The sequence below is a fragment of the Trachurus trachurus genome (assembly GCF_905171665.1).
Source record: "Trachurus trachurus genome assembly, chromosome: 3".
Taxonomy (NCBI): Eukaryota; Metazoa; Chordata; class Actinopteri; order Carangiformes; family Carangidae; genus Trachurus; species Trachurus trachurus.
In genome coordinates, this window is record NC_139893.1 from 37,469,145 (window position 1) to 37,541,233 (window position 72,089).

Below are 72,089 nucleotides of genomic sequence, written 5' to 3' on the forward strand. Positions count from 1 at the left end.
ATGAACTCACAGGTGAAAGTACCAGGCCTCACCAGTAGAGGGCTCTTCAAAATAGAATGGGACAAATGATCATAGAGAAAATGTGAGAAAATCAAGAGATAAATGAACCAATAATGGTAAACTGATGTACAAACAACGAAATCTCCATAAAGCAACACAGACATCAGACCACAATTACAAGCTATAGAGATCAATGTCCTCATTGAGTCCTGGATATACTGCAGCCTGCATTTGGTATATGTAAAAACCACGAGGCCATCTGGATTGCTGTTATGCACATCATGGAAATGCTAAGTCATGACAGTCCAAAGCTTTTGTTTGATTGCATACTTACATGCTTGCATACTCCATCTTTCAGCGACTCTTTGTCCGACCTGTATAAAAGCAACCACAGCAAGGATAAACAGTACACAACAAACGTTATGTTGCAGTTGACAAATAATTTGATGTCTTACACATTATTATTTGTACAGCAATGTCACTGAATTGCTTGCATTCCTTTATATGTGTACAATGGTTATAAAGCTACACTTGTATGGACTCTCCAATGGTCCATGGAGCCAGGATTTTTTTTAAAATTATTATTGACAGAGAGATGACTAGGCACTAACTCATTCAGTAATGTAGTGGTCTTCCTGTAACTGCTCTTAGGAGGGACAGGAAAGACCTCTCTAAGGATTGGCTCACTTTTAATAAAATGAGATTCCAATTTGAGTGTATTTTATGGGGATTTAAGTTGCATTTCATTTGAGATTATGACAAAGCAAATTGCAATTTTAATTTTGTCCCTTTCAACCACTTCTTGCCACATGAAGTTACATATTTTTTTGGAGAAATGTAAATCTTTTCATAACTTAATGCTAGCATGCCTTTAGATTTTACAAATTGAACTTGAGGACTATGAAGGAGGTTGAAAAAGTCTCGTTTTACTTTTAGTGTGATTTTGCAATCTAGAGCATTGTATCTAGAGCATGTCCTGAAGAGTCCACAAAGCCAAATACGAGATTTAAGCACGATTTTGTGTGAACAGAAGTTACATTTCAACTGAACTTATTTTGCCAGAGATATGCAAATTTTCCTGTATTGACCACTGGCTGCAGGAAGTTTTGTTTTTTTTGGAGAAATGCAAATCCTTTGATAATTTTTTGTCAGCAGCATTGCCTATAGACTTGCCCATTCAACCTGATTCACTGTAGCTACTTGTTTTATCTTATTGTATTTTTCATGGTGCTTTTATGCTCTTTTTGCAATATTCATTATGTGATGTTTTTATGATGTGTTTTTGGCACAATTTTATGAGATGTTTTCTGCTTACTTATTTTACTGTCAGGCGACCTTGAGTGCCATGAAAGGCGCCCCGCAAATAAAATGTGTTATTATTATTATTATTATAGATTCTATCCACCAATAAGTTTTGTGCCAATTTGGATTTAAGGCTTAGTGGAAGTTTGAAAAAAGTAGGTTTTGTATTTATTATCATTTTGTGGGAAAAAAATAAAAATAAAATAGAATAAAATTAATAAAATAGGCAAAATAATCAGCTGCTTCCACTGAAGGAATGTGAATGTGGGATGTAAAGTTTGGAAGGTAGAACCCAAATACCTTGTCCTTTATATTATTAGATTATTAGATCATAACACCTATTGGTAGACATGTGTCGTTTTTACTGTCTGAGGTACATGCAGGGGTCTGCACCAGCACTCCTGATTTAATTCCATAATCCCTTATGGTTTAGGCTGCAGGCCAACTTTTACTTCCAACTCTATGAACCTGGTAACTATGTTACTTCTGTGCTTCCCTGATAATGCCTCTACTGTTACGATTACTATCACTGATAATATGATTATATGATAGAATGTAAGGTCCTTTATCGTGCTCTGCTTAGAGTGAACTCCTGTCCTGTACTTGTGTTTTGTCCCACTTGTTGGTTACTATGCCTGTTTTATATTGTTGTGTTTGAATGGTATTAAAGGGATAGTAGCATTTTTTTTTAAAAAAGTGGGGTTGTATGATCTACAAATAGCCCCTAAGTACTTTAATTGCAGTAGAAGACTCTCTGCACTCCTCCCATTAGCAACGCCAGCCCATAGCCCTGCCCAGAGATTTACAACATACATTGTTGTGAATGGACCCAAAGAAACGGCCTATTTTCGTAGCCTAAAAGAGGTTTAACGTGAAAAAAAAAACACAGTTCCATTGTTCGCTATAATATAATTTTTTCCAGCCCTTCAAAGTGCAGGAAAAACACAGTTTTTATTTGGAGCTAACCAACTCACCTATCCATCCGGCCAACCCCACTTTAAAAAAATGCTACTATCCCTTTAATGCACAGGACTAGGATCCCTTGAAAATGAGATGGAAAATCTTAATTGCTTATAATAAAGATTTTACAACAGGTCAAAATGATCAGAAACAAGTTGAAAATGCCCACAGAAATGAAAATGTGTGGAGATTTTCAGGGATTTGAGTTAACCACTGATTCATCAGCCACGGAGCCTGAGAGCAGAAACTTGGACTTCTACAGAAAAAAAAGAGATTAAATCTGTCTGTACTACAGACAAGGTTATGATGGGGCTGCAAATATGAGTGCCATATATATTCTGGTGTATGAGCACAAGCTGCAGACAGAGGACCAGCGGCCCTTCCATTGTGCAGCTCCCAATCTCAATCGTGTATTTGAATGACTCCATTAAAAATGTCCCAGAAGTTAATCAGTTTTATGACACTGTTGAAAGACTGTACAACTTTTATTTTTCTGCTCATAGTAAAATAAAAGATGAGTTTTGGTTAGTAATTTGATGACACTGAAGGGCAGAGAAACACTAAATGCATTTGATCTGCTTTGTCATCCTCCTGTTGCACTAAACTACATGATTTTTTAGGACATTTTTTAAAATCATGCCGACTAATGACAGTAAAGATGAACATGATACAGCTAATGCAATTAATGGATACCTACAATATTACAATCACCTCAGAACAATTATTGACACAAAATTGAACTTTGATATACAATAAGCTGTCTGAGAAAATTGTCAAAGTTCCGTAATGATATCAGCAACTATCCAGTAAAAAAAAAAGCCATAATTATGTTGTTTTATTCTGCAGCTAATTTTGACCCATAGTTAGATTTTTGTTTTAGTTTTTTCATACATGTTATAAATCATAATTATTGTACATATGCCATAGTAAGTAAGGAAGTAAACTTTATTTCTTCAGAAGGGGATCACAAAGTGCTTCACAGTAAAACCAGCAGAATACATAGTATAAAACAAAGACACACAGTTGAAAACAGGTACATAGAACATAAAAACACACATAACTACAGTAAAAGCCTGTAGAAACAGCAGAGTCTTTAGACCCTTTTTAAAAGACTCAGTAGAGTTTAAAGTGTGAATGGACAGTGGCAGAGCATTCCATAGTCTGGGGGCTATGGCTTGAAAGGCTTAATCACCTCTGGATTTAAAGCAGAAGTAAGCGGAATATTTGTGTTAATATAAGTCTTAAATAGTTCTATCTTCCGACGGCAATCACTTATATGAGTGTTTGGTCTGAAACACGGGTCTGTCAGTCACTCTGCTCTGCTCTGAGCCGAGGAGAAAACTTTCCTTGTATCCTACAAGCTTTATCCAATGAGGAGAGAGAACGGCATAAAGGGGCGGTCCTCTCTATGTTTGCAGCCAAGGGATGCACGTGAATGTGGTGACTGCTAACTCCATCGGCTGAAGAAGTTACTGTAGCCAAAACCACCAGATCGCTTACTTCTGCTTGAAAGTGAGTGTGGGGGCAGACAAGCAGGCAATGACTTGAGGATCTGAGAGAACGTGTTGGGTTATAAAATTTGAGCATCTCAGAAAGATAAGAAGGGGCTTGACCATTTAAAGTTCTGAAAGTGAGAACTAAAATTTTAAAATGAATCCTGAGACGAACTGGGAGCCAATGAAGTTCTTCTGAAACTGGTGTGATGTGAGCACTTTTACTGGTGTGAGTTAAAAGTCTAGCAGCGGAGTTCTGAACAGCCTGGAGGCGATAGTAATATCTACAAGTATCCTTGTAGGTGACATACGTACATAGGGGAGACTGGAGATGGTTGTATCAGAGGGATGGTTGATACAGGATCACCCCCCATCTCCTCTATGGCAACATCACTCTTGATAAATGACATAGTACATGTCTGTAGGGAAGAGAAGGGGCTGGTCAGAGGAGGAAGCGTCCAATGAGACAGGATAAGACTTTGCCCATGATGTCGATGTTGGAGAGGAACGGAGGACGTGATGGTTCACTGTATCAAATAGGTTTACTCAGATAAGTTGGCTGAGCTCAGCTCTGGCTGCCCTTAGGGCTGCAGTCACTCACAACTCAGCTGTTTCACTGATGCAGGTTCTTAAACGATGAGAAGAATCTGAAACCTGTTTATAACTCCCCTTTCTCTACACACACACAGATGATGATGTGTGTTTCTAGCTACATTTGGCCCAGTATTTGTAGGACTCCTGATAATGAGCCACAATTTAAAGGGATAGTTCAACATTTTGACAAATTGGCCCATTGCCATAATCCCTATAGTCATAGCAGTAGGTTCGTTACCTTTAATTGTCGGTGCAAGCTATTTTTAGAATGGCGGAGCAGAGCCGCAAGCTGCTCAGAGCTATGCTATGGAGCCTAAAGGAATTTCTTGGTTCCCTCATCAAATACACAATCCAACAACTCCATGTATATTTGATGAGTTTGATGAGGGAAACCAAGATTTTGATTTGACTGTTTTAGTGTCATGCACATTTTTCTTTTGTGCCCAGGCCACATAAGACACTAAACATTTAAATACATACGTTCAAGAGTAGCTATAACATGTCATCTTAGAGGAAAGGAAAGGATAATTACAAAACAAAACAAAACAAATAAACAGGCTTCCAGGATACAAAACAGCAAGCAGCAGACTATGATTTTATGTGGGATATAATCCTTCCTGTCTCAATTTCCAAGCTCCATCAATGAAGCAAGAGCATTGATCTCCGCTTTAAAAAACCAACACAACATATCATGTTCAGACATCCAGAATACAGTAAGTCTGGGTTCTTTATCTGGGCTTTCTCATACAGGGAACGTCTCAATTTATCATATTATAGAGGACAATGAAATAGAAATTCCATTAGCCCGCATAGCCTAGCTCTGAGCAGCTCTCGGCTCTGCTCCACTGTTCTAAAAACAGCTTGCACCGACAATTAAAGGTAACGAACCTACTGCTAAAACTATAGGGATTATGGCAATGGGTTTATGTGCTAAAATGTTGAACTATCCCTTTAAATAGGATTTTATCATTTTAAATCACATCATATCAATAATGTCACACATCTTCCTGTGCTGTGATAAAAAGAGAAAGGCTGAGCTGCAGCCTGTAGGTGATGCTCTGTTGTCTGTGCTCACCTTGTGATCAGGATGTTGCTCAGACTACAAAACGCTGAGTCCTGCACAGCTGGAAGGATGCTCTTCATCTCTCTCCTCCCTTTTTAATGATACATAATAAGCCATAAGTTGTCAGTAATATACAATATTTATGATGTAAGACGCCTCGCCTCTGACACTGAATATCTCAGCGATTCATCCTGGCGCTCGCTGACACTGAAAGGACTCGGAGATGCACAGGTCATGCGGTTGAACGAGAGTCTCTGTGACAACTGTGTTTCTGCAGATACGCCAAATGAATGTGTTCCCCTGCGGGCGCTGCGCCTTCATGCCAAAGACACTGCTCATGAATTAAGGACGGGAATTATCAGCCCTACGTTGGCAGTTTACCAAATAAAGCCGGTCACGGTGGCATGCTCAACTTAATGAAGTGGTGCAAATGCCATGCATGCCAAGTTGATTTGCATGAAATTGGACTTCCTGTGCCACTGGCGCTTTTTCCTCCCTCGTTGCACCACAGTGAAATGAAAGGGGGGTGTTTTTTTGGACGGATGTTTGTGGAAAATGCTGATGCGGTTACTTCACATCATGCAGCTGTCAACAACTCAGTTCATAAACTTTACAAATAGCCCATAAACAATCTGGTTCGACCAATATATGACATGAGTATATCAAATATATCATTTCATCATTGCTCTGATTGAGTATTAGTTTCTAAGAAAAAACATTCAACAACTCATGCAGCTGAAGTGCAGGACTTTACCTTGTTACCTGTTGTCCAACATAAATGCTATTTGTTGTGTAACCATTAGAAACTAAAGCTTTCATGATGTTGCACCATTTGATTAGACTCGAGTCGGTCTAATCTTGCATAGAACAGTAAACTCCCCCAGCCACACAACTCATTTTGGAAATGCTGGACGAGTGAAAACAGAAACCTTTAAAAGAGATGTCACAGATGTCCACCGTCTCTCTCTGATTGGCTCTCATCTGCCTAAACTAGCAGTGGTGAAAACAACATGATAATGAAATCAAAATGTTTGACTTTGTGGTTTTTGCTGCAGCTGTTGTCCTATTCAGTTCTGTTCTTTTTTTTTTACAGCTCTTCGATGATTCTGGTTCACAGGATTTTCTTTCTTTCTTTTTTTTTTTTCGCAAACAGACAACTGTGAGATGATCTGCTTCCCTGTTGACACCAGCTCAATGTACAGAATTATTTAGGTATGTGTGGGTTTTGTGTTTTTGTTCCAAATTGTTTTAAAATGAAATCACTGTTTTATTCAACCACTGTGACAGCGTCACCACTTTACAGGTTATGTAGTGGAGATCAAAATGAAGGCTGAGTTGTGGTTTGTACAGTGAGTGACCCTTTAGTACTGCGACTTAAAAAAATAAACCCTGCACTCACACAAAGGCAAAAAAAAACAACTTAATCAATTTGACAATATGTGCTGCAAAAACTCACAATACAACAAAAGTACTTCAGAAAATGATGGACCCAGCTAAAGCCTGAGGCTAAGCTAGCAGGACAAATTTGCAATTATATCTGAATCATGCAATATTGATGTCACAGTTTACCACTAATGGGTTTTCTGAAGGGTTTTTTACATTGTGTTTTCTTAAAGAGGAACTATGCCGGATTTTTACCTTAACTACTTTACATTTTGACCTTAGTTAAACAGCTTCAGAGTATTTGTGATGGTTAAATCAATGACTTGTAACTAGTTCCAGGGAGAATGGAGGCTTTCTGCCTTCCACCTCGTCTCTTGGCTGAAAACCAACCTTGTAAGATCAGAGCCTCCGTCCCGGTGTCCCAGCTCTCGTCTCTGTGGCACCGTAACCCATAATCTCTTGTTTATGACAGATAAGACTACACAAATATTCACATTTTAACATCATACAGGATATATAACGTTATCCACGGCTCCATGGATTGATTTAAAGGGATAGTTCACCCAAAATTGAAATTTCACTCATTATCTATACTCACCCTCATGTGGACTAAGGGCTAACCTCTTCCCGGTTCATCAAATTTGCCGAAACGGGAAGAGGAGCTTCGAAGACAGTTGGTATGCATTTGCAACCGTTATATGGACATGCACTGCTACGCCGAGACCCCCTGTAACTCAGAAGCCACGGAGGACTCTGAAACTTCTCCCAGCCCTTAGTCAAAACTCTCCTCTCACACAGTCTTTATCAAATAAAATCCTGTCCCAAAACCTGTGAGCGTCCAGATTTACATCAGACGTGACAGTGTGGACAAAATGTCTTCATAGTCGTGATGATCCACTGTAAACAGAGGACAGATGCAGAGAGCAGAGCTGGGAGTGATTGTACAAGTAATATGTTGCTGTGAACAGACCTAATGAAGGATGAAAAACAAGCAGCAACATTAGCTGACTGTTATTACATTCTCACATATTTCTATGTGAACAGCAGCACTATCAGAGAAGGAAACGCTGTCTGGAGACAGCCCAGCCATCACTGACAGGAGGAAACAGCGGAACGGGTTGAAACTGCACGTTGTTGCTTCCAGCAGAGCAGAGAAAGCAGCTTAGATACAGCAGCAGGTATAGAGGGAGAGGGACCATATTCAGCCCCCCCCCCCCCCCCCCCCTAACACACACACACACACACACACACACACACACTCCTGACAGCTGCTAAAAATAGCCAAAAATGTTCCACAAATCAGTGCTTTTTTTTTCTTATTACTGTGTCTATTCATATTTTATTTATTGAAAATATGACAATCATAAAGTGACATACCACAGAAAGCAAGCTGACATGACAAAATGTGAGGTGTAGCAGTCAAAGTTGAATGATGTTGGATGTATATTAGTCATAGTGTGTGTATGGTGATATGTTCAATTGAGAGTCGATAGTTATAGCAGCAGCAGCAACAACAACATCATAATAGTAATAATGATAGTGATAATGGTAAAGGCAACATTGTTAAAGGGATAGTTCAACATTTTAGCAAATTAGCCCATTGCCATAATCCCTATAGTCATAGCAGTAGGTTCCTTACCTTTAATTGTCGGTGCAAGCTGTTTTTAGAACGGCGGAACAGAGCCGCGAGCTGCTCAGAGCTATGCTACAGAGGCTTATGGGATTTCTTGGTTTCCCTCATCAAACTCATCAAATACACAATCCAACAACTCCAAAACGCTCTGGTGGACAAGTTGTGACCTGCACATTCACCACACTATGAGATAATAACGGAACGTTACGAGACAGAGTTGTTTTCAAGGTAAATGCAGAGACTGCTTGTCGGAAAACTGCCTCCGACGGGAACGCGCATCAGCAGTTTTGCATTAAAGTACCTTTAAAACAACTCTGTCTTATAACGTTCCGTTATTATCTCATAGCGTGGTGAATGTGTAGGTCACAACTTGACCACCAGAGCGTTTTGGAGTTATTGGATTGTGTATTTGATGAGTTTGATGAGGGAACCCAAGATCCCAAATGCAGACTTTTAACAAACACAGGCTTTATTTACCTTGGCGTGACACAGGACCATGAGGTACATTAGGGAAACACACCATGGACAAGGACGTGGACGAAAGACAGTGAACCGATAAAGACAAAGGGAGACACTGAGGTTAAATACTGTAGATGAGGGAACGAGACACAGGTGGTGCAATTAACACAGGTGAGACACATGAGGTAATCAAGGGCAAGGAGCACACAGGAAGACGAGACCAGGACTTCAAAATAAAACAGGAAACTAGGACGAAGACACAGACCATGACACAACACAGAACTTCAAAATAAAACAGTAACTAAACTAAACTAAACTAAACAGGGAAACACAGAAACTAAGAGTCCAATAACAAAAAACCGAGCCACTGTGTGGCGGCAAACTTATGGGCATAACAGCGGCTCTGCTCCGCCGTTCTAAAAATAGCTTGCATCGACAATTAAAGGTAAGGAACTTACTGCCATGACTATAGGGATTATGGCAATGGGCCAATTTGCCAAAATGTTGAACTATCCCTTTAATAATAATAGTGATGATAATGATTCAGGAAAATATTTATGCATATAGGCTACACAGATATTACCACGATAATAATCAATAACACCAATACAAGCGTATAATCAAATAATATATTATATATTATGATGATGATGATAGATATATGTTTGTAGTAAGGCCTAGACAAGAGCCCCAGAGGGCCCGGCAGGAGGGGCCAAACCAGTCTCACCTGTGACACCTGGTTCACACACCTCAACCATCATTAATGTTAACTCGCCCACCAGGCTGATAGAAGACTGACCTTTGTCCAGATCTAAGTGAGTTATTCCAGGATTTATTTAGCCAATTCTGCTGAGAGAGAGGCTCATTAGGTGACACATTAATCACCATAGTAGCGGCCAGTGCTGCAGTCAGTCTGTGACAGAGCTTTAAACCCAAACCTCATGTCTGTGTCCAAGCAGAATGTTCTCATCAGTTACCTCCCGGTTAATTAGAATAATTAAGAAGAGGGATGAATAATTTGATTGATGATGGGATCTGGAGACTGCAGGACACTGAACTCTGAACTCTTTATGTTCATGAAACTAAACTCCTCAAAAAAAGTTTGGAAACATTTTTTCAGTCAATCTTTACTCCCCTTAAATAATACCAATAGATGTTGTATTTTATATCATTGGAAAGCCTGATTAGTCATCTTTAAAATGAGGTCCAACTTATAAAGACCATGCATTCATGGAATGAGCAACACAGCAAATGTGTGGGCTGAAAAGGCTGAATTTATTATATTTATCAGAATTTGAGCACCAGATGGACAATTAAGTCCATCTATGGCTCAGGTTGATGTTCTGGAGGTTATAGGTTTTACTTTGTACTTAATGAATTCAATTTAAAGATGAGATATTATAAATCATAAGAAAGATAATATGATACAAGTCAAAGGCAGTTGTGTGCACAGTACACCACCATCCAGATATAAATCTTTTCACAGTGTTCTTCCAAAACCTCATCAATAGGTCCTGCATTCATCTCAGGAAAACAAAGTTTAACTGTGATAGATAACTTGTTCTTGCAGTCCTTGTCTATGTAAATCTCCTTAACAGGAGTCAGTTGTCCAAAATATCCCAGAGCAGTGTTGTGTATCCACAGAGTGCAGTCTCAGATTGAGGGTGTAATGAACAGAAGGGAGAGGCGAGTCCAGGCTGGGAGAGAGTTCACGTCTGACAGAGGTGTAATTATGACACTACAGTTTGGGAGCTGTGTGAGGGGAGAGCAGAGTTGGTTGGAAAAAAAGAGTCATCTCTTTGGTTGGGAGAGGTTTCAAAGATGGCCGTCACCATACAGTCAGATAATCCAACACTGTTTGTCTACAGGGAACAAGCTGCTCCAAAAACAGAAAAATCAAAAATCATAAGAGTCAAAAGTAGAGAAGATCCTCAGAACATCTAAAGCTCAGGAACTCTGTAGTATCCCTGCATGACCTCACAGAAACTGGACTCACAATGAACTTGAGCAGCTCAAACAGCCACCTCCAGGTCATGACACTCTTCACTTCACTCCTCACTACTCTTAGATCAAATCCTAGAGATGCAAGAGGTCTTCTGCAAACCTGTCAACCTCTGTCAAGTCAGTCAGTAAAGAGATTGTAGCCTACTATCTGTACCAGCAGTTCCCCGAAAGGTAAGTGATTATTTTCTCTTTCTTTTTTCTTTTTAAGACACTATATTTTTTTTCACTTCACTCATCAGGGGTATTTTTTTTTTACGGAAGAGGATTAGGACTACTGTAAGAAGAGAGTGAGTGAGCTCTGATTTTTTTTTCTCAGAATTCTGAGAAAAAAGTCATGATTTTGACTTTAAATTCAGACTAAAAAGTGGAAAGACGGGTGAGTGAATTCCACTTTTTCCTTTTTTCTCTCTCTTTTTTTTTCTCTAGTTCCTCTACCGTAATTTTTCAAAGACAAAAATGGTGAAAAAATATTTTCACATGCAATGGAAAACATTGGATCTTTTCCCTTTTCAAAATTCCCTTTTTTTGTGTGTGTGTGTAATACTGACATTGGCCACAAGGGGGTGAGGGGCGCCCCAGTCCAAATCTGACTGTCACGCTTCAAGCCTTTAAGTATACATGATATTTCCCAGATTTTAAGGTATTTTTCATTTTATAGATAATGATGGATGTAAACATCACTCTGATACAATAAGTCCACGTCATTAGCTTAGCACAGTGTCACAGGCCTCAATACAGATGACAGAAATGAAAGGAGAGTAGACAAAAGTTAATTTTTCATTCACTATTTCCCAATATAATTACATAATTTCACCAAAATTGTTCCATTTTGCCAATGATGTGGTGAGTTTCTTCCAATGGCACTTCACAGAGAAGAGGAAAAGGGAAAGCAGGAGAGAGGGGGTTATATAGGGTTCATGTATGATCTATAATAATCACAGTTATACAACAAAACAGAAATATTAGCATAAAAGAGACTCAAAATAAGACTGATGATAATAACTGTCGCAGATGGTGTTGAGCAGAAGGTGGCTCACACTCACAGATCCAGAAACACCTGCAGAGACAGGAATAGACAGCATTAAAGTATTAGTGGGATATGAAGATGGAGAGGAGAAAGCAGTGTGGAGAAGTTCCACCGTCAAGTCTAAAGAGGCCAAATAGACGTCCCAGCAGTAATATCAATGTATCACATGCAGCAATAAAATCTAATATGACAAACACCAGTTTTTTGTCTGATGCAAGTGGATGTGTAACTTTCAGCAGCTCCGTGACAGGACGACAATGAAGTTGAAACAGTAAAATATTTTTGGTTCGGCATGAAAATACAGACAGCTGAAAAGGAAGGTGAGGCTCTTGATTTACCAGTTGATTTCATTCCAGTACTCACATGAGCTGTAGGTAGTGACTAGAATGAGACTGCAGATCCAGGCAGCTGACAGGGGGTTCCTCCTCCGGGTGGCTGGGCTCAGCCTCGGCCTCAGATAGGCTGAGGAGCTAGAACATCCAGAGGGAGCTTGAAGTACATGGTACTGCTCTTTCACACTAAATGGAGCCTGTCGAGGTTGGGTGGGCCGCTGGTAAGGATGCCCCCTGGGCCCCTCCCTTTGGAGCTTTTATTCCAGCCAGGGGCAGACCCACGGGTCACTGGAGGGATTATATATTCCTTCTGGAGAAAGTTTTGGATCCCTCAGGAGGAACTAGAAAGTACTGCTGGGGAAAGGGACGTCTGGAGCCTTCTGCTTAACCTGCTGCCACAGCCCCACCCTAATGGATGAGTCAAAGTATACCTGTCCTCAGTCAGTATACAGGTGCATCTCAATAAATTAGAATATCATGGAAAAGTTTATTTATGTCAGTAATCCTATTCAAAAAGTGAAACTAATACGTTATGTACAGTAGTTCCATTACACACAGAATGAAACATTTCATGTCTTTATTTATTTAATTTCTTTTAATTGTAATGGTGATGGGTTGCATTTAATGAAGACCTAAATTCAGTATCTCAAAAAATTTGAATATTACAAAAGACCAATTCAGATTAAGCATGGAAATGGAAATGTTGGCCTTCTAAAAGTATGTCCATCTCTATGCACTCAGTACTTGGTTGGGGCTGTTTGATTTGAAGCACTAGAAATGGACTTTTCCATGACATTCTTATTTATTGAGATGCACCTACAGGTATTCATGCTTGTCATACAGTATTTTTAAAGATATATATATATATGGTCCCTGCCAACTTTGGAAGAGAGGGTGCACAGGTCACCAGTCAATCACAGGGCTGACAGATAGACACATACATCCAGGACTTTCTCACTGTGAGTTAAAGGAATAGTTCAATGTTTTGGCAGATTGGCCCATTGCCATAAGATAATACTGGAACGTTACGAGACAGAGTTGTTTTCGAGGTAAATTCATGCAAAAGCGCTGATGCGCGTTCCTGAAGGGGGCACTTTTTCAGCAAGCAGTCTCTGCATTTGCCTCGAAAAAAAATCTGTCTGTGAATGTGCAGGTCACAATTTGTCCACAAGAGCGTTTTGGAGTTGTTGGATTGTATATTTGATGAGGGAAACCAAGAAATTCCATCAGCCTCCGTAGCATAACTCTGAGCAGCTCACGGCTCTGCTCTACCGTTCTAAAAATTGCTTTTTAAAGGTATTAAAGATAACAAACCTACTCCTAAAACTATAGGGATTATGGCAATGGGCCAATTTGCTAAAATGTTGAACTATCCCTTTAACAGTGCGAACAGCTGGACCACCACATAAACCTTTCTCTCTTCTTATATTATTATTTCTATTTCCTCTGTAGTGTGTAATAAACACTCAGTGGTGTTCTTATCCTGACTGAGTTGGAGTCGGAGCACAGATAAAACATGTTTGGTGAATGTTGTTTGACAGTTGAAGTTTTTGTTTACAGTTCTATTCAGAGGAAAGCACTGAAGCTTTCAAGTTGTTCTCACTGTTTTTCTCCTAAAATACAGATAGCCTACATACACCACCAGTCAAAAGTTTGGACACAGCTTTTTTGCTCTTTCTTTATTTGTTATTACTTTCTACATTGTAGATGTGTGATCCAAACCATCTCAACTGGGTTTAGGTCAAAACATGTTTCTAAAAAAATATGAGGATGAAGAAAAGTAGGTAAGAGAGCTGAATACTATTTTGACTACATAGCATTAGGTGATTATAAAAAACTAAGAGTGACTCTGTCGACTTTGTTTGCTTGAATTGGACTTGTCGATGTTGTTCAATTGTATTTGGTTTATTTAGTTTGGCTCCGAGTATGGAATAATGGAGTGGTGAATAGCTTGGCTTCCTCCTGCTCCTTTTCAACCATATGTTGTTTATTGATTTGGATATTTGGTCTGGTTTTATGGGACACCATAACATGTGTTACTTATTTGATCTGTATTTTCTTTTTTTCTCTCTTTTTTTAATACGTTCGAAATAAAGAATAATCAAATCAAAGGTCAGGTGACAGGCACTTTTCTTTTAATTAAAGCAGAAGTAAGCGATATTTTTGTGTTAATATAAGTCTTAAATAGTTATATCTTCCGACAGCAATCACTTACATAGAGTGTTTGGACCGAAACACGGGTCTGTCAGTCACTCTGCTCTGCTCTGAGCCGAGGAGAAAACTTTTCTTGTATCCTACAATTTTTATCCAATGAGGAGAGAGAACGGCATGAAGGGCTGTGTGTGCAGCCAAGGGATGCGCCTGAATGTGGTGACGTAGGGACGAGGACTGTTATGGTGCGTTCAAGGTAACCCGTAACTCGTGTTTTTCCGACCTGTGAAGTTGTACCAGTTCGATCTGGTACGAGTTCACGGGTCGGAAGTTACGAGTGGCCGTTATAGTGACTTTCACAGGTAAAACAGGTCGGAAAAACATGAGTGGGTTGCCTGGAAGGCTACAAAGTCGTAAATTGTGACTTGAAGCTGTAATTTACGGTTTCAAAAGCCTGCCTGGAACGCAGCATTAGTCAAAACGACCGGATCGCTTACTTCTGCTTTAACGTTTTTGTGTTTACTCCATAATCCCATATGTGTTCCTTCATAGTTTCGATGCTTTCAGCATAAATCTACAATGTAGAAAGGAATACAAATAAAGACTTGATGATGTTGATTGAGAAGGTGTGTCCAAACCTTTGACTGGTATATAGATACTGGTGATTGTGTAAAACATCTTTGCACTTCGTTATAAAAATGCAAATGACCAATAAAACCAAACCGAGTCCTAGACTGAGCCGAGGCTTTAAAGAGCAGCGCAGCAGGAAAGACAAGTGATAAAACACAGTGAATCAACCAGGCCTGACACACACTTCCATGCATCCTTTATTCCATTATAAGCATTAAAACATCCATTGGGGCTGCCTTCGTTAACAACAACCGACACATGTATGACAATCTGTTTCATGGCATATTTAAGGCTTATTTCATCTGTTTTTACGCACTATTACAAAATCAGATTCTACAAGTATCGTCATTTATCTGCCTTTTTCATTTGCATATCATAAATCCAGTGTTTCGATCGACGGCCCTGAGCCAGGGCCAAACATGTAGAGAGAATAAGATACTGAAGTTCACCGTCACAGAGGATTATCATACAAACCAGCTTCAGAGACAGTGGAAATCTATCAACATGTAGACTGGAAAGCCTCGTAAAAATCAGTATCAAAAAACGATGATCAGGACCACAGCGGGGTTTTCATTCCCGTTTTTCTCTTTTTCTTTAAAAAAAAAAGAAAAAAAAAAAGAAGAGCTCGAGGAAATACACTAGAGATGATCGAGGGCTCATTATCCAGACTTGATCTATAATCAGAAAAGAAACATTCACACCCAACTGACAAACCACTTTACAGCAATACACAGGTCAGTTTAAATGATCGTCACGAGTTGCTATGGAAACATCCTTTGAACACAATCTTCCTCGGAAAACATTTGCACCGTTTAAATCAGTGTTATAGTGTTTACGTTATTCATTTAGATTTTTTTTTTCTTTCTTTTTTCTTTTTATCTTTTGGTGTAATTAAAACGTAGTTAAGTGTTTTTACTTGGAGTGGGGGAGGGGGGTAAATAAATGTCCACAGCTTTATAGAGTGGTCTGTATCTGTTTTCACATCTTTAACAGCCTTGCACTGTACTGATGAGCATTCCTTCGCTGTTTCCTCTTCCACTGTGGTACATAGGAGGATGATGATGATGATGATGATGATGGTGGTGATGATTTGGTTTCCCCTCCCCAAACTGTCCTCGACACGATCGATCCGTCTGATGAATAGCAGCAGTTTTCAGTCCGACCTCGGGTGAAATGTCCACGAACGTATAAGGCTTCGTCTGTAGTGTTGACAACGGCTGATAAATTAAAACACACGTCCCCAAAACCGCAGCGACAGTATCTTCACTTTAGAATAAAAAAAAAAAAACCTTCACATGGAGCAGGGGTTCACAGGTCAAGTGTCTTTAGTTAAACCCAGCACCGCACCCCAGCTTCACTTCCCGTGGAGTCACATGATCGACACTCGATCTCCGAGGTCCTGGTGCCGGATCGGGATGTGTTTGCGTTGTGCAGTTTAACAATCGGTTCAATCATTGTGAGGACACACACACACACACACACAGAGTAAAAAGGCAAAGCTATTTTAGAAGTCAGTATTATCATCATTGTAGTAAATGCTTGCTTAATTTATGAATGAATTTAGGGATTTGTGTGAAATGTAATCTGTTGGCAGGGCCGTTGTATAGGGGAGAAAGGTGATGATAATTCTAGGGGCCCAGCGCCCAGTAGGGCCCATAAAAAACCTAGTAGTCTAATCTTTGTATGACTGAATTATTCTGCGCAAGACCCTGACTAATACTCATAGTACACTGTAAAGACTCAACATCTTTCCAAGAATATTTGTCTTATTTCTTGTCCAAATGTCTCATTTCTAGTCAAAACTAATCTCTTTCCACTAAAATTAACTTGTTTTTAGATCATTTTCACTTAAATTCACAATAAATAGAAAAATCTGCCAGTGAGAGTAAGTTTTTGTGCTTGTAATAAGGAAGAAAAACTTGCTCCACTATCAGTTTTTTCTACTTATTCCAAGTGAAAATATGCTTGAAAGAAGTAAAAAGTGTCTAAAAACAAGCTACTTTTTTAATATGATGTGTCTTATTTTAAGTATAATGAGATTTGTTTTGACTAGAAATTACATTTTGACTAGAAATAAGACAAATATTCTTGCTAAGATACTTGAGTTTTTGCAGTGTAATGCTGCATTAGCATCAAAACAAAGAAGGCTAAATAAAAAACAATAATACATACGTAGTCTAAGAAAAAAAAAGGAAAAGTTAGGGGGAGGGGCCCACTTTAGTATTCTTTAAGGGGGCCCAGAATTCCTAGCAACGGCCCTGTCTGTTGGTGCCCAAAGGCAGGTCATGTTGTAAAGGTGTGTGTGTGTGTGTTGTGTGTGTGTAGCGTGCACCAGGACCGCAGAGATCACAGCTACAAAGCCCAGATGTGCAGAGGTGCATTCTGGTTGACAGCTTTAAAAAACAAACCAAAAAAAAGCACACAAACAAGATCTAACTGCAATTAAGAAAAAAAAAAAAAAAAAAAACCTGGAATGCCATTAACAAAAGAAATCAACGTACATCTTCAACGCCGGAGAAAAAAATCATTACCTGAAAAATATCTGCACGCGAAAAGTGCAGCTGCTGAATCAACCCTGAATGGTAACTTAACACATTAAAAAGTAAAAAACTTCAATTTTTTTATTTATTTAATTTTTTTTTTTTTTTTTTTTACTTTGAGGTGCAAAAAATTGATACTTCTTCACCTTGGTAGAAAAAAGAATAGAAAAAATCAAGCTTGAATGTTGCAGAGTCCAAAGGACGAGCGGGAGTGCAGAGGGAGGAGTGAGAGAGAGAAAGAGTGATGTGGAAGGAGTGAAGGAGGGAGAAGGTGTGGGGGGGTGGAGGTGGAGGAGGAGAAGTGGGGGGGTGGGGGGTACGTGGATCCAGATTGAGCAGCGAGTGCAGAACACTGTCTGGGCCCGGCTGGGCTGGAAAACCGGGTCCACGAAGAGGAGCAGCAGCAGCCAAGGTTCTGGGGGGGGGGGGGGGGCACTACATTACACAACCACAGCTACACACACACACCTCCTGGGACTGGTCTCATGCTCAGCTGCACCTCCACCATCCAAAACCACCTCCTCAAACTGGTCCACCACACACTCCCCCCCCTCGAAACGTGGCTCTGAAGACAGGAGGAGGACCGCTGTGGTGGTCCTGCCTCCCCCCACCCTTCATCTGCAGAGAAGAGAGGAGGTTGGGAGATGAGAAGGAGGAGGAGGAGGAGGAGGAGGGTCTTCTTGCCGCCGCCTGGGCCTCAGGAGGTGGGGAGCTCGAAGGAGATGAACTGCTTGAGTCTCTCCAGGTACTGGGCGTAGAGTTCGATGTCGTTGTGGCCGGCCCCCTCCACCCACAGCGGCTCCACGGCGCGGGGGCAGCGCTCGTACATGGCCAGGCCGTGGGAGAAGTCGATGACCTCGTCCTCCGTGCCGTGGATCACCAGCACCGGGGACGCCACCTTGGACACCTTGTCGATGCTGCGGACGGAGAGGGAAGACAGAAGACAGAGAGTCGGGATGAATGTAGGAGGGAGAGAATGAAATCCTCATGAGCTCCAGTCGGATTCCACCACACTGACTTTTAACCTTCCCCTCCACACGTGGTTTAAAGGGATAGTTCAGATTTTTTTGAAGTGGGGTTGTATGAGCTACAAATTCCCATTAAGTACACTAGATGCAGTAGAAAGGTCTCTCCCCCACTGAGAAACACCGGCGCATCGCATTGCACCGAGACACAGGAAATACACGGTTGTCAATGGGGGACAACTAATCAGTGTATTTTCACCGCCTACGAGAAGTCCCGTCTCTAAATAATACACCAGTTCAAGAGTACGATATAAAGTAAAAATGTACAATGCATCAGCTGGTCGGAAAAAAGTTTGTTAATCTGGAACTAACCAACTCACTCAGTACTGATACAGCGCATCACGGAGCCTGCCTGTGTGGAGGAATACTGAGGAGTGCTGAGTGAGTTGGGTTGTTCAGATTAACAAACTTTTTTCTGACCAGCTGATGCATTGTAAATTTTTACTTTAAGGAGTACTTCACCCAAAATCAATAATTCACCAATCATCTATTCACCGTCATGCCAAGGAAGGGTTTGGAGAACTTTCAGAGTCATCAAAACGCTTTTAGAGTTCCAGGGGGGGTCCGGCTGGCAACGGATTTTCATATAAAGACGGCAGATAGAGTTCACTTTTGAATCATCCAAAACACACACTATGAAACATCCAGATACCTCCATGCTGCTCGTCTGTACTGACCCAAGTGTCCTGAAGCCGCCATATAAAATGTTGTTCGGAAAAAATTAATTTGATCTTGTTTTTGTTTGTTTACAACGACGATCGGACATCTCACTCGCAAATCTTGTGCATGCGCACAAACATTAACAGAGCCACTGGGAGCTACAGCTACAACAAGGCTAAGATAATTTTTTTCTGAAACAACTTTTTCATGTGGCGGCTTCAGGACACTTGAGTCAGTAGGACGAGCAGTATGGAGGTATCTGGATGTTTCATAGTGTGTGTTTTTGGACGATTCAAAAGTGAACTCTATCCGCTGCCATTATATGACAATTCGTTGCCAGCCGGACCCCTGGAACTCTAAAAGAGTTTTGATGACTCTGAAAGTTCTCTCATCCCTTCCTTGGCATGACGGTGAGTTGAAAATTGGTGAATTATCCATTTTGGGTGAAGTATCCCTTTAACTCTTTCGCGACCACACTAATTGCTCATCACATCCGCTTCGGACCACATGTTTTTGGCTATTTGTTTACCTTTTTTCTCACGTCGAAGCGAACTCTGTACATCACCTAGAAACAAACGGTTTTCACGTGGTTGAAGAGTGACTTTCCAACGGGCTCCTCGAAAAAACGGAGAGCTTTTCCGCCGTTTCGTTCGTGAGTACGAAGGAGAAGAAGAGAGCTGGGTTTCACCAAAAACGGAGCTCCCGCTCTAGTTTCAGATAAAAATGCAGGCCAAAGACCTTTCTACTGCGTCTAGTGTAGTTAATGGACATTTGTAGCTCATGCAACCCCACTTCAAAAAATCTGAACTATCCCTTTAAACCCTCTGCTGTTCCTCTGGTATTTTCAGACTCACAGTCAGATGTGGAGTCTGTTCAGTGTTACCAGAGATGGACTTCGACCGTCTTGATGTCATTTATGTGATCACATCAATGGTAATTGAACAAATGCAAAACATTAACAATCTCACAAAAATACCTCACAAATACTAAACAGATGCACAAACGCATTCTACAGCTGACAACATTATCTGTGACTTCCTTCAATCCATTCACAGATACATGATAAGCTTCAGTGAATATCTTCCAAACATCCCATTGTGACATATGTGAATCATTCTTTTGTTTGTGTATTAAAAATAACTTGCAGATCTGTGTGTGACATGTGTGGGTGTTGCTTTCATGTTCCATGATGTTTCAATCCCTCCTTTTTTCTCTCTGTAAAGCATTTTGTCATGTTGTTAAGAAAAAGTGTGATATGAATAAAGGTTGTTATTATTATGTTATGTACACAAGAGTTAAGCCCATCACTTCCCATCAGTCTGAAATGTCTGTACATGACTTACAGAGGGAGATAGAAGGATTCAACACATTAACACAGAAAATTTTAACTACCGGTACACAAGAAGTTGTAACACTCCAATCCATAAGAGAGTTATAAGTGATTAAGTGTAGTGAGACAGGGAACCAGTTTCAAAGCAGCTTCATGTTTCAGCCTTCAGGCTCATACTCCTGGTCATGATGTTGTGTCTTCATCTCTGCACATTAAAGCTGCTATGTGACCAGCAGAGTGGTGTCCTGTCAGGGTCAGGGATGGACTCAACCTCATGGTCCTAAACCCAACACACACACGTCGCACACACGTGGGGGTTTCTAATCACTGAACTGGCTTGAGAGGAATCTAGAGTCAGTAGAGACCTGAGACCACTGAGTAGAGACCTGAGTGACCTCAGGCTTTATGCTGGCTCAGAGGAGTACAGACTGTGAGAGGACCACAGACTCTGTGAGAGGACTACAGACTGTGAGAGGACCACAGACTCTGTGAGAGGACCACAGACTCTGTGAGAGGACCACAGACTCTGTGAGAAGACCACAGACTCTGTGAGAGGACCACAGACTCTGTGAGAAGACCACAGACTCTGTGAGAAGACCACAGACTCTGTGAGAAGACCACAGACTCTGTGAGAGGACCACAGACTCTGTGAGAAGACCACAGACTCTGTGAGAAGACCACAGACTCTGTGAGAGGACCACAGACTCAAAGACAGACTGTGAGAGGACTACAGACTCTGTGAGCGGACCACAGACTCTGTGAGAGGACCACAGACTCTGTGAGAGGACCACAGACTCTGTGAGAGGACCACAGACTCTGTGAGAAGACCACAGACTCTGTGAGAGGACCACAGACTCTGTGAGAAGACCACAGACTCTGTGAGAGGACCACAGACTCAAAGACAGACTGTGAGAGGACTACAGACTCTGTGAGCGGACCACAGACTCTGTGAGAGGACCACAGACTCTGTGAGAGGACCACAGACTCTGTGAGAGGACCACAGACTCTGTGAGAGGACTACAGACTCTGTGAGCGGACCACAGACTCTGTGAGAGGACTACAGACTCTGTGAGCGGACCACAGACTCTGTGAGAGGACCACAGACTCTGTGAGAGGACTACAGACTCTGTGAGAGGACTACAGACTCTGTGAGAAGAACACAGACTCAAAGACAGACTGTTAGAGGACCACTGAGGACTACAGTGGGACAGATGTGACAGATGTGTCTGTATCAGTCCTCCTGCTGCAGCAGCTCTGTGGCCGGTGGCCTCGGGGTCACCTCAGGTCAGAGACTCTCTACCAGCTCACATCCAGATGTCCCAGGTCCAAACTGGACGGTGGACAGGACACATTAAAATGTGTGTCCATGTGTGACACGCTCACACTGCCGTAGTTAAACCATGATCAGCTCTGTACCGTGGCCTGGATGGAATTGTTCAACATCCCAGTCTCTGCCGTGCATACCAAACCCTCAGTAATCACCCCCCCCGCCCACCCGCCCGTTGGAGGTGCAGCGGCTCAGCCTCGGCGCTGCCCTGCTGCCGTTCAGATAGAGCTTTAGTTGGAAGATTAATGCAGGGAAATCATCAAAAGCTAATTTCATTCCAGATGGAATAAAACTATTATCCTGTTTGCTTCACGACTGCGGTATACAGACTGAATTATTGCAGACGTGACTGTCAAACATGCGTTTTATCTCTCCTGACATTAGTATGAGTGTGAGCTCACGGTTCCTCAACACCAACTCTGACAAGAACACAGCGAAAGTTTGGTTTGACAGCAAACTGCAGCTCCAGATACAAGTTTCCTAATGAGTCCAGCATCTAATCTTCTTAAAGAACAGCCACAATCCCTTATAGAAGTCAATTATACTTAGCATGTTTACATTTACAGAGAGCCAACCATTAGTAATAAACAACTGAAACTTCAATGTAGATATCCAATTATCTGCTGTTGGCTCAGACAGGTTTTTACTGTCTAATTAACACTGATGACCACAAACAGCTGACAGCAAACTGCAGCTCCAGATACAGAAGCTGTTAACACCAGTTATTCATCAATCTGCATCACATTATTCTGTTCGTAAACACACATATAGATACACTCACTGCCCACTGCGTTAAGTATGCCTGTTCAACTGCCAATCAATGCAAATATATATAAGCCCAATTAAATGGTGTCAAATGAATGGTGTATGTCACAAGTAGGAATATGTTTTCTTTTGCTCGATCCATTATTTGCATGTTTTGATTATGATTTTGATGGTGTGTTTTTGCCTTTATTCTTAGCTCTTTTTCTTGCTTGTGGTGTTTTTGTTTTATATTCCTTTTTCTTACGTTGGATCAAGTGGAATAGATGAGATTGATAAGACTGATGAGCAACACCCGTGACAGGACTGCTGTGGCTGGGGATTGGTGGGGAGGATGGAGGCTTTTGGGCTGTGAACTGATTGATACAGGTATGTGTAGCGGTGAAGGGGAAGGCACACAAAAAAGACAACGGAGCCAAGGAGAGGGCGAGTCGGGACGGAGTGGCGATCCAAAGAAAAGCGAGTGCACGGAGGAACGGCGTGGCTGGGCTGATAGCAAGAAACTTGATACAAAACATCAAAGTGACAAGTAAAGGAACGCGAGCTGAGTTGAACGTGTTGAGTGTCTGAGCTGTCCTGGTTGAACGCCCGAGCCCGAGGGTATTTTATGTTTTGTCTCCAGAACGCCATTGCAGGGCCGGAGCAGAGCAGCCGACGGCCGCAGGATCCCCTTCCCCCATCCTATGACATAGGCCCTGGACTCGAGTGGCCACTCTCCCCTTTTTATTACAAAAGACTGGACGGTTGTTGTCACCATTTTAATTACAAGTAAAGCAACTGTCAACTCTCTGTAATTGTCTTGTACTTTTCTTAACAAGTGGAAAATTGCTGGTATAATAGGACCTCACACAATTGTTTGACATACACCCATCAGGTCTAACATCCTGACCACCTGCCTAATATTGTGTTGGTTCCTTTTGCTGCCAAAAAGAAGAGAAAGAACGGGAAGGGAAGTCTCATATAGGCATCAATCAAATTCTCAGAGTTTAATTTTTCCAATTGGGGGTCATGTAAATATGTATGTATTTCCTAATATCGCAATTGCAGAAAAAAAAATATTGCAATGTTAGTTTTTTTCAACATCGTGCAGTCCTAATATTCAGTGTTACTCACTCACCTGTCAGTGCTCATAATGTATGGCCTGGTCGGTGTATGCATGTAGACCCTGTCAAGGTGAAACTCAAATTGAGCATCAGAATGGTGAAGAAAACAACAGTTTAACATAATATGACAATATAACGGTGGACAAAGCCACCAAAGTTGAATCTGTGAAAAATGAGTGTTCGGCTTTGGTTTGTCCCTCTTTGGTCATTAAAACATCTGTGATCAAGTTTGTTTTCTGCCTCTCACTGAGCACTCAGCTGGATGTATTGATTGTGTGACAGCGTGGCGTCCTCTCATCCATCTGACCGTGCTCTGGATTCACCTGATGCTGGTTTTGCAGGGTGTTTCTGGAGTTGTGTGTACTGCTCTATGAGCAATTACAGGATGATGAGAAAGAGCCTCTGTCACTTACAATAACAACCTGATTTCTTATACTTTTGCTCACCAATCAGTTTGATGCAATCTGGTTGCAAGGTGAGTCAGCTGGATGAGCCAGGGTTTTGCCACCACTGCTTCAGTATTGGGGCAGACGCACAATAATAATCCACCAGTTACTATTACTTTGCACCCTTTCCCACTACACAGTTACAGCTCTACTCAGTTTAGGTCCTTTTCCATCACAGCTGACTTCTTCATAGTTCCTCCTCAGTGTGGGCAGGGTCGTCCTATCACGATGGCTACAGCCGCGTCATCTCGCTCTCTTTTTTCTGTCCTCGTCAGCGGCAAACTCACTCGTCTGCACCTCGATTACGGACCACAGCGTTGTTTTCCACACAGCAGTCAATTAACTTGTGTAAAATAATAACAAATAGACTCAGTACAGAACAGTGGTCACTGTTGTCGGTGTGTTTTTTTAAATTAGCGGGTTTGATTCTCGTGTCGGACGTCGCGCTCAAGTGCAAGTGGAAAAGCAAAAAAAAAGTCAAGCCGTGTCATGCTAGTGGAAAAGGGCCATAAAGAATAAACCCCCCTAAAGGGTCTCAGTCCGACAACGTTGAAGATGTTATTGTAAGTTTAACACCACCTGCCTTACCCCTTATATATAAAAGATAATGTTGCAATGATGGATAGCCACCTAGTCAGCTAATCACATCCTAGCACTTCCTCTTCTTTTATGTATTATATTCTATTTATAATATTTTTCTGCACATTTTTTGCTGTAAATATTTCATTCTAATGTAATTGTTGCATTTTTCTGTAATTTTTAATTTACCTGACTGTAGGTTTATATTCTCCTCCTTCTATGTTTGCTGCTTAACTGCTTTGCACAAAACACCCAAACAAGTATCATATGTGAAGAAATCTGACTGCAGTGCAACGCCAAAACACCAGTTGTACACGGCGGTGGAGGAGGAACTCAGACCTTCATTGAGGACAAGTGGCTAGCTTGTAGGTGCCCACTGAACAATCACTGAGCCGCTACAGGATTAATCGACCTTCACCAAACCTGTTCAGGACAATAGAGAAACACGGTACATCACAGGAGCTGCGCTGTGAAAATGAAGCTTTTTGGATGAGACAAGGCTCTTTGCACAAAGAAGCACCGAGAACAGGTGAAGTAGAAGAAGCAGGTTATGTTGATGAGAGTGAGACTCATTGTTGCAGCGCTGTAATGGTACACGCCAAGACCAAGCATTCTTAGGGGGACACACAATGAAACTGCTGGCAGCTCCAACACGGGCAATTTTGTAGAGCTGGGTGAGGAACGATAAGGGATGAGCTGCACATCAACATGTTGTCTCACAAGTCATCAGTAGAGCCGCTGCAGCTTTTTATTAAGGATGAAGTACAGGGGCACAGGCTGCTGCAGCCGCCAGCACATCAGCTCTGTCTGCTGCCTGAAAGGAATTACAACTTTTGAGGTAGATGATAACAGGGCAGGCACGTCTGACTGTTGTTAGAAAGGAGCTACAGGCCTGTGGTAGACTCTGGGACATTGTTAAAGGCGACCTATTGTGCTTTTCCAGCTTTTCAGACTTATTAATGTGTTTAAAATGTTGGATACCGGTTCTAGAGGATGTGGAAGCGCCATATCATGAGGGAGGCATGTGTTGAAGTAATCCCTAGTTTCAGGCAGCTCGGAACCGCTGCAAACCCTCGTGTTTGGAGTGTTTTTCTTTCTTTTCTTTTCTTTAATTTATATAGTGCAATACAGGGTGAGGAAATAACAGGTGATCAACAAACAACAGCACAACACAAACAGGACACAAAATAGGCAAACAGATCAAAAAGAAGAACAAAACAAAACAAAACAAAAAAGGTGGGCTAAGATTTTTTTCTTTTGGGGTGTGTGTCTTTGTGTGTGTGATTGATTTCTTGTGTGAGATATTTGGACCAGGAGAGAATACAGTATGGGAGAAATAGTGAAGAAAGAATAGAGTGACAAATAAATAAGTGAAAGTAAGTGGTAGTACTGTAACCAAGTACTAACTCTTTGACCTCCGGCTAGCCCCCGAGGACCAAGACCCGGGACTGGCAGTGTTTCATTTATTTGTCATTTCTGTTGCTTTTCTTTTTTCTTTTAAATTTGGGTTTATTTTGTTTGTTTTATTCTTTCTCTTTTATTTTTATTACCATTATTTTATGTATCTATTTCATTCTCCAGTTTTAATTCTCTTTACCTCTCTCCATCCCGTTAGTTCTTGCATACTTTGGGCTAGTGTTGTCACGATACCAACATTTTGGTACCGGTATCGGTACCAACATGTTTTTCGATACTTTTCGATACTTTTCCAAATAAAAAGAGAACGCAAAAAATGTCATTATTGGCTTTATTTTAATAGAAAATCTTAGAACTATAACATATGTACCAGTAAATAATCACTAAATCAGTAAACAGTTACTGCTGCTGCAGGATTAAATTTCCATCAATATTATTCTGAACTCTTCCTAAATTAAAACATTAGTGGTCTGTTTAAAAATGAATATCAACTTGTTTTCTTTGCATTATTTGAGGTCTGAAAACACTGCATCTTTTTTTTGTTATTTTGACCAGTTGTAATATTTGGGAGAAATTGTCATCAGTAGTTTATAGAATGAAACACAAACGTTCATTTTACTCAAACACACACCTATTGTTTCCCATACGTAGACCAAATTGATCCCCCCCCCCCCTCCGCGTAGCGCTCCTTCGCTGTGTTCACTCACACAGAGAGGGAGAGAGAGAGAGAGAGAGAGAGAGAGAGAGAGACTATGCATGCCAGTGGTGGTGCGCGGTAAAAACGAAACTTACCGTATAAACCAGCAGTGTTTGCATTAATTAACGAGTCTGTAGCGGCCCGTCTCTCTCTCTCCCGCGCGGCGCACACACACATAAACACAGGCACATGGACAGGTGGCCCTGTAATGGTAATGGTAAAAAGCACCTTGCTTCGTTTGTGGCTCACCCGCTCACTCGCCGCGGCTCAAATTACAATGCGGCGACTTCACGCGGCGACGTCATCGCTGCCGGCGGCGCAAAATGAAAGTACCGGTCCCATCTAAGCACAGTATAGTACCGTTTTAAATGCGTTAGTACCCCGGTACCACTCTAGCACCGGTATACCGAACAACCCTACTTTGGGCCACCACCAGACCGGTAGGAGTTGGAGGTGGTGTTTTTTCTAAAGTCTCACGTCACAAGTTCAATTGAGTTTATTTGATAGAGACAATGCAGATTACCATAGTAACACTTCCACTCGTTACAAACAAGTCAATGTGACTGATGTTCTGCATACAGACATCATAGTTTAGCTAGTATCCAACTCCCGTCCCTAGTTAGGCTTTTAGTAAAAGAAAGAAAGTAAGAAAAGAGATATCAAAATCACATTACAATAAAATGTATAATACATCTAAAATTGTTCCAAGTCATGACCTGTTGTTGAGGGGAAGTTCCCTGTATGGTAACTCATTGAGCTCTGGCCTCAGTGCCCAGTGTCATTTGCAGACTTTTAGTAGGAGGTTGATGTTATATCTAACCATACAATGATAATATGAAATGTGGTGGAATTTATCCTTTACCATTCAGAGACGGGGGGGGGGGGGGGGGGGGGGACTGCTTGTATGCAATAGTTATGGAGTTTTATGGTGATGGAAACTTTCAATAGTGCCCCACTGGGATACAATTTCATATTAAAAGCCCTTGAAATTATCATTACAGGTCACCTTTAATGACCCCGTCACCAACATAAAAGACTCACTTTTCACGCCAGGTGGGTGAAATACACCACTCATTCTCTCTCTGTGGTCCTATTGTTGCCTGAACCACCTATGTAGCCAAGTCGTATTGTTTGTTATAAAATGGAAAGGTGAATTCAAGCCATCTGATTGGTTCTTGACTGTGGTATAATGAGCGTTTTTTTTTTGCCTTTATTTGATAGTAGTTTAGAGAGACAGGAAATGGGGAGGCAGAGAGAGGGAGAATGACATGCAGTGAAGGGCTGCCCGATGCTTAAAGGGACAACGAGGAGTTTCTATTTGGTTATAAAAAAGTCTCATATTAATGTGGATGAATCTACGTTACCCACACTTGTTAATGGGCCCATTTTCGATAAATATGTCGTTTTGTCTAGAGTTATTTTGTTATTATTAGTGGTGGTGGAAATGCTGGGCGAGCCGACCAGTGTTTCCTTACTTTCAGTTTCGTGGTGAGTCATGAGAATAACGCCGCCGAATCACCATTTATGGTCGGAACTACGACGGTATGTGATCGTCTTCCAACCTCTGACTTTAATTCTTGATGAATGAAAACATGAGTCTGTCTTGCGCCGGTCAAAGAATTTCACGGTGTGCGGAGGCTCATAAATGTAGTGTGAAAACGCTTTGCTTTTCCAAAACTCCTCGTTGTCCCTTTAAAGGTAGATTCTGAAGGTTTGTTTGTTGCAGTTTGTCAACACAACATTCACACCTCCTCTTTGGCTCAGCTGTGCAGCCTCCTGCCCCTGCAAACCACTGCAAAGAAAGGACACATGGCCCGAGTCTCCAGCAACAGGAACCTCGAGGGCTTTGCTGCAACGAGCAGGAGGGACGTCGCAGTGAGCACGCAAGCCGCTACTAGCCGCAGATGCTAGCCGACACCGCTAGCAGGTGCTGGTGATGAGCTTGCGGGTGCTAGCAGTGGTGGCTAGCGTCAAACACTAGCGGGTGCTGGCAACAAGCTTTTTTTTGGGGGGGGGGGGCTTTTTTGCCATCGGGATTCGATACGGTAGCCTCGTAAACCAGCCTCTCGCGGAAATGCATTTCATTTCATTTCTCGGGAGAGTCTGGCCTCATCCCCCCTGCAAGCGTTTGGGGTGGTTGGTGTAGTGACGGGGCTTTGCACCAGTCGGTCCCTGATTGGCCAACGTGCTGTGTCAATCACAGCGGGCGACGCTGATTGGCTCTTAGGCCTTCTGAGGGTTTCAGGCCAAACGCTTAGAATGGGGATGAGGCCAGACTCTCCCTCGGAATGAAATGAAATGTACTTCCGCGAGAGGCTGGTTTACGAGGCTATCGATACGGGGCCGGCGGCAGCATATGGGGCGCCTGCTCTACAAACACAACAAACTTTCCTGTTCCAAACAGTGCTGTGGGATTGCCGGTCTCTGAACCGAAACGTGTTCTCTGCATCAAAACCAGCCACACAAATAATAACACGATTATTTGCTCATGGTCTCTGGCAACCAGCTCCGCTCCAACAGGTTGGAGCCCCTTGCTGGGATAGGATCTCCTAAATGAGTTCATAAAATACTGATGATCTCCACAGCTGAGATGTTTTATACCTGCTGCAAGTTATTATATGCACAGCGTCGTGACTCATTGTGAAAACAATGTTTTGTTTTGTTTTTTTACTGCACTGCTGGTCCTATTAGTGATGGTGGACGGAGGCTTTTTGTTTGGATGCTATTGGCTCGTCATTAGTCTGCTCTGGGTTGAGCAGCTGTCTAAAAACACTAGCCCGGTTCCCTTTGTTTAATCAGTCGGAGCGCTGAGAACTAACTGAAACACCTAGACGTGTGCTAATTGCTGCATGTTTTATTAACATGAACACTAATTCTACAGATGGTTCGACTGATGTAACTAATTAAAATCATCAATCCAGTCCAATATCCTTCTTTGACAACACTTAATATGCAGTAGCAGCGTGCTCCTCCTGCTGACCCCTGAACAGCAGCGATGAGACCAGATATCCACAGCAGCAACCCATTTAAAGTCGACGGCATTTCCACTCCTTCCTCTGTATATTAAAAGCCATTACTTTGCATCATGTGAGCAGAATATTCAATCGCTGCTTTCTTTCAGTCATTTAACCTATCACTTTCACAAAAGCCTGTTTTGCTATTATCACAAATCACTGTTGCACACCTGCATACAGATCAGGGAGCATGTGAATAAAGCTCGGAAATGAGGATAAAGCACAGCCCTTTGTGTTTGGGCTCAGTGTGCGCTGGGTTAGGACCAATCTGAACAAATGACTGGCTGCACAGCCACCGGTTCAAGACTGAGAAAACGTCATGATCGTGACAGCCCTAGTTACAGGTTAGTTCTGTTATTCCCTCATTTCTCAGACGATTAACTGCCATACAAATAATTGCGCTTAAAGGGATAGTTCAACATTTTGGCAAATTGGCCCATTGCCATAACCCCTATAGGCAATAGCAGTAGGTTAATTACCTTTAATTGTCGGTGCAAGCTATTTTTAGAACGGCGGAGCAGAGCCGTGAGCTGCTCAGAGCTACGCTACGGAGGCTAATGGGATTTCTTGGTTTCCCTCATCAAACTCATCAAATACACAATCCAACAACTCCACAACGCTCTGGTGGACAAGTTGTGACCTGCACATTCACCACGCTATGAGATAATAACGGAACGTTACGAGACAGAGTTGTTTTAGAAATCGCTGATGTGCGTTCCCGTCGGGGGCAGTTTTTCGGAAAGCAGTCTCTGCCTCGAAAACAACAAATATTAGAGGGTTAGGGTTTATGTGCCAATAAACCATATAAGAAGCAGGGGGCGCATCATGATTATGTCATTAAAGGGCATTTCCAGGCATAATCAATGTTTACCTCAGATATCAGGTCACCTATGACCAGTTCATTTCATACCATCCATACTCCCAACTGCAGCGTTGTGGACATTTATATTTGTTTTTGTTCAAGAATCTATTGTTTTTTCAATGTTCATTAATGGGCTCTGGACTAATTTTAAAATTCGCTTTACAATTAAATTAAATCAAAATTCGGACTTACCACGGCTTCCGCATTGTTCTCTGACCCGGAAAGGAACAATGCGGAAGCCGTGGTAAGTCCAAATTTTGAAAACAACAAGTAGATAGAATATAATGATAGAAAGCAACATTTCTGTTAGTTTCATCCAGCTGTTTTTATACAGATGAATGGAAACCATGTTAACCATTATGCAAAATATTCATGGTCAGCTCAAACAATTGCGATCAGGCGATTATGTGATAGTTGTTCTACAATGCTGCGGTACAACTCTGTGTTGATCTATAACTTCTGCACTCGGGCTAACTAATACAAAAAGTATTTTTTGTTTTGGTTTGTTTTTAATGCCATATGCCCACCATCTTTCATAGTTCTGGGAGGGGTTGACATCGCTAACTGTGCTGTTTGAATCATTTCAAATGAGAGCATGACAGGAGGGCAGGGCAGATATTAAAGCTGTACACATGTGACACAAGTGCACTGAACAGATCTGCAAGTGGAAAACCAAACTCTGCTGTTGGTTAGTTATTCTGTGATATGTGCTGTGTTGCTGCTCCGGCACTCTGACCCTCAGGGCTGTGGAAAGTGGATGTGAGAATGATAGAGGAAGATATCGGCGGCCAACAGAACGTCCTTGGCAGAGAGGCCCAGCTCAGCCTCAGAGAGAGAGAGAGAAGGCGAGTGGGAAAGCTCAGACCTCCGTGAAGAGCTGCTCCTCCAGATCAGGAGGAGCTGGCAGCGGCCGGCCAGGCTCCTCAGACTGGGATACCACCCGGACGCCTCCCTGTGCACATATTCAAGGCACGTCCAAGTGGGAGGAGCCCGCCACATAACAGAGGGATTACACACTGTATCTGGCCTGAGGAGTAGGGATGGGCGAGTACCGATACCCGCCTTATTTCAAAGTATCGGTACTGGTAAAGGCTGCGATACCAGCCGCCCATTCTTAAAGCCCCAGTGTGGAACTTATTTGGCTTTTTATTAGCAAAAATCAAATATGTCTTTCATAAATACGTATTTCACTGAAGTGGAATCACACCCGCATACAAATGAAAGCTTTCTGGTACCTTAGAATGAGTTGTTACAAGTTGTTACAATTATACAAGGGGGGTTGCACGGAACCTCGGCGGCCATGTTGCATCGCCATTTTTTACGTTGAGTGTCAGCGTGACCGTAGGTAACCACGGAAACTCAGCGGAGCTGTGGGCTCGGCCTGTTAAAACTGTCACCACTGTGTAGTGTGAGGAAGGACGGAGGCACTGATGTTGCATTCAGGTGCAGTCAGGCAGACGGCCGTCGGCAAACCAACCGGATGTCATTTTGCTCGACGAGAGAAAGACGGTAAAACGTGGGTCAGGTAAACAATACGACATCACCATGACAACATATTGTCACGCCTGTATTGTTTTGCCTGGTGCTGGCGGACCACTTGTTTACATAGACGCTTGTTTATCCTGTTACATGCAGCGTCTGTTGTTGCATTCACGTGAAATGGGGCAGACGTCAGACAGACATCAAGAACACGTTCAGATATGCAACCGCACCGCTAGATGGGGGGAATTCCTACATACTATACCTTTAAGGGGAAAAAAAGAAAAAAACATAGCTACAGTAACACAGCTGCGGCCCGCCGTTCCTTCATTATCACCACTGCTTCAGATCTCTAATCCATAAACAATGCTGATGAGGTTATTACAGCACAAAGGTTCAACACCACTTGTCTTCTCTGTGTAGAATCTCCTCTAGAGTTCACATCCATAAACACACATGGTGATGATGCTGCAGCGACGATGAAGTCAAATTATCTGACATCTCTCTCACTCTCTCCCTCTTGTTTGCTCTCTCTTTATCTCTCCTCTCCCTCTCTCCCTCACTCTCCTCTCTCTCTTTCTGTCTCTCCTCTCCCTCTCTGTCTCACTTGCTCTCACTCTCTCGCCATCTCCCTCTCGCTTCCTCTCTCTCTCCCTCCCTCGCTTTCTCACTCTCCTCTCTCGCTTGCTCTCTTTCTCTCTCCCTCTCTCTCTTTCTTTCTCTCCTCTCCCCTTCTCTGTCTCACTTGCTCTCACTCACTCGCTATCTCCCTCTCTCGCTCCTTCCCTCTCGCTTGCTCTCTCCCTCTCTCTCTTTCTGTCTCTCGTCTCCCTCTCTCCTTCTCTGTCTCACTTGCTCTCTCTCTCCCCCTCTCTCTTGCTCCCTCCCACTGATATTCTGTCATTGTGGTAGTAATTTTGAATTTTTTTATATGTACACACACACACACACACACACACACACACACACACACACACACACAGATATATAAATAAAAGTACAAGTACTCTGTATCGGTACTCAGTATCGGGTGACATATGCGCTGTGGTCCTCAGAGCCTTCTCCATTAACCCAGGGACACGTGGCTGTGCTTACTGTAAACAGCAAGGTGTGTGTGTGTGTGTGTTGTCTCACCTGGGGAAGGCATCGAAGCAGTAGGTCTTGCGTGTGTCGGGGAAGGCCACGCGCAGCCCCGACATGAGCGGTGAGTGCAGGATGACGGCGGCACATTCGTAGCGAGCAGCCAGGTCGATGGTGGGCACGGTGCCGATGCTCTGACCGTACAGGATGATGTTCTCTGGTGTCACGCCGTACCTGTGGGACAGCACAGAGACAACACACACACACTCATTTACTACACAGAACAGCTGGAAGGTTTAAGGCCAAAGCATTATGAACATGCACAGTACTGATATTACAAGACGCAACAGTATGGACAGCAACAAAATGACATGTATCATGATGGACACCTTTTAGCAACATAGTTTTATTTAAATGCATTTTTTTTTAATTCAAATACTTTTTATTTATTAAATTGTATTTCTATTCCTTTCTATTCTATTTATTACTGTACTGTATGTTTTTAAGCCGTGGGTCCAATGAAAACTTAATTATCTAGTATAATGACAATAAAGACTCTCAACTCTCAAATGCAAAAGGCCACAAAAGCACACTAGGTTGCATTTGGTTGCATAAACAAACCTCAGAGCACACTAGGGCCGTTAGATTTAACAGAATTGGAATTATTTTCAAAATTTCAACAAACGTGTGCCTTCTGCAACGACACAAATTAACATTGTGCGTTGCGACGTTCGGGGTAGTAAACATGTTGATAAAACAAACTATTTTGTTGTTGTGGTGTGCGACGTAGAGCTGCAGCTTCAAATATACGAGCAGAGGTTTTTTTAATTGCCCGTTTATTCAGCTGGAGTGGGGTGCCGACATGTTCCCACACACTACCACAACTTATAAAATGTCGATTTCCCTTCTTGAAGTTTTATATTGAGTTGGTAAAACTTAAGTGTGTTGCACATGTTACGTAACAGATTTGGTTGGAATGCCCTTTAGTGGTAGTGTTGCCACCCGTCCCGTTTTTCCCAGAATTGTTCTCTTTTTTCCATCAGCTGTCCCGGGGAAAAAGAAATCTCTCCCGGGACACAGTTTGTCCCGTTTTTCGGGGAAAATATAGAAAACTTCATTTGGTTTATATAGCATATCACCATGAAACTCCTCCAAAGCAGACAGATCATAGTATCGTCTCTATCCATTGCTGTTCTAGAATGTAAGTAGTACTGTACATGTCAAAATTTGGACATTTGAAAAGTGTTGTCGGACGTAGTGGACGTGGGACGTAATAATAAGCTGGTATAGGCAAGCTAAAAAAAAAAAGATAAAAAATTCAAATAGAATTTGAATATTTAACATAAGAAAATCTGATTTGGGGGGGATATCATATATCTCCTCTCTATAATACAGTGTGCTATAAATGACACTTTATTCAACAGGTCTGTTGGTAGGCTGCACCATCCACACGTCTCATAGCAACACTGATGCTGTGGAGAAATGAACATGTGACATGTGACCTGAGCTTCTTTATCTATAATTTAGTCACTAAATTATAGATAAAGAAGCTCAGGTCCAATCAAAAGCGGAATTTTGAATTCTTAAAATCATACTCAGAGTGGGGAATACATAACAAACAAACATCATTTAATCATCATCTTCATAGGACATCAGGACACATATGTATTTACTGTGCTAAAGGAATGTGGACACGTGGTCCAGACCAGCTCAGAGACAGAGGCTGATTCCAGGTGTGAGTGGGGTCTAAGATACATCTGTTGAGGATATTTTGGATATGCCATTCATGTAATACCCTTATTTACTTAGTGCAAAGTGCTACACAAATAAAGTTTTATTATATCATCATAATAAAAAGTATTATTGTTACATTATGGATGAGAAATGAACTCTAGTAGATTTCAATTGATCCCAGCTGTGTCTGTGTCACACTCTATTTGACTTTCTGAACGTTTCAGCAGCAGAAAAACGTCTAGAAACTGATGCTTTCTATCGACATCTGGCTTCTCCTCAGCCCATGTGGAAAAACACTTTGAGACTGTGAGACTTCCTGGTCTCAGGTCAGCTCCGTGGCGGTGCACGACAGAGGAGCGCCTGATGTCTGGACCTGGACGGTCGCATGTCTCTCCACAGCCTCTCCTCTTCAGCTACACGGAGTGACAGGCAGCGAGGGCCGATGGAGAACAGAGTGTGTCGGGGACAGAGAGGGAGGACGGGGACAGCCTGCTCCTCTGCCAGAGCTGGACAGGAAAATATGGACAGGAAACTTCAAGCAAACCCATCCACCCCCCCTCCTTCCCTCCCTCCCTCCCGACAGCAGTGGGAATGCTGCGGGAGGCCGAGCGGAACCGCTCAGCAGCCACAACACATACACAGAGGGATTAGACCCTCGCTTAACAGACAGCCGTGACAAAGGATTTGGACGAGAGGTGCTAGATTGTACGTGTCCTATGAAGTGATGCCATCATAACAGCTCTTCAGATAACAGCTTGGGCGTGACTAATCTGCTGTCCTAGACAAATCCAGCCTCCGATAAGAAGCCGCCCAACCGAACAGTCGTCCTGATAGGAGATTATGACCCCGCACATGGACGAGCAAAGTGCCCGGTGGCGGCCGGCTGACTCACAGGCAGGGACAGTGGACGGCCTCTCCCAGGAGGACACCGAGTCCACCGTCCAGATGAGCACAGCTACCACTTGGCACCGTGGTGGCTGCAGATCAGAGGGATGGGTGGTCAGCCTGCACTGCTCTAATGAGGAGGGTTAAGGCACCATGCTGACAGCGGACATGGAGCATCAGTGTTACAGTGACTTAAAGCTGTACAGAAAAGAAAAATGAATTTGATTCCACTCTGGGTCACAGAATTAGTGTAATAACTCATCTATCAGACGATGTAGCCCAAACTTTGTGCAAAATGAATTTGAGTAAATCCAGGATGAAAGTGTGGTATTTTTTTTTCACATTGGATAAAACCGGCGCACAAATTGTACATCAGCCTGCTCACGATTCATCAGCCACTGATATTGGATCCATCATCCGTCAATCAAACGTCTGAGACAACACACACACACACTCACCGAGCTCGGTCTCGCCCCAAACATTGAATATCCCGCCCACTCGATAACGACCAATCAAATTTGTTTTCCTTACTCAGGTAAACTCGTGCAGCAACTCGTGAAAATTTGGAGAAGGAGGCAAGGCAAACAGGACAAACGGCCATTTCTGAACACCTTTAAATGATGGTTGATGATCAGGTTTAACAGCAGGTTAAAATGCACAAAAAAACAAGGGATGCACAATAAACTTTTTTTTAAAAAAACGATACCGAAGACTTTCTGCTTCCAATAGCCGATACTGATAACCGACAACATACCTGGAGATAAGAAAGACTAGTGAGCAAAAGTGGACCTAAGATATATCATACAATAAACAAAACCAAAAATAGTTTCACGTAAAGATATCAAACAAAACTATTTGATATCTCAAATCTATTGAAATAAGGTGCATACATTAAATAAAGGCCTCTAGAACTGATGCAGATATTTTACATTACGATTTAAAATAAAAGTGAAAAAGTTGCATTCCATAGATAGATAGATAGATAGAAATGGGTAAAATACTGTGGATGAGACATTGACCAAAGTATGACCAAGTTGACGAGTTGTTTTCCGACATGAGGGAGTATTCTGATGATTTTTTCCAGTCAGAAAGTTGTTTTAACTTTTTCCGATTATACCGACGCCACCTGAATGCAAACTTATCGGAATGACGCCATCATTTCCTGATATCGGGCTGATAATTATCGTACACTCCTAGTAATTAACCATTATTATTAGTCATGGTGCTGGTTACAATTTAAAAATAGGAACCAACTGGGATTTCTACCGTGATATATGGTTAAACTATTTAATGTATGAAAACATTACAAATGACCTCTTACACGTGCACGATATAAACCACCTATGATAGTATCATAAATGTTGTTTTGACCATGTGCAATTTGGCATCATTAAGTATTTATTCTACCTCCAAAAGAAAACAAATGGAAGGAGCATAGACGGTAATTCAGATGTGCATTAGTCCTCATTTGCCGATCAGCGAGGCAGGATTCAAAAATGACATCCCAATTAGTGTGTCAGTAAGTGAATGGGACGTTTTTCAAACTTTCACCTACTCATTAATGTCGAGCCAGAGAATCTGCAGTCTTTGTGTTTGTTTTTCCTCTGATGACAATTTGTCGGTATCGATGAGGTACCGGCGCTTTTGTTAAACGATTGTTTGCAGAGCTGAAAACCTGGTTCTTGTCTGAGAGATGTGCACATGCTGAGCTTTGAGCTGCAATCTGAAATAGTTGCTAAAAGAAAGTTTTTTGAGTTTTTTTAAGAAGTGGAGAACAAAAGAATTAAGAAGCAATCATGGCTTTCATTTTCACCTGACACCACTTCCTGTGCAAAGAGCAGCATCGACTGCAATGTCATGTGTACAATAAAACTAGGGGTCAACTTGATTATCAACATGGCCGATATTTGGCATTTTTTACAATAATTAGCTTCGGCCGTTGTTTTCACCAATAACTGGTAAAATAAATTAATTTTAAAATGCTCCCCTTTGGTTCTGATGCAGCCATCTGTCCCACCCACAACCCCCACTGAACCATGATCTGTGGCGGAGTTAAGGTCTTTTTATCACAGATTTTCACAGTGTACAAAAAACAAACTGTATTCAGTTTGATCCCAGTTGTGTTATTCTAAAGTTTGACACCAACATTTTACTGTCTGGGTTCCAAATATTGTTTTTTTCTTTTTCGGTTTTTCGGTTTCCTGCCATTCCCCCTCTCTCTGCCTCTACATCTTCTATCTCTCTCAACTGTACTATCAAATAAAGGCAAAAAAAAGCCCCAAAAATATATTTTTTTAAATCCATATTAGTCGATCCCTAAATAAAACAATTAAAGATGAAGCTTATATAAAACAAGTAGAGATGCATTGTACCAGGTTCCAGCAAAATAATCTATTTCCCATCAACAGTCCCTCTGGATGGTAGGTGGAACAATAAAGTACAAAACACCAGGGCATCAAATTATAGAGCGATCGTCATCCACATACTCGGACCCACCTCATCATGATAATATGATCATGTGCAGTGACAAAGCACTCACGACTGTGAATGGAAAGCTACCAACTGAGTAGAGAAAGAAAACAAGAGAGAGGATTATTTCCACATGTAAACTCGGGGCCAGTAGAAACAGTCGACCAGAATTCCATGGAAACATCAGGACGGGCCTGAAGCGCTCCGAGTCACACAGAAGACGAGTTGTGAGTGTCGGGGTTCCTGAAGTTCACAGAGCAGGGTCCGGGTCAGGCTGTCTGGGACTCCGTCAGGCTGACTGAACAACAGCCAGCTGCGTGCCTCTGAGACTGTCTTCAAGGAGACACATTCAGTGTGTTGTGTTCTGTCCTCCACCACAATAGACAAACTCATGTTGTGTCAGTGTTTCCTTCATCCTGAGTGTAGTGGGGCTGGGTGCAGAAAGACACTGTTCCAGGAACAGCTCTGGGGGTTTTAAAGGCTTTATCAATTCTCATCTTTGTACTTGAAAGATTGAAAAAAAAAAAAAAAAAAGTCTGTTTATTATATTGACATAATTGTGCACATTTTATCTCACCAACTCTGGTTTTCATTAAAGGGATAGTTCACCCAAAATTCAAATTTCACTCATTATCTACTCACACTCATGTCGACTAAGAGCTGTGAGACTTTTCAGAGTCCTCCGTCCCTTCTCTGAGTTACGGGGGGGTCCGTGCAGCAGTATTTGTCCATATAATGGTTGTGAATGGATACCAACTTTCTTCGTCCAAAAAGACACACCAAAAAACATCCAAATAGCTCCACACTGCTCGTCTGTAATGTCCCTCTTGTATTGAAGCCCCGACATGAGAAATTGTTCCGAAAAAAATTAAACAAGTCTATATTTTAAGCTTGTTTGTAGCGGAAGCTCCCAGTGTCTTGGTTCACTGCTCTTCCTGTCTTGCACTGACCGGCGGAACAATTTCTCAAGTCGGGGCTTCAATACAAGAGGGACATTACATACGAGCAGTATGGAGGTATTTGGATGTTTTTTGGTGTGTCTTTTTGGACGAAGAAAGTTGGTATCCATTGACAACCATTGACAAATACTACTGCGCGGATTCTCCCAGCTCTTAGTCGACATGAGGGTGAGTAGATAATGAGTGAAATTTGAATTTTGGGTGAACTATCCCTTTAAGACATTAATCTATGAATGATTAATCTGCGGAGAGACCTCTGAAACATTCAGTGAAGGTCCAGATGTATATGTATATTGTGTTTTTAATATTCAATTTGTGCAGGTTAAATCTGGTTGTGAATCTCTCCCTTTTTTTTAAATCTCCAATACAAAATGTATTTTGCAGTTTGTTTGTTTTTAAGGCTTGTATTATAGCACATAAAAAAGTCCCAGAATTGAAAACCAAATAGTTGCCCAATGAATAGTCAGATATTGGGGTCCAGCACTGCAAGCTGAACTATGCAGCTTGGTTCGTGCTCCATTAAAAAAAACCTAGTTGGTTGATTAATTATATTTAAAAAAAAAAAAAAACTTTATTAGGGTGAGTAAATAAGCCTAAGTGGCAGCCATGTCCAGACTGATGCCTGAGGCACTCAGGTGGACCGCCATGGGCCAGATTACACAGGATGTCCAGGACGGGGTCATGGAGTGAAATCTGACTTTAAACAACAACGTTTGAAATACAGGCTTTAATACAACAGCCGACACATCATCACAACTCCCATAGGAGAAGTAAATCAGGAGTGAACTGAACCGACAGACAGTGACTGTGTGTTTTGTAGTCGACCGACAGTCTGGATCTGTTGACAGACATGCAAAGTTTCACTGTTTGTGAGTCACATCACAAGTTAGACAAACTTCAAACAGCAGGACAAAGGGACTTCTCCTCTGTGAAGCAGAGCATCAAGAGCATCTCATGGGGCCTCAGAGTTTCCATTTACTCAGGTCTGAGCATTATTTGTTTGGAAATTATAAATTAACTAATTTTCCTACAGCATCAAAGGTTTATTTGGTCCAAAACCTATACAATTCTGACATAAAGGCTCAGCTCAGGCAACACTCTTTGGTAACAAGTAGCTAACAGACTTTTTCTACCATTTAAAAGTTAACATGCTCTGTCCTTTCATAAAAAAGGGTTAGACTGAACATTTTAAATTAAAAGGAACTATATGTAAGCAGTTTTTCTTTTGAGGATGTGGCGGCAGGAACCTGAATGCCCTTAGAAATCTTTTTATATTATATGGCAAAGCATAATCATCCATTATATACGGTGCCTTGAAAAAGTATTCATATCCCTTGAACTTTTCCACATTTTGTCATGTTACAACCACACACTTCAATTTTATTGGGATTTTATGTGACAGACCAACACAAAGTAGAGCAGAAGGAAAATGATGCATGGTGTTCAAGATTTTTAACAAGACCAAAACTGAACTTTTTGGCCAACAAAAACGACAAAACGCTATGTGTGGCGGAAACCTGACACTGCACATAAACCTGAACACACCGTCACCACCGTGCAACATGGTGGTGGCAGCATCGTTTCTTCAGCAGGGACAGGGAAGCTGCTCAGTTGATGGGAAGATGGATGGAGCTAGATACAGGACAATCCTGGAGGAAAAGACTTGAGACTGGGATGGAAGTTCACCTTCTAGCAGGACAACCACACTAAACACACAGCCTGAGCTACAACAGACTGGTTTAGGTCAAAGCAGATCCATGTGTTAGAACGGCGCAGTCAGAGTCCAGACCTGAATCCTACTGAGAATCTGTGGTGAGACTTGAAAACTGCTGTTCACAGAAGCTCTCCATCCAATCTGACTCAACTGGAGCTGTTCTGTAAAGAAGAATAGACGACAACTGCAGTGTGTAGCTGCTAGAGACACACCTCAAAAGACTTGGAGTTGGAACTGCAGCGACAGGTGGTTCAACAAAGTGTTGACTCATTGAATACATATGCACGCCACACTTTTCAGATTTTGATATGTTAAAAATCTTCAATATCATGTATCACATTCCTTCCACTTCACAATTATGCTCTACTTTGTGTTGGTCTATCACAGAGGTCGGCAACCTGCAGCTCTGGAGTTACGTGGAGTTACATGTGGCTCTTTCATCCCTCTGCTGTGGCTCTCGAGCTCGCCCTCTCTAAACCACATTTTGGGAAAAAAAAAAAGATAGGCTAATGGCCATTCATTTTTTGTTCATAGTAATAGTTATTTCATTGGAGATTGAGGTGCTCATGTGACATTAAAATAAAAGTTGTTTCAATATTTTGTCGATCAAAATATGCGTCACGTAGGTTTTTTTCCTCCATGAACTACAGAAAAAGTAGACTTTGCTCGAGTGTCACAGATGAGAGCTTGCAATGGTGAAAATCAAAGTGACGTCTTACAACCCGTGCAGTGAAGTTCAGAGGCAGTATCACATGAACCAGGTGAGAGAAATTATTTGATGAGCTGTTATTTTGAAAATATATATTTCTATATCGGACCCTGAACCGATGTATTTGAGTCTCATATTCAGGTTGACGGCTGCTCTACGGCACGGAAATCAAGGAATGACAGCATACTGGAATAGACATTATATAAACTGGCATTTTTGGGGGCTGCCCTTATTAATGAAAGAGTCTGCTGAAGCTGACCCTACAGTTTCTCTGCCTATCTGAGCCAAACACGACCGCCTCTGTGATTTTGGTCACCTCCTTGGTTAAAGCGTGTGTGTCTGTGCATGGGGGCCGTTCAGATGTAGCATCTTTAGTGCGATATGGTGGGAAAGGGCCCAAATGGCTCTTTTAATGCTAAAGGTTGCTGACCCTGCTCTATCACATAAAATCCCAATAAAACACATTGAAGTTTGTGGTTGTAATGTGACAAAACGACAAACGACCAATATCGTCCGAATCAAAACAATGGCTATGGAGTCTGTAACAATATTCTCCTCTAATCAAAGTATCATAGCACCATCAACACTGATGAGATATAGAAGATAATGATAATCCTTAATTTTACATTTCATTAATCCTGACACCGTCACCCAGTAACACTTGTGCTAATTGAGGGCAGCGATGATTAGTCCCACTGGGGAAGGTAACACAGCGCTGCTCAACGGGACCTTTTTACAGTTTCCAAATGAGAAACGCAGGCAAAAGAAATTAAGCTTTTGCGTGGGCTGGAATCTCTGCTCGGGGCCTTTTGGGAAATCACACATCCTCAGCAGCGCGGTCACGCCGCCTCCCGCTGCCAAGGCTGACCACATCAGACACGCAAACGGTGTCCAGCGCCGACGGTGAGAAGCCCGGGCTCGGGGGGGAAGGATGTTTCCATACTCCACTCTCATCTCATACACTCACACCGATGGGACGGAGCCTGTGGGATCTTAATGAAAGAAAATTGTGCTCATATAAATTGGCTTATTGGAATATCCAACCCAGTTATGATTTTGTTTATACACCCAAATAGTGATGGGGTGACACACCACCTTATTTTGTTATTACAAGCCAAATCCCAAAATTTTCTTTCCAAGAATTGTGGTCATGAGCAGTGGCGCGCACGGGGGTGGGGGAAGGGGGTGGCCCAGTTGTTGACAAGCGTGTGCTAAAGTGCCCCCGAGAGCCAAAACGCCTGCTAAAGTGTCCTCATGGGGGCCAAAACGTGTGCTAAAGTGCCCTCTAGGAGCCAAAACATGTGCTAAAGTGCCCTCTAGGGGCCAAAACGTGTGCTAAAGTGCCCTCTAGGAGCCAAAACGTGTGCTAAAGTGCCCTCATGGGGGCCATAACGTGTGCTTAAGTGCCCTCATGGGGGCCAAAACGTGTGCTAAAGTGCCATCTAGGAGCCAAAACGTGTGCTAAAGTGCCCTCTAGGAGCCAAAACGTGTGCTAAAGTGCCCTCATGGGGGCCAAAACGTGTGCTTAAGTGCCCTCATGGGGGACAAAACGTGTGCTTAAGTGCCCTCATGGGGGACAAAACGTATGCTAAAGTGCCCTCTAGGAGCCAAAACGTGTGCTAAAGTGCCCTCATGGGGGCCAAAACGCGTACTAAAGTACCCTCTAGAAGCCAAAACGTGTGCTAAAGTGCCCTCATGGGGGCCAAACTGGTGCTAAAGTGCCCTCATGGGGGCCAAAACGTGTGCTAAAGTGCCCTCATGGGGGCCAAAACGTGTGCTAAAGTGCCCTCTAGAAGCCAAAACGTGTGCTAAAGTGCCCTCTAGAAGCCAAAACGTGTGCTAAAGTGCCCTCTAGGAGCCAAAACGTGTGCTAATGTGCCCTCATGGGGGCCAAAACGTGTGCTAAAGTGCCCTCTAGAAGCCAAAACGTGTGCTAAAGTGCCCTCATGGGGGCCAAAACGTGTGCTAAAGTGCCCTCTAGAAGCCAAAACGTGTGCTAATGTGCCCTCATGGGGGCCAAAACGTGTGCTAAAGTGCCCTCTAGGAGCCAAAACGTGTGCTAATGTGCCCTCATGGGGGCCAAAACATGTGCTAAAGTGCCCTCTAGAAGCCAAAACGTGTGCTAAAGTGCCCTCTAGAAGCCAAAACGTGTGCTTAAGTGCCCTCATGGGGGCCAAAACGTGTGCTAAAGTGCCCTCATGGGGGCCAAAACGTGTGCTAAAGTGCCCTCTAGGAGCCAAAACGTGTGCTAAAGTGCCCTCTAGGAGCCAAAACGTGTGCTAAAGTGCCCTCTAGAAGCCGAAATGTGTGCTAAAGTGCCCTCATGGGGGCCAAAACATGTGCTTAAGTGCCCTCATGGGGGCCAAAACGTGTGCTAAAGTGCCCTCATGGGGGCCAAAACGTGTGCTAAAGTGCCCTCTAGGAGCCAAAACGTTTGTTAAAGTGCCCTCTAGGAGCCAAAACGTGTGTAAAAGTGCCCTAATGGGAGCCAGCTTAAGTGCCCTCTTCAGTGGCAAGGACACGCTATATGTGCCCTTTTTTTTCCTTTTTGCCCCTGCCCTTCAAAAAGTCTGTGCACGCCACTGGTCATGAGCAAAGTGAGGTAGTACAGGGCACTGCAATGCAGGAGCTTCTCTTTAAAGCCTGCTGTGGGGAAATGTGATTTCAAAAGGGGGGTGGGGTTAGAACAAGTACAATAAACTCATTTAGCAATTAACAAAATGTCAAGCCAAGTGATCTTTGAGCAAACTAATCTTTATCTCAGAGGTCTGTTCTGGCTGCTGTAATTCGGCAGAGCCCCACAGGGCCGAGTGGCAGGACAACCATTATGAAATCAAATCGCTGTTTAAGGGCATCGTCTTAATGATTTTTTCCACAAAATGTAATTAAAAAAAAGATATTGAATAAACATAAACCTCCTCCTCAGGTGCTTGGCTCCCCCTGAGGAGAGCCCAATGATTAAGACTGTTGCATGCTCAAGTAGCTCACACTCAGAGGGGGGTTTGGGAACAGTGAAATGTTGCTGTAGGTGTGTGGACAGATGTGTACTGTGTGCAGGTAGGCCACCTGTCAAACGGAACATTAATCTGAAGAATTGTTTTGAACGAAGGAATCGATGGCTCTGCTTCATTTTACACAACCTAATCATCAAACTTTGGCCTCTTTTAAAATATGATAGGAAGGTGATAATAACACTGTCAGCTCTTTGAGTTTAAATATGGAATGACTTCATGGAATGAAAGCAACTGCAAAGAACTTTTAAAGGGATAGTTGGTCAAATTGGTCCATTGCCATAATCCCTATAGTCATATCATAGCAGTAGATTTGTTACCTTTAATTGTCGGTGCAAGCTATTTTTAGAACGGCAGAGCAGAGCTGCGAGCTGCTCAGAGCTACCCTACGGAGGCTAAAGGGATTTCTTGGTTTCCCTCATCAAACTCATCAAATAACAATCCAACAACTCCAAAACGCTCTGGTGGACAAGTTGTGACCCCACGCTATGAGATAATAATGGAACGTTACAAGACAGAGTTGTGTGGTGCGTGCTCGCGGCTCTGCTCCACCCAGGGCTCCAGACTAACTTTTTTGACTAGGAGTACAGTGGCCCCTAACTTAAAATTTTAGGAGCGCAAACAGAAAATTTAGGGGCACACACCGAAATCGACTTGCAAAGTAAATTTTCACTGTATTACTGATAAAAACTTTGATAAATGCAGAAACTATAATGTTTAGACACACACCTTGTGGTAAACTCATCCAAGAACAAACCCACAGACCCCCCCACCCTGGGGGACAAGGTCCCTGTGTAGGACAGCCCCTGTAGTTAGGCCTCTTTGGCTGTTGACCCTGATTGAGCCACATGTGCACAGACTCCTTGGCATCAAACAAAATCTATCGATCAACAATCAATCAATAATCATTTCCGTTTGGGTGCCTCTGTGCAGCGCTGTTCTGCAATGCGAGTCAACCTGCTTCGTTCCCTTATGACGATTTGAGTACCGCTGCTGAGAGCGCGAGCATATTATGGGATGTTTAAGGTTTGTAGCGAGCCGTCGGAAGAAAAAAAAATATCACGGGTGATGTTCAGCACACACACACGTGCAGGTCACCGGTCTGTGTGTCTCCTGCTGTTTCACACGGAGCTGCGCTGTGGAAAGACGTCTCCTCTGCTCCGAGATGTAGAGAAGAGAAACACACGCTTCTTTTCACACATTAGCCAATCGCAGTGGTCATTAAAAAAAAATCGGGGCAAATTTACTGGTCGCACATGCGCGAGTAGATGAAAAATTTACTCGCATTTTATCAAATTTTAGTCGCAAAATGCGACCATTTAGTCGCAGTCTGGAGCCCTGTCCACCGTTCTAAAAACAACTTGCACTGACAATTAAAGGTAACGAACCTACTGCTATGACTATAGGAGTTATGGCAATGGGCCAATTTGCCAAAATGTTGAACTATCCCTTTAACTGGATATGCAAAAGTCTCTCGTTTCTGCTGATGTCTCTGTATGACCTACAACAGCAAATGAGGCCATCTGTAGCTATTTCTAAATAGTGTAACTCTATACTAGGGCCCTATCGCGGAATTGGCCAATGACAGACAAGAGAGAGAGAGAGAGATATTGGCATCAGGCAGACACTCCCATAGATTGTACTCTTACTGAGGCACGCGACTCGAAGGTGCGTTCAAGTACCGAAATGTGGTGCCGTTTGACGTGAATCGGTACTTCGGTGGGAATTCGGTCGGTACCAATAAAAGTACCAAATTCTGTACCCATCCCTAATGGGGAAGACTGCTCATATCATCATCAATCATATTCTCCTTTATTGAGATGATCCTGTACATCCATTTTGATGTACAGTAAAATGACTCAAATTATTTTTTGACATGAATTTGGTTTATATTAAGATATAAATTAACAATTAACACGTGGATACAGGATAAAGGCTGGGAAAACACATTTTTCATTTTTTCATCTTTAAAGGGATAGTAGCATTTTTCATTTTATCATTCAAGTGGGGTTGTATGATCTACAAATAGCCCCTAAGTACTTTAATTGCAGTAGAAGACTCTCTGCACTCCTCCCGTTAGCAACGCCAGCCCATAGCCCTGCCCAGAGATTTACAACATACAGTGTTGTGAACAGACCCAAAGAAACGGCCTATTTTCGCGGCCTTTATTTGGACCTAACCAACTCACGTATCCCTCCGCCCAGGGTTAGCGCCCGCCGATCAGCAGTTGGTTATGTCCAAATAAAAACTGCGTTTTTCCTGCACTTTGAGGGGCTGGAAAAAATTATATTATAGCGAACAATGGAACTGTGTATTTTTTTTCAGGTAAAACCTCTTTTAGGCCGTGAAAATAGGCCGTTTCTTTGGCTCCATTCACAACACTGTATGTTGTAAATCTCTGGGCAGGGCTATGGGCTGGCGTTGCTAACGGGAGGAGTGCAGAGAGTCTTCTACTGCAATTAAAGTACTTAGGGGCTATTTGTAGATCATACAACCCCACTTTAAAAAAATTCCTACTATCCCTTTAATCTGGGTTAAGCATAACCAGCATTATTTTCTGTAAAAAGCAGAGTCAACCTAAGCAGCTTCCAGACAGGACGTGGTCTGCACTGTGCCCAGCACACTTATGGGGGGGAATCGCAGACGACGGGGGAAAACACGGGCAGAGTTTTCCAAAACTTCCAGCACAACTCATCGCTATAAAGCAAAGCAGTGGCTGACCTCAGAACAGAGAGCAGCATTTCCATATCAGCCGGTTTGTGATCTACTTTCCGCTTACCTTGCTCCTACTGACCACAGCGCTCACACAGGCCTGCCAGGTGGCGCGTGGCACAAGCCAAGTTAAATACAGGCTTTCAGAGTGCAGCCATGTCCTGTCTGAAAGCTCTTGTTGGTAGTGTGCAGAAAAAAAAACAACCGCTGGAAAAATGATTTGTGGAAACCACAGTTTGGTGACATGAAATCTGGTTGTAAAAAAAGGTTTTAATGACCTCAGTCTAAGTGTGTGTTAACTTCTGAGGTCAAGTCTCTGTAACTGGTGATCTGCAGCCAAGGTCGCCAAAGACCCTAAATTAATTCTAATTCAGCTCTGTGGTTGCCATTTTTTCCACCGTCCTGCTACAATTAGGTTTTTTATTTATTCAGTACAATCCAATTAAGTTTTATGTATATGACTCCAGATTATAACAGAAGTTAACTGAGGGGACTTCTGACCCGTCCTCCTTATAATATCTGCTTCTTGGAAGCATTTTTTAGTGCTCAACTGCTGACATGAATAAAGTTTCATTGCAGTTCAAATGCTATTCAAACCATGTTCTTATAGTAATTAAATATTTTAGGGTTTTTCATTTTTTTCTATGAGACAGAACAATACAGTTGCAGTACTGTATTATGCTCTCCCTGCAGTGTAATCATTATTTTAATTATCTGAATCATTCTAATTCTTTACTATACTATTTATTATTGTCTTTTAAACCCTCTTTTATTGGCTTATTTCTCTTTTAAATGTATTTTTTTGTGTTTGTTATTAAAGGGATAGTTCACCCAAAATTTAAATTTCGCTCATTATCTACTCACCCTCATGTCAACTAGCCTAAAAGCTGTGAGAATTTTCAGAGTCCTCCGTTCCTTCTCTGAGTTACGGGGGGGTCCGAAGCAGTATTTGTCCATATAATTGTTGTCAATGGATACCAACTTTCTTCGTCCAAAAAGACACACCAAAAAACATCAAAATACCGCCATACTGCTCGTGTGTAGTGTCCCTCTTGTATTGAAGCCCCGACATGAGAAATTGTTCCGAAAAAAATGAAATAAGTCTATATTTTAAGCTTGTTTGTAGCGGAAGCTCCCAGTGTCTCAGTTCACTGCTCGTCCTGTGTCAGTGCAAATTCTCATGTCGGGGCTTCAATACAATACAGACGAGCAGTATGGAGGTATTTGGATGTTTTTGGTGTGTCTTTTTGGACGAAGAAAGTTGGTATCCATTGACAACCATTATATGGACAAATACTGCTACGCGGACCCCCCCGTAACTCAGAGAAGGGACGGAGGACTCTGAAAATTCTCACAGCTCTTAGTCAACATGGAGGTGAGTAGATAATGAGTGAAATTTGAATTTTGGGTGAACTATCCCTTTAAAGGGATACGCCAACATTTTTTTTTTTTTTACGTTCCTTGCCTCACTCCCGAGTCCATGACAAGCAGATAGACACCATCCTTTCGACTGTGCTTGCAGTAACAAGGGAGAGCCCGTATCGCCCGTAATTAGCTTAGCTCAAACGGGTAATGGTAGCCTGCCTCCACCTAAAGTAATCAGAGAAACTCTTCAGCAACTCTAAATGGGCCGATCTTCATCTCAGAGCTGACAAAACTCCCCGGTAAGGCATCTTGAGCGGTCAAATGCCGGTAACGGGACGAGATCGGTCAAAACGGTGGGTTCAAGCAAAGACGGTTTATTTTGGTTCAAGCTAGCTACATCGAGGGTAGGTTAGCTTCCTATTTCAAAGTAAAAGCACAAATTATATTGGTTTTCTGTATGTAAAGGGCAACGGGTGTTTCATTTTGTGAAAGTAACCGGAAGTAACCGAAAGTGAAGAAGCTACTAGCTCGAGTAGCGCCAAATTCGTCCGAACAAAATAGTTGGTACAGCTGGTATTTACACAAATTAACGACACACTGCTGATCTAAACAGCTACTTTCTTGCCTAAAAATTTTTGAAATGTTGATAAAGTGATATATTTACAGAGTTTAGAGCTAAAATGAAATCAGCTTCTGACTGCTGATTTCGGCTCGGGTAGGAGGCAGGCTAACACTACCGATACACTTCCAGCTAAGCTAATTACGGGCGATACGGCTCTATCTCCCTTGTTACTGCACGCACAGTCGAAAGGATGGTGTCTATCTGCTGGTCATGGACTCGGGAGTGAGGCAAGACACGAAAAAAAATGTTGGCGTATCCCTTTAATGTATTTTATGCCTCTGTAAAGTACTCTGAATGGCCTGGTGTATGAATTGTGCTATACAAATAGATCTGCCTTGCCTTACCTGTGTGAACCATGTGATACCGTCACCACTGTGGCTCAGTGAGTTATTTTGTGTCATGGTACTTTTACAGTCATCATAATCACTGTGCCTGCTCTGGCACAGCAGCAGGTGTGTGACAGGAGTGGAGTTAATGATTTCACTCTGACCTTTCGGACCAGGCGTGGAGCAGGACAGGGCCGCAGGTCGGCTTATTTCCTCTTCATTAGCTTTTATGAAGTCAATGTAATCACATTCATTTTAGAGTAGGATGGGGAAGCTTTAATAACACTATGGCCTTGATTAATCATCCACACAATACCTTAATTAGAAATGTTATAAATGCGCTCATTGTCAAAAAACTTCAGATGTCAAGTGGCCTTTGGTCGTCTATTAGTTCGTCCCTGATGATCTGCGTCATATGCAAAATAGTTCCATTTTCCTAATAGATCTGCTGCTGCAAATTCACATGTTGCTGTTAGCCTACTGCTTAATTAACTCCTTCTTCTTCTAGTCTAGACGGAGCACATACTGTCCCCATCAAAAACACACCTACACTTATGAAAATTTGAACCGAGTAAAAAACAGGATTCAAAGTCGAGATGTGAGAACTGGAGCCAAGAAGACGGTTGCAGCACCTCCGTGAATTTTCAGCTTCTCTTAAAAGGATAGTTCACCCAAAATTCAAATTGCACTCATTATCTACTCACCCTCATGTTGACTAAGGGCTGGGAGAAGTTTCAGAGTCCTCCGTGGCTTCTCTGAGTTACAGGGGGTCTCGGCGTAGCAGTGCATGTCCATATAACGGTTGCAAATGGATACCAACTGTCTTCGTAACAAAAAGACACACCAAAAAACATCCAAATACCTCCATGCGAAATGCGAAATTGTTCCGAAAAAAATTTAATAAGTCAATATTTCAAGCTTGTTTGCAGCGGAAGCTTCTCGAAGCTCCTCGAAGCTCCTCTTCCTGGTCCGTCCAAATCTCGTGCGATTTGCGCCGGCGTCAGTAATCGCACTGACGCTGACGCAAATCTCGGAACAATTTTGCATTTCGGGGCTTCAATACAAGACGGACATTACATACGAGCAGCATTGAGGTATTTGGATGTTTTTTGGTGTGTCTTTTTGTTACAAAGACAGTTGGTATCCATTTGCAACTGTCATATGGACATGCACTGCTACGCCGAGACCCCCTGTAACTCAGAGAAGCCACGGAGGACTCTGAAACTTCTCCCAGCCCTTAGTCCACATGAGGGTGAGTAGATAATGAGTGAAATTTCAATTTTGAGTGAACTATCCCTTTAACTTTGACTTTTGAACCTCAGGCAATTTAAGCAACAGTTTAAATTTCAATAAAAACTGGGAACGAGGGGATGTTTTAAGACTCGTGTCAGTATCCACATGCTTCACACACCAATTTTTTTATTTTACTTTCAACCTTTACAACCTCGTCACATTGAATTTCCTGACTCTCACCCAAGTCAAAGTCCAACCTGACGCACCTTGTAAAACAAAGCAGAGATTGGAAGCTGCAGTCTCTGCAGTAAGAGCTCCTCTGCTACCAGTTCTGAGTAATAGTTTCATGCATTATGACGCTGTCTGTTACAGACACACGTTACACATAGACATGCGAGTACAAACCACTGCCGGCTGTCAGCCCTCTCCACAACCAGCAACTGTGCTGAATTTACAACCTGATTTATACAAACTCCTCATCTGGTTTTAAAGTGTAAATTAAAAAAAATTATGTAGTTCACTCAGGCCATTTTAAGAGACTCATTTGTAACAACGCTTGGAGTGTCCTCATTTTCCTGAGAACATGAAGCAGACATTCTGAAAGTTAAAGGGATAGTTCAGTTATTCTGAGGGGGGGTTGTATGAGCTACAAATGACCCTCAGTATAATATCTGCAGTAGACAGCTCTATACTCTAGGGCCCGACCGATTTATCGGCAAGCCGATTAAATCGGCCGATTATAGCCCGTTTGAAACTAATCGGTAATCGGCCAAAACTCGCCGATTGTCGCCGATATTTTCAGGAATAAAATGCAGGGAATAAAACTTGGTTTTACTTTAAAGATTCCCCCGCACCGGCGCTGACCTCATGACAAACTCCATCCACTACCACCTCAGTCACAGCACACAGCAGAGTGACCGATCTGTCTCAAAACCAGTGTTGCCACTGGCTTTCTGTTTCCCTTTTTTTTTTTTTTACCGCGGTCGGGTTGTGAATTAATTAATTAATGCTCGTCTCCGGCCGTGTTGGGTCCGAGATTCAACAAGCCGGTCGGGGTCGGGTTTTACCGTTATATACCGGCACGGCAGTATGCTCATTTATCACCAATAAACACAGTAGATGAGGGAGGGAGTGACTGAGCTGAGGCTGTGTGACGGGTGGGTGGGGGGGTCCGCGGTGTGGAGCATTGCGGGACTCTGACTGCAGCGGGGACTATTATGTCTCTGCTCCGTGACACTGCTGTGAGACTGACCGCCGGTGAGCGCTTTGACACGGTGCCGGGCACGGCAGCAACCGCTGATCGCTTTTGATTGAAAAGAGAGAGAGAGAGAGAGAGAGAGACCCGCCGTGCCGTGTAAAAAAAACAACAACAAAAAAGTATCACATGTCATGACTTCCTGTATTTGGCCCTTCAAAATAAAAGCCCATATTGATTTTGACTTCATTTTGACAAGACAGTAGCCAGGCTAGCGCCGCCTACTGGTTCCGGCAAATTTCATTTGCCTCAAACATGTAGTCAGGACACTAGCAATGCGTTTCGGTTTGCTCCGTCCGCCAGAGCGGACGGACCAATCAGCGAACAGACGGGTAAGTGAAGGCGATGACGTTGAACTCAAGCGCTCAAGATTAACCTATGAGCTTAACCGGTGTATAGCACACGTGACCACCAAGCAGCAGCGATTAGTTGAAGCAAATGTAAGCAACCGCCTCCCGGAAGCAAACGAATCCCTATGGCTCGTGTTCAGACGCTATATGAAATGTAATGAAGTAAGCGGCTGATGCATCAGGCTAACAAGACAGGGCTTCAAATGTTTTTTTTTTTTCATGCAACCAATCGACCAATGAAATTTTAGTCGGCTAATGATTTTTTGGTCGACCAGGCAGCCCTAATTTATATATTATATAATATATAATATATATATAGATATATTATTATAGTAATACAATTTTAAAACTTAATAAAAAAATAATAATAATCGGCCGATTAATCGGTTATCGGGTTTTTTTCCCCCTAATAATCGTAATCGGCCCCAAAAAATCCATATCGGTCGGGCCCTACTATACTCTGCTGGACAGAGACACAGGAGATCAACGGCTGTGAACTGACCCAAACTAACAGCGTGTGTTAGCTGCAACAAGTCTCATCTCAAAATAATACACCTGTTTAAGTTTATGCAACATTTGTTTTTTTTATGTTACGTTGCATGGCCTGCTTGCGGAGGAATACTGAGTAGGACTGCACAATATTGGAAAAAATTAACATAGCGACATTTTTTTCTGCAATATATATTGCAAAATTAAGAAATATAATACATATACTTACATATTAACATGACTCCCGATTGTAAAAATGAAACTCTGATAACTAAAACTTTAAAGGGGAACTATGCAAGTCGCTTTTCCTCTGTGTTGCTAACCCTCCTCCCGACCATGTGCATTTGTTTTTAACAAAGCCAACAAGAAAGCAATAAATAGACCGGTACATGACGCTATATATTATATACAGTGTTTAAATGTGTAGTCTTATCTGTCATGAACAAGAGATTACAGGTTACGGGGCGTGTTTGTGGTAAAAATGGAGCAGAGTTAAGCTAAAAATCCTGCATAGTTCCTCTTTAACAATTCCTGTGTGAAGGCACCATAAATCTTCCCTTCCCGTTTCTATCTTATTAACGCTGTCATTCAATTTCAGAGTGTGTGAGTGATAGTAGCATTGGGGGGGGCTGTCTGTGAATCAGGCCGTGTCGGGTCCAGGCTTCAACATCCATTGGTCGGGCCAGGTTGGCTTTTCATTTTCATGCCTGTTGAGAGCTCTAAGCGGAGCACAGAGCTGGTTTAGAGATGCTTTTCTGAAGTAAAATACAAGTTGACATGTTCTTAAAAAAAAGAGAGAGAGAGAAAACATTGCACATGCTGCGATGTGACTATTGCACATGTACGCACATTGCTACAGTGACGCTCAAACGATATATCGTGCAGCCCTGACACTGACTGAGTTGGTTAGTTCCAGATAAAGAGCTGTTTTTTTCTGACCAGTTTATTCACTGTAAAAAAAAAAAAAAAGATTGTTTAGTGTACACTGCATCTGTGTCCAGCTCTATGCGCTGGTATGGCTAACTGGAGGAGAGTGAAGAGCGGAGAGCTTTCTACTGCAGATAAGGGGCCATTTGTACCTCATACAACCCCACTTCAAAAAAAAACCTGAACTGTCCCTTTAACGTTGCTATTGGTGATCTTTGAGTTCTACAACTGCAACACTTCAGCTGTCACAGCTTGAGGTCCCTGCTGATGCAGAGAATGCATTTGCATCGACTGTTCTCTTTGGAGGGAACTGGCTCCATCCATCCATTGTTCCTATGTTTATTTTCATGGTCAAGACTGAACGGTTCATCTCAGCCAGTGCAGACAGGACGGCCGGTAAGTCCTCACACAATGATGGAAACTCAGACATCTCAACTCCCACTGCTGGGGAGGGTCATGTGATCCCAACACAAGCTCAGGAAGAGAACTCCAATCCTCAGTCCATTCGTAAATGCCAAAAATCATGTTTGTTCACCGTTCCAGACACCGTGTTGACTGAACCAACAAGCTGCAAGTCAACCATGACAGCACAGTGCAGCAGCCATCCACACACACACACACACACACACAGACACACACTTTGTCCTCAAAGAGGGCGAGTGTTTTGGATCTATTAACTTCATGCTGGTTTTTACCAGTAGTTTGTGGATATCCTAACAAGTTACTGTGAGAGGTAACACTAGTCAATCAAGGCAAAGAGATCCAGCACAAACCAAGGTTATTATAGTTAAATAAGACTAAAACTAAAACTAGCAGTGAAAAAATATTGAGTAAACATAAAAATGACCATTTTTCCAAAACGAGAACTAAATAAAAACTACAATTAAAGCAGAAGTAAGCGATATTTTTGTGTTAATATAATCTTAAATAGTTCTATCTTCCCACAGCAATCACTTACATAGAGTGTTTGGTCTGAAACACGGGTCTGTCAGTCACTCTGCTCTGCTCTGAGCTGAGGAGAAAACTTTTCTCGTATCCTACAATTTTTATCCAATGAGGAGAGAGAACGGCATGAAGGGCTGTGCGTGAATGTGGTGACGTAGGGACGAGGACTGTTATGGTGCGTTCAAGGCAGTCCGTAATTCGTGTTTTTCCGACCTGTGAAGTTGTACCAGTTCGATCTGGTACGAGTTCACGGGTCGGAAGTTACGAGTAGGGATGAGCGAGTACAGCATTATCTGTATCTGTATCTGTATCTGTTAACCATATGAATTATCTGTATCTGTATCTGCACTCGGAGTGGGCGGGGCCTAAACCGGAAGTGGGCGGGGTTTAACCCAGAAGTGGGTCGGGTTGTCTTGAAATGGGCGTGGCTTTAACCGGTATGTTATTTTAAGCATGCAATTGATATGGGTTGATCAGAAATTGTTATATTTATTGCTAATTAGAAAACTATTTACAGGACAGCATCAGCATTGAGCTTCAGATCAATGGCTTTGATCACGATAGCAAACAAACTATTTACACAACAAGTTTTGCAACAATGAATACAACACATGCGGTTGCAATTATGAAGGAAGATGTAATGAACAAGAGTTTTCATACTCAACAACTTTTTTTAAATTTTATTTCCACACCAGGTGTGTGTGTGAGAGTGAGTAAGAGAGAGACAGAGGCACCTGAGTGTCAGCTACTCTCTGTGTATCACTCATTATTCTGTATCACTGATCATGAGAGAGAGAGAGAGAGAGAGAGAGAGAGGGGAGGGGGGAGAGAGTGTAGCTTAATTTGTAATTTACTATTTTTTATGAAATACAGCAAGAAAGTGTCAGACACTCAGTGCGTGAAGTAAAAAAAAATGGTTAGAGCCAGCTGACGGTTAAAAAAAAAAAAAAAAAACTCCGACGACCGGCAGAGAGAGGGAGAGAGAGAGAGAGAGAGAGCTTGTTTGTGAAAAAAAAAAAAACCTCCGACAGGCAGAAACGCAACGCGAGTCGGCACCACGTCTGAACGAACCCACGTTTACCAGAACTCTACTGGTTAATAAGTAAGTAACTGAAGTAAAAACAAAGCTGAAGCTGAAGAAACACTAAACATTAAGGGAGAAGACCGGCGAACCTGAGTGACTGAGGGAGAGACAGAGAGAGACAGACAGCTGTCAGCTGTTCTGTGTGTGAGTGATCAGAGCGGGACACAGCAACACACCTGTGTGTAGGGGAGGGGCTGTAGCCTATCGCAGAACGCAGTCAGCTACCCAATGAGGATTTTCATTCAATCTTTTTTTTTTTTTTCCGAGCACAGATATTGACTCGTATTACTCGTTTAATACTCGTACTCGTCAAAAGTGCTTTATCCGTACCGGATACTCGTTTCAGCCGAGTATCCGGCTCAACTCTAGTTACGAGTGGCCGTTATAGTGACTTGGGTTGCCTGGAACGCTACAAAGTCGTAAGTTGTGACTTGAAGCTGTAATTTACGGTTTCAAAAGCCGGCCTGGAACGCAGCATTAGCCAAAACGACCGGATCGCTTACTTCTGCTTTAACAATGCAAAACTAAAGTGAATGTCAGATAACATCAGCTTAGTTGTAGTTTTCGTAGAGATGCTAAAGCTGCAGGAGGAAAACGCCACAGCTCAATATGGGACGACTTGGAGTACGACCAACAGATAAGAGTGAATGGAACCTGATGAGGACCGATGGGAACATTATGGGATGCAAAAATCCCACAAATGTGGAAGTTCATCATCAAACTAAAAGACTAAATAAAAACTAGTCAATTCCTCAAAAATAAAAACTAAACTAAAACTGCTTAATTAACTTGTTGAACCAGCTAAAACTGAACTAAAATAAAATAAAACCTGGAAAAACTAAATAAAAAATAATGAACATTTTAAAACTATAATAACCTTGGCACAAACAAAGGAACCAGCCAACACACACAGTGCAACACTTCACAAAGCTGCAGTGCGTCCTGAAAGGAAACTACTGAGCTGTACTTTGGTTCATTTCACTAATTATATTGCAGCAGAGCTCACTCAGTTCACCAGACAGTCATGCTGGTCACTACATTACACTACACTTTTATTCCATTATCCCACTGCAGACAGATTATTATTGTAAATAGTCGCAATAATAACATTACTTGGATAATAATTTACAATCTAATGAGGTTTATGCAGTGCTACTGTATCTATCCCAGCTCAAGTTCCTGTCTGCTGTTTATTAGACACTTCCCATATCACCTTCATGTATGTATGTAGCAGCTGGATACTGATACATGCAGTGATAACAGATAAAGAGCCATTTAACAACTAACCAAACATACAGTCACCATTACTTCTACAAAGTGCTGCTCTCTGTGGGAATTTATGGTCTGACTGTCACCATAAAAAAGTAAAGTCTTGACGTCACCCTATAAAGAGCTTTGAGATAATGATATTATAAGTTTAATGATAGTTAGGTTTGACAGGGTATATTTTATTTGATTTAGAATATCTGGGTTTTATCATTATGATTTCTTACATTCAATATCTGGCATGGAACAGGCTACTATTTCAACTATTTCCCATGGGAGGTTGATTCTATTTCGCATTCTGATATAGGCTTCATATAGGCTTTATGCACAGCTCCACTACTTCCTGAATTCAAACAAGCTCCTTTATTTCCTGTCTTACATTGTTGGGAAACTGATTAATCCAGGTGTGTCTGACCATTGTGACTACTGAGGTCAGATTCAGACACACCTGGATTGATACATCTGGCCAATAATGTAAGACAGGAAATAAAGGAGCTTGTTTAAGTTCAGGAAGTAGTGGAGCTGTGCATAAAGCCTATTATTAATTTGTGATATAGGCCTAAAAATAAACAAAAAATTAAGTGTAAAGAAAAATATGTATGGGTACTTGAGTTTTGTCACAGAATTACTGTCCTGCTTGACACCCAACAGCAATGGTTGACCCATCACTGCAAAAATCTTTCCAAGAATATTTGTCTTCCTTCTTGTCAACATGCCTTATTTTTAGTCAAAACTAATCTCTTTTCACTTAAAATAAGACTCATCACCTAAAAATTAACTTGTTTTGAGGTAATTTTCATTTGTTTCAAACAAATTTTCACTTGAAATAAGTAGAAAAATCTGACAGTGAAAGCTGTTTTTTGTGCTTGTAATAAGAAAGAAAAACTTGCTCCACTGTCAGATTTTTCTACTTATTTCAAGTGAAAATATGATTGAAATAAGTAAAAAAGTGTCTAAAAACAAGCTACTTTTTATGATGAGTCTTATTTTAAGTATAATGAGATTTGTTTTGACTAGAAATGACATTTTGACTAGAAATAAGACAAATATTCTTGGTAAGATTTGAGTTTTTGCAGTGCTGCAGGGACTCGTACTCACTTGTTCCTCAGGACCTGCCAGGCCGCCTCGATGTCCGCATACAGGTTCTTCTCGGACGGCTTGCCGGTGCTGACTCCGTAGCCCGAGTAGTCGTAGGAGAACACGTTGCAGTTGATCCTGGAGCCGAGGCCGATGTAGAAGCTGCACATCTGCCCCAGGTCCACGGCGTTCCCGTGGGAGAAGAGCAGCGTGTACCGGCTGTTCGGGGCGCAGCGGACGAACATGCAGCCCACCCGGTTCCCGCGGCTGCTCCTGGTGGTGAACACCTCCACCGCGTCCAGCTCCCGCTGCGAGTACTGCCAGTCCGCCCGCTCCGTCAGGTGTAAGCTGGTCCCGCCGTTAGCATCCGTGTGCACCGAGTACGTGGGCTCCGGCGGGAGGAAGGCTAGCTTGGCCGCTATGCGACTGGGACAGGGCGGACAGCAGAAGAGCCAGCACAGCTCGCCGAGAGAAAAGCCGTTCATCCTGGGGCCTTGTTCGGGCATCTAGACGCGGGGAGACCCGGTTGTATCTTTTCTCCTGGACCCAATAAACACACACACATACACACACACACACGTCTCCTCTTCGCTCGCGGTCCTATTGAGCTGCCATTACCGGTCCGTGGTGAGCGGTGCAGGGTGACAGGTGGCTCGGTCCCTCCTCGGCTTTGCGGCTAACAGCTACCTGCGAGCCGGCGGCTAGCGTTACAGCAGCGACACTGACGATTACAGAGGAACGCGAACGCAACATTTACACGTATCTCACCTGGTATCACGAAACAGTGCAGCGGCCGCTCTCCATACAGCGGTTCCACCTGTTTAACACATCATAACGCTGCACGTCATGGTCTGTAGCTGATGTATTGTATGAGAGGCAGCAGCCATTTCTCTAGCATGGAGAAGAGCCGGTGTTCCGGTTGAAGCGGATATCCGGTTTGTCATCCGAGCTGCTTCCTTAGTTTTCCCCCCCCAACCTACTAGGCTATTTAATGTCAGCTGATTGTAGGCTATAGGATGGTGTTACAGGCCTGTGTTAGCTGAACAATGTTTATGAAATGATAATGAGAAATAACTGAATTAGGAATTAATTTAATCTGGGATAGATAGATAGATAGATAGATAGATAGATAGATAGATAGATAGATAGATAGATAGATAGATAGATAGATAGATGTTAGTTTTTGATATTTTTGGTGTTTTATTCATTATGTTTGTGAAAATAATAGACAGTAGCACACTCGAGTAATGTCGCATGGTGGCTGCTCTGGCAGATACACCTGCACATTCACCACGCTATGAGATAATAACAGAACGTTACCAGACAGAGTTGTTTTAGAGTAGGGTTTCTCAACGGGGGCGGTACCGCCCCCTGGGGGGCGTTCTGAACTTTGTGGGGGGCGCTGGGAGCGTGAGGGCTGAGATGGGGGCGCTCAGGCAAAAATGGGGGGCGCCGCAACTTGGCTCCTACAAAGTTCATTTGAGCTCTACTTTTTCAACTTTAATGGTTTCCCAACCTTTTAAGTGCAAATAACCGACATAAATAATCTACTTTTCAACTGATTTAACCCGCAAATATAACACTCACAATGCGGGAAATTCCCGCACACGTTTCAAACCAACGATAGTGCGCACTACAGGAGCGCTGTGTCAGACGGTCTGACTTAAATGACACACACACACGTCTTTGTATAGTTTACCCAGAGGCTACTGAATGAAGTTGGATGGATTTTTTATACCAAGTACAGCCAAACAGGCTGAAGAAAGAGGAATAGCAGAGCTCCTCTGACAGCTCGTCCCTGCGAGGAGCAGGTGACCCGAGCCGTCTTTTTTTTTTTTTTTTTGCGGCGCCGTCTTTACAGGTGAAGCACACGCACATGTCCGCCCTACTTTACCCTACAGGGTTTTCCTGCCGATCTAAGGTGATTTTTGGCCGCCACCTTAATAGTTACAGGGCGCATGTTGGGTCTTTAGATATAGCGTCTTGCACAAACACCCCGTTTGAAGAGGGAAACCCGTAAATTACCAGCGGCGTCATGTCAATAGAAACCGAGGGGGCAGGTGCCCCCTCAGATTTGAGGGATGATTTTTTTTTTTTTTTTTTTTAACTTACTTTACCTTACTTGTTATTTTACCATCTAGCTATGATCAGTGGTTACAAATAATGTCATAGCCCATCTCAAAAATACATAATTGCCTTTTTCCAAAAATCACAACCCCCCTCCTTTCTGATGGATGTGGTCTCTTCCGCCCTGACGGGCACACACACGCACCTTGCCTGCATCAGTCCGTGCTTGGGGTAAAAAAAAAAAAAAAGTCTGTGCTTGGGGAGGGGAGATACCTTCAATGGAAATGTGAGAGCAGTGTAACATTAAACTAGGGATTTCAAATGTTTAATCAAAAAGGAACTATGGAAGTCAGTTGCTTTTCCGCTGTTTTGCTAGCAGTCCCTGGCCATGTGCATCTGTTTACGATGAAGCTGAAAAATCAATACATGGCCATGTGCATTTGTTTACAATGAAGCCACAAAAAATCTATATATGGAGTGGTGAAATAAGTTTTTTGAAATACATCCACTTTATTGTTCCACATTGTTAGCCAAGATAATGTTTCTGAAATTCAGTTTACCAACATTTCGGTCCCCAGTTAGTGCCCAAAATAAGTGATTTGAGGGCATTCTCAAAAATTTTGCGCGCACAATAGGACATCCTAGCACCAAATCAACAATCTTTTTATTTTTTTATTTTTTTTAACCGCAACATAGGGTTTACGTCATGATATTGTTTGTATTTTGAGTATTAAAACTTCCATAGTCCACAGTTTTCTTTGTTTGATATGTCAAGAGACTTTTGGTTAAGTAACCATGGACAGCTCCGTCATCATTACCATCATTACAGGCCGCTTTGTTCTAGAGAACTGTAAAAAAATAAATAATTTAGGTCAAATGCTGGAAATTTGAAGTCCGCTTTTTGAAAATTTTCAAATCCCTTGTGAAAACACACCTTCGTCATGAGGACAAACTGTTTTGGTGCTTGAAATATGTTTACCAGACTCTTAGCTTCACAGTGAAATATGAATAAAGTAACAGATAAGTGTAGAAAACAAGTTTAAAGCGAAATTTTGTAACATTGTTTCTTTTTTTGGGGGTGGGGGGGGGGGGGGGGGTGGGGGGGCGGTCAGAGGATCATGGTATGGTCAGGGGGGCGTTGGTACAAAAAAGGTTGAGAACCACTGTTTTAGAGGGAAAGTAGGCCTAGGCTATACAGCCCTGGGTTAACTGGCAATCACCTGTTACTGGCAGTAATCAGTGGGCAGGTACAGCCTGTATGTTTGATAAGAAAACAGTCGTTTACTAGGGCTGCAAGTGCAACGAGTGGCATATTTTACTAGGCTACTTGAATATTCGGGGTCACTAGGCAAGGCAAGGCAATTTTATTTAGTAGGTTAGCCCATTTTTACAAACATTTTGTCTCAAAGGGCTTTACATGGCATCGTAACAACATCCTCTGCCCTTAGACCCTCACATCCACTGAGGAAAAACTCCATAGAAAACCCTTTTAACAGGGAAAAATTGGAGAAACCTCAGGGTGAGCAACAGAGGAGGGATCCCTCACCCAGGACGGGCAGATGTGCAATAGATGTTGTTACAGACAAGAAAACAGTTTATAACACAGAATGTGGGAAACATGGAAATGTTACAGTAACAAGAGCTGATGGAGACAGCTTCTGGTGGGAGGAAAGGCAGGGAGAGCAGGCCAGCTTACAGTAATGGGAGGACTGGATGGTAGACTGGTTCAAGAGAAGGGAAGGCAGGCCGGTTTAACAGCAAGGGAAAGGGGGTGATGCAGGCAGGATCTGTGGAAACACAGAGTGCGAGACACCAAGGCCAAACTAAGTGCAACAGTTAATGATAATGACAGTACAGTAAAAATGTGCTGAGACTAGAGGAGAGGAGAGGAGAGGAGAGGAGAGGAGAGGAGGAGATGCGGAGGAGAGGGGGGAGGGGAGGAGAGGGCTCCGTGTAGTAATAGTACCCGAGTACTCGTTTGTCAACGGATACCGCTATTTAGATAATCAAATTATCTAAATATCAATATACCAATTATGATGGTTCAAGTGCGTTTCCATCTGAGACCTTTACATCGAATAAAAAGCCATACGGACGTGACGTCATGTGCTGTTTTGCGATCATATTGGTGTATCCAATCGTTTTCTTGCAATTAAAGGTGCTTCCATTTATTTTTGTACTAAATAACCGGAGGTCGGGCTGTGGACAGGCCAAGTGTGACGAGCTGCTGGAGTCCTTGCCTGGAAACCACTGAGCCATGACACACGCCAGCTAATAAATACATTTTGTTAGTTATAAGTTATGCTAACTAAGAGTTATAAGTTATATACTATGGCTATAGTGCTTATAATGCAACATGCCTGTCATCCGAAGACAGTGGTATAAACACTGTTTTGATGCAGACGCACGGAGTTCGTGACACTTCACATGAAGCCAGTCTGTCCTGTATACCTGCATATTTCTTTGTTTACTCCCAACATGTCCCTTTTCCACCGAGCTGGTTCTGGTGCTGGTTCGGAGCCAGTGCCTGCTTAGCACCGGTTCTTTGCTTTTCCACTGCCTAAGCACCGGTTCTTGGTTCTTAGAACTGGTTCCAGACCAGCACCAACTTCTTGCTGGGCCAGAGCTAAGAACCGGTTCCTCTGGGGGCTGGCAGCAGGGTTACCTTAGCAACAAGACCAGCGCTAAGATATACAGACACGTTATCGCTACGTATTAAGTTTGTTTATTGATGTAAACACAGTTGAAGCTAACTAGCTGAGCTACAGGCAGTGGCTAACAACAGCTAACACTCGCTCATATCAAAACATATCGCCGTCAAAATGTAGTTGCCGTTCGCGGCGATTACAGCGAAGACGGCTGCTTTTTCCTTTTTTTTTTTCCAGCCGGGTTTAGAGTTATCGTTAATTAAAAGCCTAGTCTATGCTTCCACGTCGGGTCCGGCGTTCAACACCCGCAGGTCCGACCGGGTTTTAATTTTCAGGTCCGTTTATAACTGTAGCAGGCAAAATAAATAAATAAAAATAACTGTAGCAGGCAGCAAAGACCGGAGCAGCTCCTGGATGGGGAGTGTGGCTCTGACTTGGCTCCTGATCAGTGTAAAAGCAAAGTGGTTCTTTGGAGGCACCAGAGTTGAACCAGTTAAGCACCGAACTAGCACCAGCACCGAACCAGCACTGGAACCAGTTTGGTGGAAAAGAGGTATGTGTCTTTGAACAGCTGGAATACGAAGCAGAATTGACATAAAACATGATCGCAACTTACATTTATCAGACAAAGAACTGTTTCCATCTGCATTTGTCGCATAAACTTTGTATCGATCAAGAGAAAATCTGATGAAATCGACCGTATTAACTTTTTATTGATATTCATGATATTTAATCGTTTCCATAAGGCATTTTTAATTTGATATTGCTTAATGCGAATAAAAACTGGAATGTGGATGGAAACATGGTTATAGCCTATTTTTGTTCAATTCTACCACACTCTGGTCTACAGCCACCCTGAGTTTGACCAAAAGCTTTGGATGGGATTTTTAAAATGAGTAGTTGATACATCGGCTTCCCTCCTCACACATGACTGTTATTCTGGCACACAGCAGTGTAGGGAAGAAAGTACAGACAGCCAAGGTCTGTGGTGGCTGGCTTCTTGGTACTCACTGAAACAATTCATTATAGGGCCTAGTCATTTTAATAGGCTACAAGCCTGATGATGTTAAAACTGTCTTTTTCAGGTGACAGCGGCTGCCCCTCAGCTTTTGTGTGTAGGCTATACTTACCAATCCGATTAAGTTAAATCAGTGTCACAACGCACAGTCTCACAGCGCTCAGTGTTGGCTAAATGTAGATGGAGAACTGCTATTTTTTTAGACAAAAGGTAAGAATCATTAAAAGTTTTAAAAAATCATTAATATTTTATATGAAAAGCCTGTTTTGCACTTATTGTGGTACACAAAAAATCAATATGAGCAAGAAAAATTGTGACTCTACTTTATGACTTTTTATTGGGAATAATTCCTTCACTGGAATCTTAGCAGTTATTTCTGACACAATCTGTGCTTCCCATGGCAACAGATTCTGTCTACAAGAAAATAACAACATGATTGTCATAGTCTCTGAGGCATTTAGGCTACTGTAAGTTTTGTGTTCTGTGATTGGTTTAAAGAATTACTTAATCAGGTAACCGTCAGAACCTTAATCAGGCTTTTATTTTTTGCTATGAAATATGTGAAAGAAATTAATATTTATGATGTGATTAATGTTACACTAAAACTATCAGCTTGCTGTCAAGGACAAAACTCCTATTTAAAATTGATCCATCACTGTTCAAAGTTAGGTTTTTAAGTGTTTCTTTCTTTGCAGTTGCAGTGATTAACAAAGGATAATGGATTTCAGCCACTGACTCTAAAATAGTTTTGGGCAATGTATTTAAATATGCCAACAGACTACTGTCTATTTGTTTGGCAGAAAAAGGTAACAATGTATTTTTGCAGGTGTGTGTGTGTGTGTGTGCTCACGGTACACACAGTAACAGTAACGTTACCTAACCCCGCATAGTTTATTAAGAGGCCTGTCCTTTACAGAATCAAATTAATTGATGTGCTACTGTACCTCATATTAATAAGTTTCAGAAAAGTAAAATAAAACTACACACCCTGTCAGTCTTATCACAATCTACAGTTTGTCTGAAATAATAAGCCTTAATTCACTAAGATGACTATGATTAATATCTCTGCTCTCCACTTCCTTGCTGCCCTGGCCTCTGTGTTAACGACTCATTAAGCATGTATAAAAGTAAAATGACAAAAGGTTACATGCAGAAAGTGTTTGATCTTACATTCAAATCTCAGCCTTACCAAGTGACAATTTAAAATCACGCACTAGCTGAGCCGCTTTCACATTAGACTGATCATACGCACGTTTTTGGTAATATGAATGAGATATAGGCCTATGGTGAAGAAACTGAGATGATAGATTCTTTATTGTCTGTCTCGAGTAAAAACAGAAATGTATCTTTAAAACAGCTCAATGAAGCATTAAAACACATGAAAGATCCACCCACAGGCACACTCACTAAAACACATTCTACAACAGTGAAAAAAAAGGTGCAAGAATGTTTTTAGGGTGGTTATTGCTGATGGGATGACGGATTGAGCCTGTGTGCTTATGCTTCGAATAGACCACCCCACAATGCATTGCTAACCACATTTTACGTATACAGTATCAATATCCATAGAGGATCCCTTGTACCTTTAGCCATCAGGCTTTTTGATTCTTCAACAAATGGTGATGAGCTGACAGACATTTCCCTTTGGGGGTTAATAAAGTTAATAAAGTTAAATTCATATTCGTATTATAAAACCGCGTATTACAGATAAACTGTATTTGAAATTTGGCTGTAAATGAACAGCATTTTCTAACAGTGTGGCTGAATGACAGTTTTTAATTGAACACATACATGAATTATCTTCAACACTGACAGCATTGCTACTGTATAAAATATACACTTGTGTTAATGCAAATTATTTCTACATGACTGTGATGATAGGTCTTGACACACTATGATAAGCACTTACATATGTCAACATATATTACATTATAGAGGACTGTGTCATGTCATTGATCACCCACTGACATGAGAACAGCTGAGGCTCTGTGTTGTCAGATAGCTGAAGCACTTCAAAGCCACCTGAGAACCAGGAGAGAATTACACACATAAACTCTGTATGCATACTTCAGCAGTGTCACTAATAACCATATGGAGACAGAACTTGGCAACATTCGTCGTAGCCTGGAGGAGGGAAGCCGTTACCAGACTGTCTAATGCGTTCAACTCTAACAGGCTGCAGAGAAGCACTTTTTGCCAAGTTTCCTATACACATACCACATGTCTGATAGTTGGAAGAGGTAGGGTGAAGTTGTTAAGTCTCTGATTGAACAGATCTGGACCTACAATGCTGACGCAGAAGGCAGGAGTGAAATTCAACAGTTTACTAAACAGGTTGGAGTCGTGGCTGAGCAGCAGATTGGAAGAAACCGCATACTACCGTACTGCCTACTACAGTACATACTGCACTGGTATGTACTGTATACTGCAAACTGGATGTGGGATTGAGTATGCTACTGCAGCAGACCGACACCGTTCACAGAATGCATTTCGCGGCAAACGGTAACTGTAAAACAGGCGAAAAGCTGTTTTATTTCCTGCTGTAGCGCTGTTATGTAACTTTATTAAGTTTTAATAGTTTTTCATGCAAGAAAGTAACTGTTTAGATCCCAAATATACGGCCAGTTTATGCAAATGACGGCTGTTTAGAAGTTTGCTCCGATGTTTTTCGGAGAAGTGAAGCTCCGCAACGACCTCACAGCGGCAGCTCGGCCGGCCAACCTTCGTCGTCATCCCGGGGGAGAAAACGATCGCTAATTAACTTACCCGCAGGTTTTTAGAGGTTTACCACCGGCTGGTTAATTATTTTTAGGAGATAAATGTTGGTCTCATTGATGAAATCTAACAACTGTGGAGCATTAGTTTGTTTGAATGGAAAGTGAAACTACCTATGTGTATTGGACAGAAGAGCAGCACTGCCTCGGGGCTCTGAATGTACAGAAATCACCACATTTACAAAAATAAATGAATGTTTTACAATGAACACATCAGTCTGCATTAAGTTTTATTTTATTAAACTATATAACATGGTTATGGTACACGGCAAAGATACTTCACTACTCTTTTTAAAAAAAAAGATACTTCAGTACTCTAAACCGTCTTTGGTTATGGTTAGACGTCAGGGGCGCATTGCATTGTGGGATACAGTACTGGTCAGATGCATACTGGAGATATTTTCCAAATCAGTACGACATCCGGGAATTTTTCGCATACTGCAGATTTTGCATTTGTTTGCATACTACATACTGCATTTTGGCCAAATCAGTAGCAGTATAGTATGCGGTTTCGAATACAGCCTGAGTCTCTGTGTGGAGCTGAGTGATTCATGGGCAAACAGTTTGGGAATACCTACAGGGGAGGGAAAAAAGCAGACAGGAACCGAGCCGGGTGTTCCAGAAATAGAACCAGCGGACCGGGACCGGAGCCAGGACCAGTAAGCTGGTGAGCGCCAGAAGGACCGGAGGCTGAATTGGACCTTACGACGGAGGGTTCAACAACAAACCTGGCAAAGACCGGAGAGGAAGGCTGGGTGAAGGAAGAGACTGTGAAGACACATGATGATCCACAGGTGCAGAACAAACACTCAGCAACAGGGGAAACATAGATGGAGTTGCAGATCTTAACTAGAACAGGCAGAATATCTATCAGGCCGAAAGCTATGTTAAACCATTATTACACATTTACTCTGCAGCAGAGACTGAAAGCTTGTGCACAGTCAGATATGTGACTGTCAACAAGACCGTATGTGATCACACACCTGCCAACATCAAACGTCTCGGGTCTTAAAGAGGAACTATCAGTGATGTAAATAACGGAATTAGAAAATAGCGGCATTACTAACAGCACTAACAAGTAATCAAAAAAGGTTCCCGTTTCCCCCGTTATATCGCCATTACCATTACTGACAATAAATGTGCTGTTACTTGCAATTACTTGACTCAAGAAGTCCCATCACAAAATAATACATAACCCCTTTCCTCAGGCAGGAGCACACAACACTTGCTCAGCCTAACATCCTAACATCATAATGGAACCGGAGTTGTCTTTTCCCTATCGTAACTCATTGAAGACCTGCATGCACATGTAAGTGCACGAAAAGCGGTATACGCAGAGGCAGTGGCAGTTTGATTGACACATCACAATCCAATTGACCTGAATGTGGCATTCAAAATGAATGGACGGTGTTGTTACAGGCTTGTCTGTTCCACAGGTGTCATAATTTTTTTTCATTTTTGTGAAAAAGCATTCAATTAATTGGTTGCAATCGAGGATTTCAATTCAGTTATTATTCAGTTATATCTTCTGAGTAATTGTGATGGTTAAATGACTTGTTAGGGGGAGAATGGAGGCTCGCTACCTTCCACCTAACTTCTCTTGGCTGAAAACCAACCTCAGCGCCTCTGCTTTACGGCACTACGAAACAAACACGCCCCGTAATCTGTAATCTCTTGTCAACGTTACCCACCTCGGTAGTCATCGCTCCACAGATTGCCTTCTCACCGGCTTCACTGAAAACAAATGCACATGGCCAGAGGGGAGGGAGGAGGGTTAGCAGTGAGACAGTGTATATATGTAGCAGGAGCTCCGTAGAGGAAAAAAATGACCAAAACAGAGAGAGAGAGCAACTGAACCTGCAAGTCCCCATTTAAGTTCAGCCTTCCACCTTAAAGGGATAGTTCAACATTTTGGCAAATGTGCCTATTGCATGTAATCCCTATAGTCAAAGGAATAGGTTAATCACCTTTAATTGTCTGTGTTTTTAGATCAGCGGGGCAGAGACGTGACCTGCTCAGCTAACAGAACGGAGGCGCACGGTACTTTGGCTTTTCCCTCATCAAACTCATCAAATACACGATCCAACAACTCAAAAACGCTCTTGTGGACAAGTTGTGACCTGCACATTCACCACGCTATGAGATAATAACAGAACGTTACGAGACGGAGTTGTTTTCAAGGCAAATGCGTAGCCGCAACTACGTTCCAGACATGGCTGCTGGGCGGAGTGATTTCAAAAACGCAAGTAGTTCCGAGTATTTGCTTCATGTGTCGTGATGTTACATATGCGCAGGTCAAAACTTCTCCACAAGAGTGTTTTGGGGTTGTTGGATTGTGTATTTGATGAGGGAAAAGCCAAAGTACCATGTGCCTCCGTCATGTTAGCTGAGCAGCTTGCGTCTCTGCCCCACCTATCTAAAGACAGCTTGCACCGACAATTAAAGGTAATGAACCTACTCCTATAGGGATTATGGCAATAGGTGAATTTGCCCAAATGTTGAACTATCCCTTTAAATGCAGACCTGAGCTGCTTCTTCTCTCCCGTCCCAGCTGCATTCCTCCAGCCTGAAGATGAAATGATTCATCAGGATGACAGGGTCACTCCTCCTCCCTCATCATGATAAACAGCAGGCGTAAGTCAGCCCTGATCCTCCATATGCTTTTATATGGACAATAACCTCCCATTAAAGTCACTCTTTTTAATATGTTAGAGCCACAGCCGCTGCGTTAAATCATCTGTATGTACTGTTTATCACTGCAGCAGCTCTCAGCACTTTGAAGGTGAAAATTATCTAATGCTGCACAACAGATCCAAAGAAGAAAGGGAGAATTTCAATGCAGCTCTTCTTCATTATGCCGGTTACATGCTTTGATTTAGTGATTTAGAGCTATTAACTATTGAGTCAGTTCCGTTTTATTTGTGTAAATGATAATACACATTATCTCAAGGCACTTCACAGGCTGAGGTCAAGACCTTACTTTATTACAGAGAGAAGCCAACAGTTCCCCCAGAGAGCAGCACTTGGCAACTAGGGAGGGGGGGAAAAATCCCTTTTAACAGGAAGAGACCTTCAACAGTGCCAGGCGTACGGCGGGGGGCTGGGGGGGTATTTGCCTCAGCGGGGTTGAGAATGACTGAAATTCAGTGTGATGGAATACATAGATGTGGTAGAAGTGAGAAATATTTCAACTTGGCCCTGATAAGGAAGCACATGAGACCTGAGGAACTCCAGCTGCTCCTGCAGATTTCTGTGAGGGTACGCTCTTTGGTCCCACTCCCACTCACTTCTGGATGCTTCCCACGGTGAGAGAGCAGAGAGACGCTGCACGGGTCATTACCTCTCCAACCTGTGAGGTGACGGAGAATATGACATTATTAAATGATGTAGGCTACGCCAGAGCAGGATGAAAGAGAAAAAAAGAATAAAATATGACTTCAGTATATGAAAGAGATAAAATATGACTTTGGTATATACTATACTGTGCAGTGAGTGTTTGATGGGCTTTCCACTCACCCAGGAGCTGCTGCTGTGGTCCGCAGAACAGCTGAGGGATGCTTCATACAAACAACACAAGATTTTCTGCTCTGTTTGAATCTCAAACATTTTACTTTTGTTTAACTTCAAGTCTTTTGGTATGTGCCAGGGTTGTTGATGAGGGGAACTAAACATCCAGCAGGGCCTATTCATGTTTTCTTTCTGATTTAACATGGTTTTATTTGATACGCCAACATTTTTTTTCGTGTCTTGCCTCACTCCCGAGTCCATGACCAGCAGATAGACACCATCCTTTCGACTGTGCGTGCAGTAACAAGGGAGATAGAGCCGTATCGCCCGTAATTAGCTTAGCTCAAACACTGGAAGTGTATAGGTAGTGTTAGCCTGCCTCCTACCCGAGCTGTAATCAGCAGTCAGAAGCTGATTTCATTTTAGCTCTAAACTCTGTAAATATATCACTTTATCAACATTTCAAACATTTTTAAGTGAGAAAGTAGCCGTTTAGATCAGCAGTGCGTTCATTTGTCTAAATACCAGCTGTTTACAGTTTTGTTCGGACCAATTCAGCGCTACTCAAACTAGCCGTTGTGACCAACGCACTTCTGGTTACTTTCACAAAATAAAACACCCGTTGCCCTTTACATACAGAAAACCATGACAATAGAATTTATGCTTTTACTTTGAAATAGGAAGCTAACCTACCCTCGATGTAGCTAGCTTGAACCAAAATAAACCGTCTTTGCTTGAACCCTCCGTTTTGACCGATCTCGTCCCGTTACCGGCATTTGACCGCTCAAGATGCCTTACCGGAGAGTTTTGTCAGCTCTGAGATGAAGATCGGTCCGTTTAGAGTTGCTGAAGAGTTTCTCTGATGACTTTAGGTGGAGGCAGGCTAACACTACCTATACACTTCCAGTGTTTGAGCTAAGCTAATTACAGGCGATACGGCTCTATCTCCCTTGTTACTGCACACAGTTGAAAGGATGGTGTCTATCTGCTTGTCATGGACTCGGGAGTGAGGCAAGACACACAAAAAAAAGTTGGCATATCCCTTTAAATCAAAAACAGTCAATGACCCACATAGACATGTCATTTGTCTCATGTAGGCCTATCTATGTCATGAGTCATGTTGCCATATTACTACTTATATAACCAACATATTTGAATGAATATGTAACACCCATTGTTACATTTGTAAATGTTATATAAAAATAATTTAAAATATATCTGTATGATTCTTTTTTTTAAATTGGTTGCAACCATTCATAGTAGCTATAGCCTATGTATCATAGCACACATTTGAAAATTCATTTTGCTTGTATATGTTGCCAGGTTCACTATCCACATTGAAGGGCTTTGGGTGGATGTATTTTGATATAAGATGTGTTTAGAACATGTTTATACATATTTAAATATATGGATGAATTGTTCCATTTTCTAACAGGTTTCTTTGAACTTTTACATAGGCTACATTATTTTATTTTGTGCTTTAGGGTAAGGGCGAGGGTTAGTGGGTTATGTGCTTTACATATATTTCACAGAAGTTTAATATATGTACATATATTACATTTGTGTGTGGTGAAATCATCAATTTCAAAAAT

The 72,089-nt window shown here is 42.3% G+C and overlaps 1 protein-coding gene across 1 annotated transcript; it reads right to left on the reverse strand.

Annotated features, from left to right (window-relative positions):
• Positions 1-17,883: 17,883 nt before the first annotated feature.
• abhd17c (abhydrolase domain containing 17C, depalmitoylase) lies at positions 17,884-59,389 on the reverse strand. Its single transcript, XM_083995431.1, has 3 exons — positions 58,505-59,389; positions 33,406-33,585; positions 17,884-18,488 (listed from the first exon to the last, which is right to left on the reverse strand). The coding sequence occupies exons 1-3, from the start codon at positions 58,987-58,989 to the stop codon at positions 18,269-18,271; spliced, it is 885 nt and encodes a 294-aa protein (XP_083851557.1). The 5' UTR covers positions 58,990-59,389; the 3' UTR covers positions 17,884-18,268.
• Positions 59,390-72,089: the final 12,700 nt, after the last annotated feature.

Coding starts and splice junctions, on each gene's coding strand:
- abhd17c (XM_083995431.1), bottom strand. CDS start 58,989: ATGCCCGAACAAGGCCCCAGGATGAACGGCTTTTCTCTCGGCGAGCTG. Junction 33,586..58,504: donor TGGCAGGTCCTGAGGAACAA/GTGAGTACGAGT, acceptor GCTGTCCCACAG/GTACGGCGTGACACCAGAGA. Junction 18,489..33,405: donor TGCTTCGATGCCTTCCCCAG/GTGAGACAACAC, acceptor CTCCGTCCGCAG/CATCGACAAGGTGTCCAAGG.